At 44.5% G+C, this 58,662-nt stretch overlaps 4 protein-coding genes across 7 annotated transcripts; 1 reads left to right on the top strand and 3 right to left on the bottom strand.

The window, feature by feature from the left end:
- Positions 1 to 446: 446 nt before the first annotated feature.
- LOC113452339 (testis-specific serine/threonine-protein kinase 1-like) lies at positions 447 to 1,628 on the bottom strand. Its single transcript, XM_026723792.2, has one exon. It carries the CDS (start codon positions 1,605 to 1,607, stop codon positions 447 to 449), a length of 1,161 nt encoding a protein of 386 aa, XP_026579577.1. The 5' UTR covers positions 1,608 to 1,628.
- A 4,818-nt stretch (positions 1,629 to 6,446) lies between these two features.
- LOC113452351 (testis-specific serine/threonine-protein kinase 1-like) lies at positions 6,447 to 7,452 on the bottom strand. The gene is given in 2 exon segments (XM_026723806.2): positions 6,447 to 6,942; positions 6,944 to 7,452. Coding segments are annotated over 2 exon segments (1,005 nt in total).
- Positions 7,453 to 12,510: 5,058 nt separating this feature from the next.
- Positions 12,511 to 13,422, bottom strand: LOC113452341 (testis-specific serine/threonine-protein kinase 2-like). The gene has a single exon (XM_026723795.2). The coding sequence runs from the start codon at positions 13,367 to 13,369 to the stop codon at positions 12,530 to 12,532; it is 840 nt and encodes a 279-aa protein (XP_026579580.1). The 5' UTR covers positions 13,370 to 13,422; the 3' UTR covers positions 12,511 to 12,529.
- Positions 13,423 to 16,562: 3,140 nt separating this feature from the next.
- DGCR2 (DiGeorge syndrome critical region gene 2) lies at positions 16,563 to 53,195 on the top strand. 4 transcript variants are annotated; one of them, XM_087913345.1, is made up of 10 exons: positions 16,563 to 16,924; positions 38,200 to 38,322; positions 43,214 to 43,339; positions 43,907 to 44,117; positions 45,221 to 45,297; positions 46,396 to 46,572; positions 46,704 to 46,907; positions 48,136 to 48,288; positions 49,473 to 49,709; positions 50,898 to 53,195. In XM_087913345.1, exons 1-10 carry the CDS (start codon positions 16,846 to 16,848, stop codon positions 51,134 to 51,136), a joined length of 1,626 nt encoding a protein of 541 aa, XP_087769471.1. In that variant the 5' UTR covers positions 16,563 to 16,845; the 3' UTR covers positions 51,137 to 53,195. The 4 variants fall into 4 exon arrangements, with proteins under 4 accessions (XP_087769471.1, XP_087769470.1, XP_087769473.1 ...); XM_087913344.1 differs by having other exon boundaries at positions 16,565 to 16,924; positions 43,214 to 43,341; positions 43,900 to 44,117; XM_087913347.1 differs by lacking the exon at positions 38,200 to 38,322 and having other exon boundaries at positions 16,577 to 16,924.
- The last annotated feature ends 5,467 nt before the right edge of the window (positions 53,196 to 58,662 follow it).

Below are 58,662 nucleotides of genomic sequence, written 5' to 3'. Positions count from 1 at the left end.
GGATGCCAAAAGAGGGAGGAAACAAAATGTGAATGACGAAAATTAAAATACTTTTTAATTTTTTTTTAAAAAAAAACCACATTAAATTGAATTATTGAATTGTCCTCTGGCGAGTTGGCCGTGGAGAGTTGGCCGTGGAGTGTTGTCCCTTTCCAGTAGTTGAACCACGTCTTCCTGCCTTCTGAATGTATGGCTAAGATTCATGAGTAGTTGCCAGCTACAGCCCAGGGTTTTATCCATTTAAAAAATATTTAATAAAACGGCCTTTCAGCCTGCAATAAGGTGCTGATTCAGAAAGACTTGTTCAGTACGTGGTCTTTAGTTTCAGATCACGTCTTCTGCTTAGCTCTTATCTTTATTCCACACACCGCTCCCTCCAGCCGGTTACCTGGGCGACCTGTTAGTGAGGGTCTTGCAGCTTTGGGGACGAGGGCATCCGTTGAACGTCAAAGGTTGGTTTCGAACTCTTCTGCAATCTTCTCCACTTCTTCATCATGCTTCTCTACTTCAGCGACCTCCTCCACTTCTTCAACCGCTTCCAGCCGAGGAGCCGCGTTGGAGCCGATGGTCTGTTTGGATTCGCTTTTGTGGTTCTTCTCCCGTTCGGATCGGTGCTCTGGCTTTTGCTCGCCCGTGCTCCGCGAACTCTCTCCGTTCTTCCCGACGGACGTGGCCGAAATCGCTCTGATTTTGCCGGGCTGCACCCATATGTGACTTAAAACCTCCTCGATGCGCAACCGTCGGGACACGTCGGGTTGAAGCATGCGATAAATGAGATCCTTGCATTCGATGGTCAGGTTTTTGGACTTGGGGAAATGGACCCTGTGCTCCTTCTGCAACCGTAACATTTTCCGGATGTTCGAGTCGTCGTAAGGCATGGAGCCACAGACCATGATGTAGAGGATAACACCCAGACTCCACATGTCATAAATTTTGGGCTCGTAAGGGATTCCCTGTAAGACCTCCGGGGCGGCGTAAGCAGCAGAACCGCAGAAGGTTTTGCTGTAAATAACTTTGCCGTCTTCGTCCCGAACCAGGCGCTTGGCGAAGCCAAAGTCCGAAAGTTTAATGTGGTAATCTTTGTCCAGGAGAAGATTCTCGCACTTCAAATCCCGATGCACGATGTCGCTGTCGTGGCAGTATTTAATAGCGGCGCCCAGCTGACGGAACATCTTGCGAGCGATGTCTTCGGGCATCTCCCCTTTCAGCTTGATGAATTCTAACAAGTCTCCCTGGACACCGAGCTCCATCACAATGTAGACTTTGCCATTGGAGGTCTCGAAGATCTCGTAGGTTTTGATGATGGAGTGATGGTTGACTTTGGCCAAGATATCTATTTCTCTCGGGAGAAACCGCTCCAAGAAATCGGGAGGCGCCTTCTTCCGGTCAATGATTTTGATAGCTACATCGAACTTCAGCCGTTCCGAGAAGGCAGATTTCACTTTGGCATATGACCCTTCCCCTAAATTCCCGCCCATGATGTAGCCCCTTTTTTTAAGGATAGCAGCATCGTCCATGATGCTGTAGGCTGTGGTTATGAGAAGTTTGGTCACATGGTTGACGTATGCGTTCAGCCATTTATTGTCTGTTCCATGGCATGTGGTCATCAGGAGATTATCCGTTTCCTGCTCTGGAAGCCCTTGGTGGCTACTTGGAATGGAACCTTGGGCATTGTTTAAAGGATGCTGTTTCCATGTGACGTCATAAAGCCGAGAGAAATACTGGGCAAATTGATCTCCATTGCTTGGACCCAGGTAGCTTCGAAGCCAGTGGCAAGAGCGTTCTTGCTCAGCCTCATCGGGACGAGGGGATAGAAGGGGAACTCGTGAGATTTGCAGATGACACCAAGCTGGCAGGAATACTCCAGAATATAGTCTCAAAATCCAGCAGTATCTCAACAGACTTGAACACTGGGCCCTATCTTAACAAAATAAAATTCAGTGTAGACAAAAGTAAGGCTTTACACTGAGGCAAGAAAAACCAAATGCAAAGCTATAGTATAGGTGGTACCTGGATCAATAGTAGTAACGGAGAGGGATCTTGGAGCCCTAGTGAACGATTACTTAAATATGAGTGAGAATTGTCCTGCCAACACAATCCTAGGCTGCATTAACATAAGGAATAGAAGCAAGATCACATGAAAGTGTTAATACCATTTTATGAAACCTTGGTAATAAGGCCACACTTGGAATACTGCATCCAATTTTGGTCACCATGACGTAAAAAAGACGTTGAGACTCTAGAAAGAGTACAGAGAAGAGCAACCAGGATGATTAGGGGACTGGAGGCTAAAACCTGAAGCAACAGTTTCAGGAATTGGGTATGAGCAATGAAAAGGACCTGGGGCTGCACAAAGAAGAAAGGGTCAAGCTATTCTCCAACGCACTGAAGGACGGACAAGAAAGAATGGATGGAAACTAATCAAGGAGAGAAACAACTTAGTCCTAAGGACTAATTGTCCTGACAGAACAATTAACCCGTGGAACAACTTGCCTCCAGAAGTTGTGAATGCTCCAACGCTGGAAGTTTTAAAGAAGAGATTGAACAACCATTTGTCTGAAGTGGTATAGTGTTTCCTGCCTGAGCTCGGGGATGGATTAGATGATCTCCAAGGCCCCTTCAAACTGTTATTCTGTTTAAGCTGAGAGAAATAATGGGAGAATTGGTCTCCCTTGCTGGGAGCCAGATAATCTCCAAGCCAAAGGCAGGAGCACTTTTGTTTGGCCTCATTTGAAGTAAACCATCTTTAAATGTTCAGAGAAATTTTAAAGATCTCATCCCATGCTTTTTATTTTTTTATTTTTTTGCTTGCTTTTAAATTCTGGTGTACTCCAAAGAGAAGGATGCTTGCAATGTTCTGTGTGAAAAATATCTCGATTTCCTTCAAATTGGCTTTTCAAGATTTGCTGTTTAATCGATTGGTTTATAAGGATGGGGAGGGGAATTACCTCCCTGTATTTGCTCAAACTCTGGATTATCTTCTCAAGATTGAATTTGGCTGGCTTGTAAATTCTGAGAAGAACCGATGAACTATGTCCAAGAGAAGCGCTGATCTCCATTGTTTAAGTTATTCCGTAGCAATACACCAGATTTTAAAAATGTCCTCCAATTTGTGACAAACGTTAACAACAGGACAGAATGACAGGTGAGAAGGACCTTGGAGATCGAGTCCAATCCTGTGCTCAACCATTTCATCACTTGTTATATTTAAGCACCTAACCAAGGCTCTCCGCTTTCATTAAAATTGCAAATAAATCATGCCTGGTTTTTGGGGAGGGGTGCGTGGAGAGAGGCAGATTACATGAGTCATGAACCCAGACAAATAAAAGTGTAAAAGGAAATTTTTATGTGTACCGTTGGGACAGCCATTATGGTAAGCTAAAGGTAAAAGTTCCCCTCGCAAATGTGTGCTACTCGTTTCCAACTCTAGGGGGCAGTGCTCATCTCCGTTACAAAGCCGAAGAGCCAGTGCTGTCCAAAGAGGTCTCCATGGTCATGTGGCTGGCAGGACTAAACGTCTCTGTTTTTCTACTTGCATTTTTTTAAAATGTGCTTTCGAACTGCTAGGTTGGCAGAAGCTGGGACAAGTAACGGGAGCTCACTCCGCGATACGGCGCTAGGGATTCAAACAGCCAAACTGCCGACCTTTCTGATCGGCATGCTCAGCGTCTTAGCCACTCAGCCTCCACATTCCCTAACCATTATGGTACATGACCACAAATTCAAGATGATTTTGAAAGAGTAGATTACGGGTCAGCCTCCAATAGCCATCAGCCTTCATGGTTCTGGGCTGTCTCTTTTAAATACCAGATAACACTGGAAGAGAAAGATTAGCTCACGACATGTACAAACTTTCACGCTGCATCTGATCAGTGAGCCTGTTGTACAAGTAGTCCTTGACTTATAACAGTTCATTTAGCGGCCGAAGTTACAACGGCACTGAGAAAGGGGACTTACGACCGTTTCTTGCATGTGTGAGACGTTCTCCCTCAATGCGAATAAACAAACTCCACTTATATTGCATACGCTTAAATTTCTCAGGGCTTGCATCATCTTGTGCAGGCGTTGTGTCTTCACACATTGCCTTTCAGTCTTGCAAAAATCATGTGGTGACACCAACTTCTTCTTCTGAGCCATGATGGCGCAGTGGTTAGAGTGCAGTACTGCAGGCTACTTCTGCTGCCTGCCGGCTGCCTGCAGTTTGGCCGTTCAAATCTGACCAGTCTCAAGGTTGAGTCAGCCTTCCATCATTCTGAGGTTGGTAAAATGAGGACCCAGGTTGTTGGAGGCCATAAAACTGACTCTGTAAACCACTTAGTGAGGGCTGGAAAACACTGTGAAGTGATATATAAGTCGAAGTGCTATTGCCCTTCCATCCATCCATCCATCCATCCATCCATCCATTGTGCACTGGTTAGAAAGCAGCATTGCAGGCTGACTCTGCCCACTGCCAGCCATTCGATCCTGACCAGCTCAAGGTTGATTCAGCCTTCCATCCTTCTGAGGTGGGAAAAATGAGGACCCAGATTGTTGGGGGCAATTATGTTGACTCTGTAAACCGCTTAGAGTGGTCTGTAAAGCACTGTGAAGCGGTGTATAAGTCTAAGGGCTATTGCTATTCTCTTTGCTCAGCCCCAGGTGCAGTGCCTGAATTTCGGTGGCACTGTTCCCAGGCAATGGAGCCACTGTTCGTATTAGTAACATGCTGTTGGGAGGAAGGGGTAACCCAGTGCTTCTCAAAGTGACCCCTTTAAAAGTCTGTGAAGATTCTCAGTCGTCCAGGTCATGGTTGCCCCAAAGGTGATTTTTCAAAAGGCAACTGGCCTTTCTTGTTTTTTTTTTCAAATTGAAAATGTTTCACTTCTCATCCAAGAAGCTTTTTCAGTTCTGACTGTATGGTGGAGGATGGAAGGACTCTCAGAGGGAGTGCTAACAACCAGATGACTGCAAAGAATATAAATCCATCCATTCTCCCCTGTTCAGTCAGAACTGAAGAAGTGTCTGGGATGAGAAGTGAAATGTCTTCAAGGAAAAACAAAGTAAGTCCAGTTGCTTTTTGAATTAGCACTTTTGGGGATTGACCGCTTAAAAACATGTGGACTTCAATTCCCAGAATTCCCTAACTTGGATGCTTTTCCTTATTCTATTTATATTAGCTTGGGTATCTCTCTGGCTTCCCATTTCTATTGAATTCTGAGATAAGACCTCATAATAGTGGTCGGGAGTATTAGATATATTTGCTACCTGGACTTATGTATTAAAAAGGCAGGATAAAAATATAATAACGATCATGAGAGAAGTAGCACAGGTAGCCAGGCAGATGGTGACTGATGAGGGATGGGAGGAGGGACGAGGAAGAGGAGGAGGAGGAGGAAGAGGGAATGGAAGAGGAGGAGAAGGACTAAGAAGATGAGGAGGAGAAAGAGGAGGATGAAGAGAAGGAAGACGAGAGGAATTAAGAAGAGAAGGAGAAGGACTAAGGAGAAAGAGAAGGATTAAGAAAAGGAGAAAGAGGACGAGGAGATGGAGGAGGAAAAGGACTAAGAAGAGGAGGAGGAGGAAGAGGAAGAGAAGATGGAGAAGAAGGACTAAGAAGAGGAGGAAAAAGAGAATGAAGAAGAGGAGAAGGACTAAGATGAGGAGAAAGAGGAGGATGAAGAGAAGGAAGATGAGAACGACTAAGAAGAGGAGAAAGAGGAGAAGGAAGAAGAGAAGGAGGACTAAGAGGAGCAGGAATTGTATAATGGCCTGATAATGGGAGTAAAAAATGAGTAGGGTGCCAAGCATTTTCAGAAACCAGATTGAGAAATTAAAAGGAAAACCCAGATGATTGTGCTACTGTGTTGTTGCTAAGAAAACCAAAAATAAATCTCCAGTATTCAAGCTGAACTCAAGGGAGACTTTACCATTTTATATGTTCATTTTAAAACAATTACGCAGAGGCCATTTACATACCTTGGGGCTTTCTTTGTTTGGTTTTTGACAGAAGCTGCTAAATGAAAAGTGTAAAGAAATCCACCCCGTCTTCCCCCAAAAGCACAAGACGTTGGCTGATTCTATAAACAGACGGGTCTTCAGCCTCTTAGATGTGATAAGAGTAGATTTTATGGTAGCATAAACACCAGTTTATTTAGAGAGACCACGGTTCAAGATCGTTCGCATCCCCCCCCTTCCAATCTTTCATTTGGAGAAGATTTAACCATCGGGGGGGGGGGACTCATTCTGATTTTGTGCTAATAAGAAATATAGAAATATGGACCTGTTAGAGGCCCTGGATCTTCCAAAATAAGGTGAAAGGGCTTCACACTTCCTGTTTGCCTCATCCAACCCTTTGTCTCTTGGCAAAACCTAGAACCCAGCTTTTTCAAAAGAAATCATTGAATTTGGCAGTCTTGGAAACCAATTTTTGGGGGAGTGGGGAGATAACTTGAGAGGACGCCTTCCTTTCAGAGGGAAGTCCTTTGCATCTCCTCCGAGAGATTCTCTAGATCCTCGTGCCGTATTTCTTTTTCCACTTGCTCGTTATCCGAAGGCTGCGGGCCGCTCTCCTTCCCAAAGAGGGATCGGATCTGGCTGTGCTGCTGCGAACATTCCCCCGGTTTGACCAGTGCGGAGTCTGAAACGGCTTTGGGTTCCTGCATCCAGTTGTGCATCAAAACCTCCTCGATGCAGAGCCGTCGAGTCACGTCGGGCTGAAGCATATGGTAGATGAGGTCCTTGCATTCCACCGAGAGGATTTTGGACCGGGGGAAATGGACTCTGTGTTCCTTCTGAAGCTTGAGCATCTTTTTAATGTTGGACTCGTCATAAGGCATGGAGCCACAGACCATGATGAACAGCACAACGCCCATGCTCCAGATGTCGTAAACCTTGGGCTGGTAAGGGATGCCCTGGAGCACTTCGGGCGCGGCGTAGGCTGCGGAGCCGCAGAAGGTTTTGCTAGGATGACCGCCCGTCATCGTCCCGAGACAGGCGTTTGGAGAAGCCGAAGTCTGTCAGTTTGATGTTGTATTCTTTATCCAGGAGCAAGTTCTCGCATTTCAGGTCCCGGTGGACGATGTCCAGCTCGTGGCAATATTTAATGGCGCTGGCTAACTGGTTGAACATCTTGCGGGCGATCTCTTCGGGAATGGCTCCCTTCTTCTTGATAAACTCCAACAGGTCTCCTTGGACGCCCAGTTCAGTGACGATGTACACTTTCCCTTCGGAGGTCTCGAAGATTTCATAGGTCTTGACGATGGCGTGGTGCTTCACCCTGGCCAACATCTCAATCTCTCGGGGGAGGAACCTCTCCAGGAAGTCTCGGGGAGCTTTCTTCTTGTCGATGATCTTGACCGCCACGTTACACTTCAGCCGTTCGGAATAGGCAGACTTCACTTTTGCGTACGAACCCTCTCCGAGGTTGATCCCCATAATGTAGCCTCTCTTTTTAAGGACCTCGGCGTCATCCATCGTCTCTTGAGGCAACCCTGAGGAACTTCAAGTTGACCTACCTCAGCTGGCCCCCTTTCCGTCCAGATTTCAGAATGGTCTTTCTCTCCTTAAGTTGAAGGCAGCAGAATTCTTAACATCCTTCCATGATGTCACAAAGCCAAGCCGTGTTTGGTCCTTGACCGAAGATACACCACTCAACTTGGAAGCAAACAAGAGTCATGGTTGACATGTTGGAGAAGGGATGAACTTCCTAAGCGTAAGTATCTATAGATATGGTCTCCTTTTGCTGTTCTCTGTCTTCTGCATCCCTGGACTTTTTTTTTTAGAACTCTAGAGGTGGGGAGGACCAAACTACCCACGATCCACTATAATCTTAATTTTCTTTTGGTGTGTGTGTGTGTTTTTTAAAAAATATTTTAGTGCCCATTGATATCAAGCGAGGGCATGAAATTGGTTTGATCTGGAAAAGACTGAAGCCTCGGTTCCTTTTGTCGATGGCAGGGATACCTCCTGCTCACTTGAGTTTTATGCACTGGAACCCAAATTGAGTTGAGGGCTGTACTTGGTTCGAACAGCATCACATTCAAAGAACTGGAGGGACTGATGTAAGGATAACAAATAGCAACACAAAACAAGGGCCTAGCCCAAAAGAATTGAAATATTTTGACACTGCATGTCTACAGAAATTCTCAGGCATCCAGATCATGGTTGTCCCAAAGGTGCTTTTTCAAGAGGCAACTTCGTTTTTTTCCCCTTGAAGACCTTTCACGTCTCATCCAAGAAGCTTCTTCAGTTCTGAGTGAATGGTGCATAATGGAAGGATTGATATTCCCTTGCAGTCAAGTGTTCCTTAGCGCTCTTGGGTGAATCTCTCTGCTAACAACCAGAAGCCTGCAAGGAATAAAAATCCTTCTATTCTGCACCATTCAGCAAAACCTGAAGAAGCTTCTTGGATGAGAAGTGAAATGTCCTCAAGGAAAAACAAAAGTTCAGTTGCCTCTTGAAAAAAGCACCTTTGCGCCATTTTGATACTACCAATAGATTTTAAAGCTTTGTAAAAATAGGTAGATGAGATGTAACTGAGCTTGAAAGAGGTTAGTACTACACCGCAAATCTACCCTTTTTCACTTTTTAAATAAGTTTCAATAGCTGTTTATATATTTTATTTCTTTGGTGTTCCTCAGTAACCTAGTCTTTCAAAGCTGTAGGCTCATTTAATTGTAATGTCTGTGTTTTTTTTTTTTACCATTTGGCATTAAGGTTCTTTTTCATGGAGGTTGTGCAAATGTTCATTGCATTTACATTTGCATTCAGTTAGAAATTACACTGGGAATTTTGGCGAATCGAAGAGCAGAGTTTGAATCCAAAAGAATCTGTAAAATCACCCAGAATTTGCTCTGGAGAGAACAGTCCATGGTTCTGACTTCGTATTATCATCTAGCTTTTATAAACAGAGGTGGGATTCTACCAGTTCGCACCTATTCTCTAGAATAGAGAACATTCTAAGCAGTTCAGAGAACCGGTTGTTAGAAGAAATTACTGGGCTAATCCTGTAAGGAAGGCAGGAAGGAAACATTCTGGTGTTGCTTACGGAAACCGCCTCTCCGTTAACCCTTATTACGGTCTTGGCAGGCCTAGACTTCCTGTCTCTGGAACTTCTCTGGAGTTTTTTCCCCTCCTTTGAAGGTGCTTTGCTTGTGTGGAGTGACCATTCAAAGTTACAATGGCACTGAAAAAAGTGACTTATGACCATTTTTCACACTTACGACTGTTGCAGCATCCCTACAGTCATGAGAGGCCAGGCGAGGAGATGTGTGCCTTGTTGTGAGTGATATTGACTGGGCCATGCCCAGCCAATAACATGACCACCAAGCCACACCCACCAACTAAGCCATGCCCACAGAACTGGTTGTTAAAATATTTGAATCCCACCCCTGGTAGGGACTTAACGCTGGGCCTATATCTTATGAGGTCAATAGGTCTTCATTTTTTCACATCATGGCTGTGAATCAACACTTTGGTCACAAACACAGTTCAGCAGCTCCTTGACTTAGGTATTACAATTGGGACCAGAATTCCAAGGTGGTCTTGCTTAACGAAGTATCTTGCACCCAATGTTGACATTTTTGCCACCGTTGTTAAGCGAATCCCTCCAATTGAGTCACACTTTTGGGAAGGGGATCTGGTGTCCCCTATTGACCTCGTGTCAGATCTGCTCCCACAGGTATCCAGCCATAAAAAAAGGATGAAAGGGGGAAGAGGGAGGGCGAAAGGTAAAAGGGCAATAAAGCTTTGTGTGTGTACATGATAGGAGATCTGGAGTGGGGGAATAGCAGGTGATAAGGACCAGAACAGCAGGATCCTGTTTGTACCTGTATCCCATGAGAAATAAATAGGCAATTTACTCCCCAAACATCTTGGCGAGCTCCGGTTGGGTGGAAAAGGACTGGTCATGGGGGGTGGGCTGGGCTGGGGGCAAACCTTATTTTTCTATCTAGCAAGCAGAGGAGATTTCAGAGCTGGCTTGATTTTACTGCAACCAACATCTTTCGTAAAAAGAACTCTTTGCTGTAGCCAAATGGGAGTCGAGGGTCTTTCCTTCCGAAAGGATCGGATCAGGACAGGTCTGACACTGTCAAGCAGGGGGATCAGGTTACAAATGCCCATTGCATGACCTTCGATCATAAATCCTTGCCTGTGGCCAAGTTCCCAAATTTCAATCCCGTTGGCAGTGGGGACGCTGCAACGTTCGTCGATGTGAGAGCCGGTCATAAGACTTTGCAAGCGTTGTCACTTTCCAACGGTCATGAAACGAACAGCTGTCAAGGGAACTATTTCCTGCAGAAGGCAGGAACAAAAATCCGTATGGCAACAGTTCAGCCCTGATAGTTTCCTTTCCTTAAGTTTCCTTTCAAGGAGAAATGCGCGCAGTTGGAACCAAAGTTGCATACCAATGAGGCACAGCCCATCTCCTTGATGGTACATCAAAGCTTTGATAAACAGACCTGTGAGGGGGGAGGGATTCTTTTTAAGAAAGCCAACTATTCCAGCTTGGAGTGTCTCAGACAGCTCCTGGGAGGAGAGCTTTGAAATGTCCACCGTCCTAGATAATGAGGAACATTGGCTGTGTCTCTGCAGGGAGAAGCTAAATCTTTCCTGTTAAAGGTGACATTTCTTCTCCATTAAGTTTTGCAAAATTATTCGGAAGGGACCTTAGATTAAAGGGAGAGCCGTCGTAAACCCAGCTGCAAAGACACGCAGGCCACCAGAGTGATTTGTCATGGATTTTTGGGTTCTCCAGAAAGCAGCAGCAACATGGTTCAGGAAGGAGCCGTAACTCATGCAATATGCACTCATTAGAAGATTCCAGTTCTAAATTTGCCCTTCGAATCCTGGCTTGGTTGGCCTAGAAGAGAATGACCTGGGTCTTTTTCCACAGTGTGAATTTTTGAAGGTAGTCAGCGTTTCAATAACCAACTCCAAACCAATAAACTCCAAGACAATCATTTCCTCAAACAGTTCCATTTTATGAGAGTTGTCCTAATGGCAGATCTGAGAAAACCTGTATCTGAGAGTTCCGCGTTTTCCCTTCCCAAAAGAGAAATCCATCCCCCTGCATCCACCAGTCCATCACATCATGGTCCAATCAAATCTTTGTCCCACAATTTCCAAAGAAGGCAACTTCTGTTCCACGGGTTGATTGCTCTCACTAGTAGAAAATCTCTCCTTATTTCCAGGTTGAATCTCTCCTTGATCAGTTTACATTCATTGTTCCTTATCTGGCCTTCAGGTGCCTTGGAAAATAGCTTGACCCCTTCCTCCTCTCTGGGGCGGCCCCTCAAATATTGTAACAATGCTCTCCTGTCTCCCCTGGTCCTTCTCTTCACTTGACCAGCCATGCCCAGTTCCTGCAACTGTTTATCGTATGTTTTAGCCTCCTGTCCCCTAATCATCCTGGTTGCTCTTCTCTGCACTCTTTCTACAGTCTCAACATCTATTTGATAGTGCGGTGACCAAAACCGGAAGCAGTATGCTAGGTGTGGCTTTATAGAGTGGTATTAGTACCTTCCTTGATTGAATCCCTCTGTCGCTGCGTAAACTTAAAACTTAGGATTGCATTGACTTTTTCGGCTGCCACCACATTCTGTTAGCTCATATTTAACTGGTTGTCCACTAAGACTCCAAGATCCCTCTCACAATTAGTGAGAACAATCAACCGGTGAAACGGAAGTTGCCTTCGGAAGTTGTGGGAGCTTCATTATCACTGGAAGCTTTCAAGAAGAGATTGGACTGCCATCTGTCAGAAACGGTGTAAGATCTCCTGTTTGGATGGGGGGGGGTCGGATTAGATGACCTACAAGGTCCCTTCCAACTCTGTTAATCTAACCCTTTAAGTTACTGCTATGAAACCTGGTTTCACCCAGTCTGTATGTATACTTTCGGTTTTTCTTGCCTAAGCGTAAGATGTTGCTTTTCCTTACACTGAATTTTGTTTTGTTGGATAGGGCCCAGTGTTCAAGTCTGTCGTAACTTCAAACCAGTGGTTTGAACCAATTCTACTGGTTTGGACCAGTTCTGCCGAGCCGGTAGCGCCAATGAGCAGCAGAGAGCGAACCGATTCTCTCCGATACTCTGCTGTTGGGCCCAACAGCCCACCTGGACTCTGATATTCACCTTTATTCCCTGTATAGCTGCTTTGCGCGGCACACACAAGTGCCACGTGGCAGCTGCTAAGTGCAGGCTTGCAGGAGGTGAGTTGGAATGCCTCTGCGCCTGTGCAAAGTGCACTTTTGGCGCGCGTGTGCATGCAAAGTGTGTGCACATGCACAAAGTGTGCCCACCAAGCCACGCCCACCAAACCGGTAGTAAAAATTTTTTTGAATCCCACCCCTGCTTCCAACGGTCACTAAATGAAACTGTTGTACCTCCAGGACTCCCTGTGCACATGAAATAAAATAAAATAATCAGGAGAACGCTGCCAAGGGTTGCTGAAGGAAAAGATTTTTTATTTTTTTCTCGGGTTTACTGCATTCTGCAAAGCGATAAGTATTCCGGATAACATTTTTAGGTTTGCACTTTACCATCTTAGCTAATCTCACAACTTGAAGGGCTTTAGGTGCTTGCCTTGCACCCAAGGGTGGTTGAGGACCTCTTCGATTCGTAGACGGTGGGAGACATCCGGCTGCAACATGTGGAAAATCAAGTCTTTGCACTCCAGGCTGAGAAACTCGGGAAAAAGGATGCGGTGTTCCTTCTGCAGGCGCAGCATCCGTTTGACGTTCGAATCGTCGTAAGGCATGAACCCGGAGACCATCACGTACAGGATCACCCCTAGGCTCCACATGTCGTAAACTTTGGGGTGGTAAGGAATCCCTTGGATCACCTCCGGAGCAGCGTAAGCGGCCGAGCCACAAAACGTCTCGCTGGGCACGATTTTCCCGTTGCCGTTTCGGAAACAGCGCTTGGAAAAGCCGAAATCCGACAGCTTGACGTTCATGTCCTTGTCGAGGAGAATGTTGTCGCACTTCAGGTCGCGATGGACCACGTCTAAGTCGTGGCAATATTTGACGGCGCAACACAGCTGGCGGAACATCCGGCAGGCCACTTCTTCGGGCAGGCCCCGGTTGCTCTTAATGAACTCCAACAAGTCCCCCTGGATGCCGAGCTCCATCACAATGTAGACTTTCCCCGCCGTCTCGAAGATCTCGTAGATTTTGATGATGGAGCAGTGGTTCACGGTGGACAGGATCTCCAGCTCCCGAGGGAGGAACTTCTCCAAGAACTCGTTGGGAACTTTCCTCCGGTCGGTGATTTTCACCGCCACGTTGATCTTCAGGCGCTCCGAGTAAGCCGACTTCACTTTGGCGAAGGAGCTCTCGCCCAAGGTGTTGCCCAAAATGTAACCCTTTTTCTTAAGCACAGCAGCATCGTCCATGATGCCAAGGGTGGGGCGTGCCAACCTCCCATCTGAACTGTCATTTAGTGGTACATTCCTTGAGGTGGGGAGAGGGCCATCTGAAGGGGCTCCAGGCTAGGCTCCACTCCCAGCAGTGTTTTGAAGAGGTCATCAGGTGACGTCATAAGGGGCCACACTGGAAGGATGTTTATTAAGGGGCTTGGGTAGGGAAACACATAAGGATGGCATGTGGGGGGGGCGTGTCCTTCACGAAACAAGTGGAACTCACGGCCTTGTGAGAAGGACAGTTGCTGGAATTGGGGGGGTATCTAGTTTAATGAAAAGAAGGCTTTAGGGGGTATCCTGCCTCTGTCGGAATCTGACTTAGAGGGGGAAGCCAAACAGCTGACAGGGAGCGTGGGAGTGTGGCTCCTTTGGCTGTGGAAGAAACTGGGAAGGGCAAAGTTCGGCTGGGCAGAGCAGGGGAGAGGTAGAGCAAGGGAAAGGAAATTCAGAGGAAGACCCAGGCCCACGCCCTCTTCATCCTAGGGCACGCAGGGAGGAACGGAGAAGGGAGCAATATGAGTTGCGTGGCTTATGGGGGAGGAAAGGGCCCTGATTCTCTTCATTAGCTGCAGCTGGGAACACAGTGTATAAAAGAGGAAGCTGCGCACAGCAAGTTGTTGGGAGCAAAGGTGAATTTATCTTGTATCGTCATGGCTTATCTGCGTTCCTGTTATCTTCCCAAACTGTGTGAGTTTTGCTATGCTTTCAAGCCTGAAATTCCATCTCCTGCCGTGTCAAGTTAATTACTTCAGCTTGGTTTGTTTGGATTTTTAGTTACAGTTTGTATGTAATCTTGTTTTGGACTGAATTTTCTACAGTTAGAGGCTGTTCTTGGGAGAGTTTTTTTTCTCCAGCCGAAGGAAACCTGGACATTGGGGGCAAAGTTGGAGATAATAAAAGGGTCTCATTGCTTATTTGACTGTGTTGCCTTTGTGCCACGCCCCTTTGGGTCATCAGAGGGTGACAGGATAGCCTTCCAGTATTTGAGGGGCTGACCCAAAGAAGAGGGGGGGTCAAGTTCTTTTCCAAAGCCCCAGAAGAAGCAATGGATGGAAACTAATCAGGGAGAGAAGCAACCTGGAATTAAGGAGAAACTTTCTAACAGGACGATTAGCCAGTGGAACAGAAGTTGCCTTCAGAAGTTGTGGGTGCTCCCTCACCGGAGGCTTTTAAGAAGAGAACGGACAGCCCTTTGAATGGGATGGTATAAGATCTCCTGCTTTAGACTAGAAGACCTCCAAGGTCTCTTCCAGATCTATTCAGATTGATTGAACCTATGTTCCCATCATAGTCCTGCAAAGGAGTGCCAGAAAAAGGCTGGATTTGTGTTTTTGGCTGCTCACTCTACATTTAACCAGAGACAAGACAAGCGATGAGATTTCTTGCACATTATAATTATAGTGAACTGTTCCAAAGGAGAGTTGGGCAACCGATTCTCCAAAGATAATAATATAGTGTCCCCTGTTTGAGCGGGGTGGGGTGGGGGGGTGGACTAGAAGACCTCCAAAGTCCCTTCCAACTCGAGTCATGAAAAACCACCAAGCTCAGAGAGCACCAAGGACCTCATACTTCAACCCTGAGCTATACACATTCTCTTCTATCGGCACCAAGGTAATTTTATTGTCACGGGTGTTGTAACCTCAGCAGCGGAAGAGAAACACGGAACTAAAACTGTTAATGACTTGAAGCGAAATTTGTTTTAACAAGGATATAGCGAAAACAAAGTATTTTGTGAGAAAGGGGAATAAAATTTCAGCCATGGCATAATTTGTTTCACACTTATTAATCCAGACTTGAGAGTTCTGGAAACTTGGTGAATTGCTTTAAAACATTAGAGAGAGAAAAATACGTTGTAAAAACAGGTGGGAAAACAGTGGCTTTTCTGCTAGTTTTTTTTCCCCCCACAAAGAAGCTAATTTATGGTTTGTTTCTTTACTTGGGAAAAGAAGACTTTCCCCAAACCCATCAAATAAGAAATACGTTTATGAAAAGGAACTCAGTGCAAACATTTTTTTTTTTTCTGGTGGGAAGGCACCAATATATTTCAGCAGAGATGATGGCTCGGGAATTGGGCAGGGAAATATATATAAGAATAAACATTACTAATGAAACAACCCAAATACATGACTTGGATTCTGCCTGGTGAAAAGTTCTGGCATTTCCTTCATCACTTTGTTGACAAATCACTTTATAAGTACTCCTCGACTTGCAACCATCGGATTAGCGACTGTCCAACGTTACAATGGCACTGAAAAATGTGATTTATAACCATTTTACTACCAACATTGCAGCATTCCCACAGTCACAAAATTTGGATGCTTGGTAACTGTTCCTACCGCTCATATTTATGACGGTCACAGTGTCATGGGGGGAGAAGTAGTGCTGTGGAGCTCTAGCCTCACAATCAGGAGGGTGTGAGTTCGAACCTAGGTAGAGGCAGATATTTCTCTCTCTGGGCACAATGAGAATAGATCAGCCGAACAAAACCCCGCATTGGTGACAGGAAGGGCATCCAGCCAATAAAACACTCAGCTCCATTCCCTTGCCCAGACTCCACACTGCAAGGGATTCTGGGGGTGGTTAAACAAAGATGACAACAGTGATCCCCTAGGACGACGACCTGGCAAGGGAAGTCCACGGGAAAGCCGGATTCACTTAACGACCAGTTAGCAATTTAACTTTGTGGATCCACTCAAACTGCTTCAAAGCGATTGGCCCCTCTGACGCTTCAGCAATTTGCTCCACTGCTGCATCAGGAGAAGCGGTCGCAAAACGGGGCAAAAAATTCACTTCATCACGGCCTCGCTTAGCAAGAAGCATCTCAGACCCAACTATGGTCAAGTTGAGAAGCATTAGGGTCATTCTTGGGATCGAAACCTACACCTGGCCAGCTTTATTAGAGCTACTTTTCATTCCTGGCCAACCAGCGCAGGGAAGTCCTCGCTTGAACGACCCCTCGCGGTCCATATCGCCTCGCTACCCGCTGTACGACGAGGAGGGGAGGAGCCTGGGGAGCTCCGACTGTCACGCCCACCCGCCGCTGCTGCTGCTGCTGCTGCGCGCGCCGCCTCCGCCTTCGCCACGCGCCTATGCAAATTTACACCCTCCCTCCCACCTCCGCTTGGCTCCTCCCCCCCGGGGGCCGCCGATTGGCCCGCGCGGCGGCGGGGGGGCGGGGCGCGGCAGCGGCAGCGGCGGGGCGATGCGTCCGCCATCTTGCGAGCGGAGCTGCGGGCGGGCGGACCCCCCTCAGCGAGGCGGCGGCGGCGGCGGCTGAGGAGGCGGCGGCGGCGGCAGAGGAGGCCTCGCGGGCTCCCGGAGGCGGCGTGGCGGCGACGGCTTTGTTATCGGCGGTCCTTCCCCTTTGTCTTGTGGCCCCCCCCGCCCCCCCGCCCCGTCCCGCGGGGTTGATGTGGCTGCGCTGGGGGAGGAGGATGAACGGAGGATAAATGGTGCCCAAGGCGGACAGCGGCACCTTCCTCCTCCTCTTCCTCCTCGTGCTCAGCATCACCGAGCCGCTGCGGCCAGGTACGATGGGGGGAGGGGGAAGAAGAAGGGGGCGAGGAGGAGGATCCTTAGCGGGGAAGCCGGGGACTACGTTGCCCATCATCCTCAGCTCTCGCAGGGCTTAAAAGGGAGGCCTCTTCCCCCCCCCCCCTTTGGATCTGTCCCATAATCCCCAGCGCTCCTCTGGGGGGGGCTTTTGGGTGGCACAGCTGTTGCCTCTCTCTTTCTCCCCCCTTTCTATTACATTGCCCATAAGCCACTTCCCTGCCCTTGGAGGACTCCTTGCTCCTATCACCCTCTCTAGAAAGGTAGGACTACATTGCCCATGCACCCAGGGTCTTCCAGCTTCCTTGTTTCCAGTGTCTCCCAGTGCCCCCCTGGGGGGGGACGGGACCCCAGATGCTCTCTTCCCCCAGCTCACTTTGCATTACATTGCCCATAAGCCACTTCCCTACCCTTGGGAGGAATCCTTGCTCCTGTCACCCTCTCCAGAGAGGTAGGACTACATGGCCCATGCACCCAAGCTCCTTCAGTGTTGTTAGTCCTTGCTTCCCACAATCCCCACAGCTTGGAGGGGGGGGGGCTTCCAGATATTGGGGACCCCAGATGCTCTCTCCTCCCCCCCCCAGCCCATTTTGTATTACATTTCCCATAAGCCACCCGCTGCCCTTCAGAGGAACCCTGGCTCCTAACCCTCTAGAGAGGTAGGACTACATTGCCCATGCAACCAAGGTATTCCAGCTTCCTTGGTCCCTGTTTCCAGTGCCTCCCCATGCTCCCCCTGGGGGGGGGGGCTTTTGGATGTTGAGGGGGACTGTTGTCTCCCTTCTCTCCCCCACTACGTATTACATTGCTCATAAGGCACCCTCTTGCCCTTTAGCTGGATCCTCGCTCCTATCACCCTCTAGAGAGGTAGGACTACATTGCCCATGTGCCCAAGGTCTTCCAGCTTCCTTGGTCCTTGCTTCTGCTCCCAGCTTCCATCCCCATTGAGCCTCCCCCTAAACCACTTAGCTTCCCCCACTCTCCTTGGATAAGATAAGGGTCCCACTGGTAGGATCTAGAGAACTTGTTGGGGGAAGGGTCTTCTCCATAGAGACTTCCGAGTGATGGGGACACATTGGGATGAGAAGGTTGCCTTCAATCCAATGTAGGCACTTGAGTTTGGAGGACTTCCTTTGGGAGCATTTTTGAGGTGACCACTTTTGGGGCGCCAGAAGGACCTCTTCCTCCTCTTAGAAGTGGGATGATGGGATGGTAGAGAAGTTTATTTTAGTACACGGAGTCTGCACCAAGTAGCAATGGGATTGTCGTCTTCTACAAGGACCGGACAATTGTCCAGAACTTTTTGCTGATCTTCTGGGAATGCTGACTTGTCTTTCCGTCGCATGGTTATCCCAGCTTGTGAACAATTTTTGCAGCTCAGTCCGTACAACTTGCTAAGTTTTCGGTTGGTTTTGTTTTGTTTGGGTAGCAAAACAAGTTGTGTGAAGCTGGATAGTTGGTTTAATTTCTGATGTGGTGTATTGTGCAAGGCTAGAAAATGTATTAATTCACTAAGCAGATTAAGGGTATGCAGCCAGCCCTTGAGTATTTGGATTAAGGGGGCTGCCTTAACCCTTTTCATTGTTTCCCAGCAACTGTTCAAGTAAATTGCAAATATTTGGGTGATGGGCCTGTTCCAGTTGGCTTTAAACACTGAAGCAGATATTCTTATTTAAGAATAGGAGCTGTTGTGGCACCCCAAGATATTACTGAGCATTGTAAATACTGGGAAGACGCAGCTGGTTTTTGCATCAAAGCTCTAGTAAGTGGGTGTATTCCTGGGTTATTCAAAACCATTTGAAGCATTAGCGTGTTTGAATCAGCCCCACATCTATGGATCTTGCAAATAATTGGGCTTGCCTGTTCCCTTAACAATGGGATATGGTTGCTATCTACCATGTTTGCAATTCTAAGCTTTTGAAAAAAGCTGGGAAGGAGTCCTTGAAAAGAAAATGTCTCCTTTAAAAAAAAAAAAAAGAACAAGTAGGAAAAGGGGAAAGATTTTAAATATGTCAAGATTGGAGCGCGTACCGAAAAATGCCAGCTTTCAACTGCACGGATGAAAAGAGAAATTCAGTACTTTGGCCATAAAAATGGGCGAAGGATTTTTATGTAAGGTACAAAAAAAAAAAGTTCTTATGAAAAAGAGAACCGAAATAACATTCAGGAAAAAGAATAAGAGAAGTCGTGGGAATGATTGGAGGGCTTTGGGGAACTGCTTAAAAACAAAACTTTCCAGAAGTGTCCTTGAGTTAGGGAGAGCAAAACAGCAACAAGTCGCTTAAGTTTTTGTTGCGATGGTACGTGTTTAACTTTCTATTATCTTTTGGCTGCCACATGTTTCTTGAAGATTTTGTTCTGAGACCTCTCTTATTGACCCCTCAGGGCCTCCCAAAAAATAAAAGAATAAAATTGACTTCACAGGGAGAAATGAGCTATGTGTTTGGTGGGTGTGTGTGTGTAGAGGTCATATTAAGCCTTGTGTTAGAAAGTATTCCTATTTCTGATGATTTGAGAGTCGAGACAGCCCAGAAAGCTTGTAATGAGTCTCTCTCAGCCACCCATTTGTGCAAAGACTCTGGGTGGCTTATGAGGATTAAAACAACAATATGAAGAGTGTGGAAGGAACAGTAGGGGGAACATAATTCTTGACAACAGTGCAGACAGATCCAGTGGTGGCTTCTATTTAATGCCCAGTTCGTAGTGTTTTAGGAAAGGTTTCTCTTGAAGAACGGTACGATCAGACCTGTACGAATATGGGGAGGGGGGTTGGTATTGCTCTGGAGCTGGGGTCTCCAACCTTGGCCACTTTAAGACAAATTCCCCAGCCATTCTGGGAATTCTGGGAGTCCACAGGTCTTTAAAGTAGCCCAAATTGAACAACGATGCTCTAGGACGGGTGTCAAACTCATGGTGTCATGTCATCACGCGACGTATCGTGACTTTTCCCCCTTGGCTAAACTGGGTGTGGGCGTGGCCAGTGTATGACACACCTGGCCCGTGGGCCGCGAGTTTGCCGGCCCTGCTCTAGAAGGTGAGTACCGTGGCAGAGAACGAATCGATACTGTCCCTCAAAGGTTTGGGTCAGATCATACCATAAATAAAAAGACTAGAAGTGAAATTCTGCAAATATGCCTGTTGGGAGAACAAAATTCACTTAAGGAATAGAATCTCGGTTTTCCTGTCTGGCATCTTTACCATTACGGCCCGGGTTTTGGGCTGAGGCAGAGACTGGCTTAGTTACCTACAGAGCTTCTAAGAGGATTAGCCCAACATCATGACCATTGGTTCATTCTGGGTCTTGTGTTAAAAGGGACTAGTTCGTCTAGGGAGCTTACACGGTTGAGAGGGACTCTAGTTAAGTTAGACCTCTGCTAATATGCCTGCTCCATCTATCATCAGTCTATATTATCTATCCATCATCACCATCATCATCATTGTCTGCCTGTCTATCTACCTACCTACATATCTATTTATCAATCATCTATTAGCTATCTACCTATCTCATCTCTATATCAATCATCTATCGATAATCTATTTCCTACCTACCTACCTACCTACCTACCAATCATCTATCTACCTATCATCTCTATATCAATCATCTATCGATCATTATCTACTTATCTGCCTACCTACCCACCAATCATCTATCTATAATCTATCTACCTATCATCTCTATATCAATCATCTATCGATCATTATCTACTTACCTACCTACCTACCTACCTACCTACCTACCGTGTCTGTCTGTCTATCTATCTGTCTGCCTGCCTGCCTGCCTACCTACCTACCTACCTATCCACCCACCAATCTCATCCATCTACCTCTCACTCATTCTCTCTCTCAAACCTTTTTTGTAATTAATTTTGGAATATGTAATGGTTGTATCATAGATGCAGCTTTTGGTCTAATCACAAACTTAAGGAAGTGGGAGGGAAGAAGAAATTCCAGAAGTTAAGGATGACTTTTAAAAAAATAAATAAAAATCATCTGTTTTGTGAAACTACTTTTTGCCATATATAACCTGGCTGCCAGTCGGATTTAACAGGACTGCAACAGCTCTCTTGTAAACAAGAATCCCAGATAGGATTTGAATGATGAGCTTATACAGAGCAAGTTGGCTCTTGCTGGTTGATGTAATCCTGTGTTTTTGTGCAACATTGAAGAACCTAATCATAGCACTTAACTTCTTTGAAACATGCCTTGGTTTGCTTTGAAGATTATCTTAAAAGGCTGCTGTACTGTTACGTTGTTACCCTCTTCTTTTGTATCTTTTTGTTTTTGTTTGTTTTGAAAAGTGGATCTTTTAAAAAAATAAACCTTTTGCACAAGAAACCTTGCAGTTAGAAACTTTTAAGGGCAGCCACCAAAACAAACAAGAGGGAGAGCTCTTTGAGGACCGGTGATTGCAACTGGGAAACAGGGCCCAGCAATCTTGATTGAATTGGGGGGGACGTCCATCATCCTGCACGGTCCCCTGTTTTCATTTTGGCAGAGGCAAGCTGCATTGTCAACTGGGAATCCCGTGCCTCTTGCCAGCGATGAAAATGCCACCTCCTAGCCACCTGCTTCAGTTTCTAGGTGTGTTGTACATATATGCAAAGTAGAGAAGATCCTTATCTCAACGGGTGAAATTCAATGGAAAAGCCAGCACTTTGAATTTGTTTACCTGCTTGCTTCCTATGACATCGCGTTCCGCGTGGATTTATTTCTCAACCCAGCTTGGAAAATTTGCTAAAGGGAAACCCCAGTGAGGTCCCAAGAACCAAGTCTTTCCCACGCAGGTAGTGCTCAACTTACGACCAGCATTGAGCCCAGTGAAAGATTTGGTGAGTGGATTTTGCCCCGCTTTACGACCGTCTGTGCCACCGCTGCTAAGCGAATCGCCGCAGTTGTTAAGTTGACTAAGATGGCTGTGGAGTGAATCCAGCTTCCCCCGTTGACTTTGCTTGTAAGAAAAATGGTTTCCAAGCGGGCAGGAAAACCCGGAAATCTCAGATTCGGGTTTTCCTCGGGTGGGCCAATATTGACATCTCTAATAAAACTGACCTTTGAGAAGATGACAGTCTCGGGAGTCTTTTGATTTGGAGGTTGTTAGTTGGAACGCGAAAGCTCGCAAAACGGGGCAAAACTCAGCACCGCTGTCTCGCTTAGCCACAGCAACCTGGCTCTCCATTACAGTCGTAAGTCGAGGACTTGGCTTCTGCCCTGCTAATTGATCGCCCCATCCTTTTCTCTCTGCATCCAGATGCCCTCCCCTCTTTTAGGATGTGGTCTCTCAGGCACCAAGGGGCCCGGCTTGTTACAGGACTGGCGAGCGAACGTTTGATGCCCATCTGCCGGGCAGAAGGAAATATTTCAGGGTGACAGAATCGAAAGATAAGACACGCGAGTAAGGAGGGAGATTTATCCCTGAATGAGGAATCTTTGAGATCTCTTTCCCCAAGTCCCAAAACAATTAGCTTGCTTTTTTGTGAGTGCAGAGTTGCCTCCCGGGACGTATATTAAGTGAAATAACAAATCAAAGCCAAACTGAGAATGCACGAAAAGCAAGACGATATTAGAGCAATGGAAGCCTTATATTTTGTTAGGCTAATAAAAACCAGGCAAGAAGAAGAGAGATTTATACTCTAGGTGGTTCTATCTATCTATCTATCTATCTATCTATCTATCTATCTATCTATCTATCCATCCATCCATCCATCCATCCATCCATCCATCTATCCATCTATCCATCTATCCATCCTTCATCTATCTATATATTCTATCTTATCTCTCTCTCTCTCTCTCTCTCTCTCTCTCCATCCATCATCTATCTATCTTTCTATAATCTATCCTATCTATCTATCTATCCATCTATCCATCCATCATCTATCTATAATCTTTCTTATCTATCTATCCATCCATCTGTCATCTATCTATCTATAATCTATCCTATCTTTCTATCTATCTATCTATCTATCTATCTATCTATCCATCCATCCATCATCTATCTATCTATAATCTATCCTATCTATATCTATCCATCCATCCATCCATCCATCATCTATAATTTATCCTATCTATCTATCTATCCATCATCTATCTATCTATAATCTATCCTATCTATCTATCCATCCATCCATCCATCCATCCATCCATCCATCCATCATCTATCTATAATCTATCTATCTATCTATCCATCCATCATCTATAATCTATCCTATCTATCTATCTATCTATCCATCCATCTATCCACCCATCCATCATCTATCTATCTATAATCTATCCTATCTATCTATTACGACCCTTAATGTCTGTCCCTGGATAGTAGGAAATCTACCAAACGTCTCACCCCTTCTTTCACCCTGACGCGTTAGGAATCCACAATGGGCACCGTTGGGCACATCTGGGAGGTCCAATGGCACCTTTGGACTTTTGAGGCCGTGTTGTGAACACTCGCACAAAGTCCTGCGCGTCCCATCGGCCTGTTTGTTTGTTTTTTTGCGAGGAAGCAAAACGCTTCTCACCGTTTCTATTTCCCAGGTAATCCCCTCTTGTCGCATACCAGCTTATTTTGATGCTTCCCCTCCCTCCCTTTTCCAAATTTCCTGAGAATGACAGCACTCAAGTTGGTGCTTTTGATTTGATGCATATTTTATTCACTGTGTTCGTATTTCCTTTTTCTATCCACCTGGCATGGCCTTGCCATCTTGAATAAGTCTTGTCTGTTCTTCCGTATATGATTTCTCCTAAAACGATTACGGGTAGTCCTCGACTTACAACAGTTCATTTAGTGGTCATTTGAAGTTGGAACGGCACTGAAAAAAGTGACTTAGGAACATTTTTTTCACACTTGCGACCGTTGCAGTATCCCCATGGTCACATGACTTACCTTTGGAAGTTGGACAACTAGTTCGTAATTATGATGGTTGCAATGTCCCTGATTCATGTGATCCCCTCATGCGATACTATTAAGCTTCTCATCACTCCTTATCAGCTATCCCCTCCTACTTGGGACTGTATGACTGTCACTTTGTCGCTTGTATCCTTACGATTTATATTGACTGTTTTCTAGTATGATTTGATTGCTTAGTGTACCCTATGACTATCATTAAGTGTTACACCTGATGATTCTTGACTCTTGACTCTTTTCTTTTATGTACACTGAGAGTATTTGCACCAAGAAAAATTCCTTGTGCGTCCAATCACACTTGGCCAATAAAGAATTCTGTTCTGTTCTGTTTATTCCATTCCATTCCATTATTTCTGTCCTGTCCCATCTCATCCCACCCCACTCCATTCCATTCCATTCCATTCTCTTTCACCCTTCTGACCAGCAAAGTCAATGGGGAAGCCAGGTTTATTCAACAACCATGTTACTAACTTATCCACTGCAGGGATTCACTTAACAAACGTGGCAAGAAAAGTCGTAAAATGGGGCATAACTCACTTCACAAAGGTCTCACTTAGCAGCATAAATTCTGGGCTCCATTGTGGTCGGAACCCGTCCCTGGTGCCCAAAAGGTGTGTGTGTATGGGGGTGTGTGTCACTCCTTTAGAAGTATAGAAGCTAAGAGCAAGATCTGAAGGTGTCTCTGGAATCGCCCCAACCTGACCTCCCAAAAGTTGAGTCCTTTGCTTGGGAAAAGAGAACCCTGTGCCTGACTGCCAGGAGGAGCCGTCAGAAAAAAGCAACCCGTCTTTTAAAGATGGTCTCCAGAATTTTGGCCATTAAGAGTCTTAGCAAGGGTTGATAGCTACATGGACCCCTCTGGAAGGAAAACTGGTCCTAGATCTGAATGGCCACTGCATGGCCGTCAAGAGTTGGACCTTCCAGAAGGCTGAGCACCCAAGAATGGATACTTTTCAGTTGTAGTGCTGGAGAAGACTCTAGAGACTCCCTTGGGTTGCAAGGAGATCCAGTCCGGTCAATTCTGAAGGAAATCAACCCTGACTGTCCTTTGATAGGACAGATCCTGAAACTGGAGCTCAAATACGTTGGCCACCAAACGAGAAGAGAGGACTGGAGCTCTGGAGTTTTTGCAATGCATTCTTCGCTGTGGCATAGGGAAGCTTAATGTGTTTTCAACTTCCTTTCCTCATACCTGATCCCATGAGGACAGAAGATCTAATTGGCCTGGTCTGACAGGCCTCTTAACATTCTGAGTAACTGTACAAACCACAGCCTTCCTTGTAAATTTCAGAACAGCTCATTAAACTGCTGAGATGTCTGAAGGGTTTTACCATGGCTGGTCACCTGGTTTAGCTTCTGTAGATTGGGGCTTTATGGAGTAACATTCTTCTAGTGTATTTCCTGACCTATTAGCCTCGCTTTTGGGAAGGGGTTTTGCTCTTCTCCTCATCTTTTCCCAGCTGAAAATAAAAGTTTGATTAAACCTCTGCTCCACAAACTCTGAAATCCCAGGTTAAACCTTGGCTTCTGCAGATAATCGGAAACCTTGGGAAATGGCTGCTACCCAACCTAAATGAGCTGAAAATGTTGTATCAAGAGAGGCCTTGTGCTTAGCAATTTGTAAACGTTTGTTGAAAAAAAATCAAGGCTGTAGCAAACTTTAAAAGAGTCAGGATTGAATTGGTTATCCATTGTTATCAAACTCAAATGTTTGGTCCGGTCTGCTTCCATTTATTCATTTTTTTAATGCTTCCATTCATTCATTTTTTTTCTTAACTAATACGTTACCATACATGCTGGTTATTCCCTAGAACAGATTTTTTTTTTTAAGTTATGTTTTAAAAACGGAATTTATTACAAAATGTCGATGTGTTATTTTTAAAAAAAGACCAGCAATATCTTAGGAAAACACTACTAAAAGAGGACAATAGACACAGCAGTGTTTATTAGTAATGAGCTACGTTAATTCAAACCCAACAAAGATAAAATAATATTGCCATTCACCATTCAGAATAAAGTCTATTATTAATATCCATACAGATAATTATCATCTGATAAGGATGCCCAATTCTAGAACCTGGATGAAAAAAGGAATGTTTTCACAGTCTTTCAGAGGTGTGTGTGTGTATGTGTGTGTGTGTGTGTAAAACCAACATAATTTTAGATAAACCATCTCTGATTTGGGCATTTATGACAGCCTTTTCTGGCTAAATTATAGGTTGAACAAAGTTCCACCATCACTTGGTGGACGTTAACATAACCCTTAGAATACTGCATCCAGTTTTGGTCACCACGATCTTAAAAAAGATGTTGAGACTCTGGAAAGAGTGCAGAAAAGAGCAACGAAGATGATTGTTAGCTGTAGGCTAAAACATGGAGAACGGTTGCAGAAATTGGGTATGTCTAGTTGGAAAAAGGACTAGGGTGATGTGATAGCACTCTTGCAATATTTGACGGGCTGCCACGAAGAAGAGAGGGTCAACCTATTTTCCAAAGCACCAGAAGGCACGACAAGAAACGATGGAAACTTATCAAGGAGGGAAGCAACCTAGAACGAAGGAGAAACTTCTTAAAAGTGAGAACATCTAACCAGTGGAACAACTAGCCTCCAGAAGTTGTGGATGCTTCATCACGGGTGGCTTTTAAGAAGAGATTGGACAGCTACTTGTCTGGAATGGTATAGGGCAGTGATGGCTAACCTTTTTGGGCTCCTGTGCCAAAAATTGTGCGTGCGCTGGAGCTTGCGTGCTAGCACCCAGAAGGCAATGTGTATCCCCCCACACCGTCTGTGCATGCGCGCACAATCCCCCCTCCTGTCCCCCTTCCACTGCCGCCCCCTTACCTGCACTGCGCCCCACAGCTGATTTTTGGTCAGCGTGAAGCCCTTTTCACTTCCCAGAGGCTTGAAAAAAGTCTCTGCAGGCTTTGCAGGAGGAATAATAGGCCTGTTTCATCACTTCCGGTATTACAGGAAGTGACAAATTGGGCCGATTATTCGGCTTGCAGAGGATTTTTTCAAGCCTCTGGGAGGCCGGAAAAAGGTTTAAAACCAGATGAAAATCTGCTGTGAAGCGCGCGCATGTGCAGTGAGGTAAGTTTACTTGCCATAGGTGCCATAGGTTCGCCATCATGGGTATAGGGTCTCCTGTTTGAGCAGGGGGCTGGACTAGAAAACCTCCAAGGTCCCTTCCAACTTCGTTATTCTGTTAAGTTTGCTAGTTCTTTAGGATTACCACAAAATCTGTTACCATGTTTTGGGCATTAGTAATATTGGAAAGCAATCAGTGTCTCTCATGCTAATTAATAATGGCTTTCAATGAGAGAGAAATCTATTTTTCTTCTCCACGCTTCTTATAGTAAGATTAATAGGACTTGAACATTGTCTTATTTAATGACCAATGTGATCAAGGCAGTTCATCTTTCATCTATTGAGTGTGCAGATTTTTTTTTTTTGAAATTATTACTGCTAAGGGCATATGCATACTTTACACGTCCCTTTCAAGAGCTATTAACCAAAGAGAATTTAAAAAAAAAAAAAAGATTAGTTTTGTAAAATATTAATTTACAAGGCACCACCACTGGGCCTCTGTTGTCTCGGGTCATTGTCCATGTTTTAGCAAGTCATATACCCATTGCTATTTAATTGCTTTGCCCCACTGATGCATAAATAATCAAGGATACCTAAAGGAGGCAATTTAATGTTAAAAATCATGTGTCTCAGCTAATAATCATCTGCAGGGCTGGCTGTTGCAGGGAATAATTAAAACATTATTTCACCCTTGGTTTTTTTTTTCATGAATCTTAATATACTTGGCTTCTGGTTTTACTGCAGCCATGTAGCCTAGGATGCTCATGGTGGCTTGACTGACACCCAAGCTACTGGCTGGAATTACAGTTTCCCTGCATCTTTTGATCTGCAGCTGCTATAGATTATTTTCTGGAGGTGGTAGATGCAAGAAACCGTGGGCATTTCTTGCCTAGAAGAAAGATCTTGTTACTTGAGAAATCATTGCAAATACTTCTAGCATTGCCGGTCTTCAGTCGAGATCAGGTGATGTGCTAATACCACTCTATAAAGCCTTAGTAAGACCCCACCTAGAGTACTACATCCAGCTTTGGTCCCCACACTATGAAAAAGATTCTAGAAAGACTCTAGAAAGAGTGCAGAGAAGAGCAACCAAGATGATGAGTGGACTGGAGGCTAATGGTTACAGGAACTGGACATGGCTAGTCTAGTGAAGAGAAGGACCAGGGGAGACATGATAGCAGTCTTCCAACATTTGAGGGGCTGCCACAGAGAGGAGGACGGGGTCAAGCTATTTTCCAAGGCACCCCAAAACCAGACAAGGATGGAAACTGAACAAGGAGAGATTCAACTTAGAAATAAGGAAAAATTTTCTGACAGTGAGAGCAATCGGTTGATCAGAAGTTGCCTTCAAAAGTTGTGGGAGTTTCATCACTGGAGGCTTTCAGGAAGAGATTGGACTGCCATTTGTCAGAAATAGTGTAGGGTCTACTTGGGGGGTTGGACTAGATGACCTACAAGGTCTCTCCCAATTCTGTTAATCTGTTAAAAAGGTTATGGCGTGGATTGCTGGCCTCTGAGGGACAGGAGATCCGTTGATCCTGACGAGGAAACCAGTGAATCCATCGGTGCCGTTAACCCATCCTAGACTTAAAAATTAATTATAACTTTTCTTTTTCTTTCCTTGCTTTAAGCTGCTCATCTCCAATTTCTGCGCACAGGTAGATTTTGGGAAACCAGTAGAATCAGCGTGTTTAAAGGAAACCCTACCTTCTAACAAACCGTGTCTGTGGTGAAATTTATTTATTTTTTTCCCTAGCGGGCCCTTCACGTTTTCCCATATGATGCAAAGCAGAAACTGTCTTAGGCACTCTGTGCATCTTAAGAGTTTCTCCACCTCTGGAAGAAGATGCAAAAGCATCGCAGGTATGCCTCCTTTATCAAAGCAAACAACGGCAAGATTGGTCTTGGGAGGCAAGACCCAAACGCAGTTTCTGCTTAGCACAGCGGCTTCGGTTTTTAGTTTTGAGCCATGCACGAGGACAGAATCCATACACTGAAAAAAAAAATGCAAAAAAATAAAAAATAAAATAAAATTTGCATTTTGCAGTCGTCCAGTAGCCTTTTTCAAGGCGGTCTTGAATCCAGCTGGTGGATTTGTCTCTTGAGAAATATTCCCAGGACTAAGCGAAGCCTTGGTTTAAACAGATTTGGACCAGTGCCCAGGAAGCTTTGTTCTGGCCACCCACACAGTCCCTCCGAAGGCAGGTTGTCAGTTCAGTCTCTCTCTCTCTCTCTCTCTCCCTCTCCCTCTTTCCCCCCACCCTTTTTTTTTTCCTGAGCAGAAATCCAAAGTCACACCCTCTTCATTTTGGCAACCTGCCTTTCCAATTAACCAGTTTTCCTACTCTCATGTACGCTATGGAGTCAGCAAGCAAAAAGCGAAGCCAGTTGGGTGTCCTTAAATCAGGACACACAAACTTTATTGGAGCAGCCGTTGAAGGAGAGAACAAAATAGGCCAGGAGTAAACTAAACCCAGGCCAGCCTTGACTTACGACCTTTGATAAGTGAGTTTCTGCAAACTTTCTCGCCCCGGTTGTTCAGCAAATCACAGCAGCCTGTTACATTTCGGTTGTGAAGTGGCTCCCCTATTGACTTTGCCAGCCAGAAAGTCACGAAAGGATATCCCACGACCGAAGGAGACTGCAACTGTCACAAGTATGAGTCAGTTGCCAAGGGTCTGAATTTTGATCACACGACCTTGGGGACCGCTGCAGAGCAGTCATAAGCGTGAAAAACGGGGTCCCTTATTTTCGGTAATTTTGGTCACTTAACCAACTTGTTGTTAAGTCGAAAGGCTGCCTGTGCAGTTGTTTTAGTTTAAATCCAGAAAATTAAAACGTTCTCCGTAGATTCACCCTTTCTGTGCACTGGTTTCTTTTCTTCAGTCCTAAGGATATGCTGCTTTGCAAAGATGCAAAGGCATCCAGAGACGTTTTATTTTATTTTATTTATACAAATAAAAAACAAATGCTTCTTTTCGTTTTCATCTTCTTACGATAGCCTTTTTAATTCAAGAGCTTCCTTCCCCTCCTCTCCCTCGCTGTCTATCATGTGGCAGTGATTTTCTAACTTACCAGTTTTGTGAGTTGTGTGTCAGCTGTTGGGGGGGGGAAAGAAAGCTTGACGTGCCAAGACTTTACATGGGGGAAAAACTAATGTTGATTTTTTTGGGCATGTGTGTGTGTGTGTGTGTGTGTGTTCCTGCATTGCGTAACCAGCAGTTTTATTTTAACTGGGAGAATTTGTGAGTTTTGGGTGTTTGGGCGAAGACGGGATGGGGAAGGGATTTCTTTTCGTAACTGGCATTTTAAGGAAGCTTGGGGTTTGGGGAAGCAAACAAACCCTCCGTCAACTGGTGAAAAGATCTCTTGTTTAAATGTACTAAGCCTTCAGCGGCCAAAAGGGAAGCCAATGAAGAATTGTAGATTCATTCGCCAGGGTAAAAATATCCTGATGTTCCGCCAAAGGGACCCGTCTATTTAGCTTCTTTGTGTTGATAATGCTGGCGCTTGGCGTTTGAGACAAAAGAGTAAAATCGCAAATGCGGCTGGGTTCAAATTTGCCTCGATAGGCGTAACATTTCGGTAGCTCGGGTTGCCTTGCTGAAACAAATCCTGAATCGTACCTGTTGACCTATGTATCATTTAGGAGAGTCTATGATCTAATGCGGAGGTACAGGCCTGGTCCCCTTCCTAAATCTGTGTTTCTCAATCGTAGTAACTTTAAACTATGATCTAATGTGGCAATATGGGCCTGGTTCACTTCTCTAAATCCGTGTTTCTCAACCATGCTAACCTTAAGCTATGATCTAATGCGGAGGTACCGGCCTGGTTCCCTTCCTAAATCCGTGTTTCTCAATCGTAGCAACTTTAAACTATGATCTAATGTGGCAATACGGGCCTGGTTCACTTCTCTAAATCCGTGTTTCTCAACCATGCTAACCTTAAGCTATGATCTAATGCAGAGGTACAGGCCTGGTTCCCTTCCTAAATCCGTGTTTCTCAATCGTAGTAACTTTAAACTATGATCTAATGTGGCAATACGGGCCTGGTTCACTTCTCTAAATCCGTGTTTCTCAACCATGCTAACCTTAAGCTATGATCTAATGCGGAGGTACAGGCCCGGTCCCCTTCCTAAATCCGTGTTTCTCAATCGTAGCAACTTTAAGATGTGTGGCCTTCAGCTCCCAGAATTCCCCAGTCCACCAGGAAGGCAGCGAGATTATAGTCCTCAATTTACAGAAGTTCCCTTAATGACGAAGTTCATTCGAAGTTACAACAGCACTGAAAAAAAGTGACTTAGGGCCATTTTTCACACTTAATGACCCTGGCAGCCTCCCCACAGTTCTGTGATTTACATCCAGACGCTTGACCACCGACTCCCAAAATTTACGTTGCTAAGTGAGAAATTGGTTAAGTGAGGTTTTTCTTCCCCATTTCACGATTTTTCTTACCCCGCGTGTTACGTGAGACGCTGCAGTTGTTAAATTGCTTAACCTTGGTTGTTAAGTGAATCCGGTTTCCCCATTGGCTTGTCAGGAGGTTGCAAAAGGAGATCACGTGACCTTACCCCGGGGGACGCTGCAACCGTCATAAACGTGAGTCATCACACGTCCAAATGTAAATCATGTGAACCACGGGGCTGCCGCATCGGTCATAAGTGTGGGAAAAAATGGCATTTCTTTAGTGCCTTTGTAGCTTTGAACAGTCCTCAGAAAAACTCTCACAAAGCCTTTTAATAACAGTTGCTGGAATTCCATTCTTCATGTTCAGTTTCCTCTCTTACTTTCTGAGCATTTCTGCGTGGAAAAACAAGACCATCATTTGCACAAACAGATGTCATTATCCAAGTCATCGGTGTGAAGGACACACGTCAGCTGCCAAGAGCTTTTGAACGACTAACGTTGTGTTGAAGGACAAGCAACATCATAGTTTATTCAGAAGAACACTGGGTTATCCCACTTGTTCCTCTGTTTATATATATTTTTATTATTTACAACCATAAGTATGCAACACAGTGCAACCGTTCTGGCATTACATTTGCCATACATGCAAAAATATTACTAGACCATTAACATTCATATTATTGATACAATATTTACTTTTTACTGGTTATTTTTGTTCCAATCTTCCCTTCATTTTTTGCAACCTGTGATGACCCTGCGTGGGATACAAAATAAACAAAGTCATATAAACAGGTGAAGCCCCTTCTATTCCTTCAACGTGGCTTCAAAGCTCCAAATATCCTTGACTGGAGACAAAAAACTCCCCCCACAAACAGTTACGAAAAGAAGGAAGTGCCGTTCCAACTAAAAATGCCGATAAATTATAAATAGCAAAAACAACACAAACCACACTGAAGCAATCAAGGGAACCAGGCAAGATAAGGGCTTGAAGACATCCACAGATATTGGAATACACACTGGGAAGACGCCAAATTCAGATAGGAACGGACAGACTAGAGATATTTTCACACTTTGTTTCCAGCACTGGCCCATACGCATGACCGTCCTTTTAAACAGCTGCAGCCCACGAAGAGGATTAAGGCCCCTTTCCTCCCCTGTAAGACGCCATTCACATCTCTCCCTTATCCTCTCCTCCCTGTGTGCCCTAGGATGGAGAGGGGATGGGCCTGGGTCCTCCTCTGACTGCCCAGCCGGCCTCTGCCCTTCCCCAGCCTCCTCCACAACCTCTGGAGCCACACTTCCACTCCCTGTCGGCTCCTCTCGGGGCATGACACAACCACTGACAAAACTTACTCCACGTTTCATCATCTGATTCCCTCTTGTTTTTCAAATCTAAGCTTAGCCTTTCCGATTCTGCGCAAGCCATTCTTTTCCCGATTATCTCTCTCTCTGGTTTCATTCTTCAAATATTGTGCACGTATCATTCTCGCCGCTGTCAGTACATGTATTATTAAATATGGTATACCTTTCCTATGACCTCCTGTCATTATTCCCAAGAGAAATAATCCTGGTTTAAATGGAATATGCTCTCCCACTTGTTGAATCAGTGTGAGTGTTTTCCCGTGGCCCCTGAAATGTCACGAAATGAGGCAACCAAAGACCCATGGGTGGAGATCGGGGTGTTTCCTTCAGCATAAATTATTTGTGGCTCAGTAGAAGCGTCCTGTGATTTCATTCCTAGAATTGAATTGAATTGAATTCTTTATTGGGCAAGTGTGGTTGGACACAAAAAGAATTTGTCTTGGTGCATATGCTCTTAGTGTACATAAAAGAAAGGATAAATTCATCAGGAGTCAAGAATCATAAGGTACAACACTTAATGATAGTCATAGGCATAAGCAATCAAATTGTACTAGAAACAGTCAATATAGATCGTAAGGATTCAAGCGATAAAGTTAGTCATACAGTCACAAGTGGGAGGGGATGGGTGATAAGGAGTGATGAGAAGGTTGATAGTAATAGTAGTACAGACTTTGTAAATAGTTGGACAGCGTTGAGGGAATTATTTGCTTAGCAGAGTGATGGCGTTTGGGAGAAAACTGTCCTTGTGTCTAGTTGTTCTGATGTGCAGTGCTCTATAGTGTCATTTTGAGGGAAGGAGTTGAAACAGTTTATGTCCAGGATGTGAGGGGTATGTAAATATTTTCACAGCCCTCTCTTTGACTTGTGCAACATGCAAGTCCTCCATGAAAGGCAGGTTGGTACTAATTGTTTTTTCTGCAGTCCTAATGATCATTTGAAGTCTGTGTCTTTCCTGTTGGGTTGCAGAGCCAAACCAGACAGTTATAGAGGTGCAGATGACGGACTCAATAATTCCTCTGCAGAACCGGACCAGCAGCTCCCTGGGCAATTATTGGATGGTTGTCAGTATTCAATTCCTGCCTTTCCTTTTCGTTACCTTCTGTTGCACGAAGGACGCAAGCATGGCTGTTTGGGGAATGGCAATGGAAGCAGGCCAATTGACCAAGATGGTATCTGTGCAAGGTTGAAATAAATCACAGTCAAACAGGAAGGGCTTTGGGGTAAAAAAAAAAAAAAAGACGAAATTCATCCTGTATTATTCCAGGTACTCAAATGGAGTAAAATGTAGGCAGGTTTGTTTAGTGACTGTTCAAAGTTACAACGGCGCTGAAGAAGGGGGACTTATGATCCTTTTCCATACTTACAACTTTTGCAACATCCCCATGGTCACGTGATAGCTTGGCCACTGACTCATGTTTATGACGGTTGCAGAGTTCTGGGTTATATGATCCCTTTTTGGGACCTTCTAAAAAGCAAAGTCAACGAGGAAGCCAGAGTCGCTTAACAAACGGTGTTTACTAACTCAACAATTCACTTAACAATTGTGGCGAGAACAGTCCTAAAACGGGGCAAAACTCACTTAACAGATGTTTTACTTAGCCACAGAAATGTTGGGCTCCATTGTGGTCGTAAGTCGAGGACTACCTGTATGTATGTCCAACTATTTGCAGAGGTCATAATTCAGTTGCAAAATATTTTTGCATTGTGCAATACGTGCAAGAGACAAGGCAGAATGTAAAATAAATCTCTTTGCTTCCTAACGCGGGCTCTTTTGAGTGAGTTCAGGCCTGTCTTATAGGCAAAGCTGCAATTGTCTTATTGACAAGAATCTCTATTTAATTCTTACTTATTTCAATTGTTTGAACAATTGTTTTTCAATTGTTCTATTATCAGGTTGCGAGCCGCCCAGAATTGCTTTAACTGTCAGATGAGCAGCATTTAAATTTAATAAAAGCATACGTAGATTGAACAAATGCATTCATAAATTAATGTAACACATAAATATAATGAATTAACCAGGGTTTGCAAATCAGACTAGCTTTTGTTTTTGTATTTTGGCTGAACCTGTAATGTGAATCAAACTTTTTTTATTACATGCTCAAGTTTAAGGGTGATGCTTTCTTGTATTTACCTTTAAGAGATAATATCTAACCAGGTCGTGGGGTAGTTTGTCTTCAAATCTCAGGCTTTTATCACTGTGTTACTTAAGCATTTTGGAAAATGTCTATTTTGAGTGTTCACCTCTTGGGGATTTGAATTGGTTTATGTCAATCATGGGGGGGGTCTCAAAGAATAGAAGAATAAACAGTGAGAAAGAAATACAACAATGTTGGCTTAATCCGGTAATATTAACTTCGATATTATCTGTATCTGGACCAGGTAAACATCTGGCAGCTATTCTTCTTATTAGAGATAGTCTTATATGCTGATAGATTTGATAACGGGATCGAGAGAAAGCCAAATGTAATAGGCAATTTTAATTTAGGATGTTTATAGCTGCAATCTGGAACTTTCTTTCTTTTTTTTTTTTTTTGAGGTGGAAATGAACTGGGTAACAGTGAGACACTGTTACCTATTGGAGTAGGATATAACTATATTATTTCAAAGCGAATTGTTAACATCTCATGCTACATTGTACATGTTTTAGTGTATAAATGGAGAAAGCAGTCCTGCGCAATCTTCGGAGGCATGGTAGCATAAAAATAAACCAAAAATCTCCACCCGAATTTGGTTTTCTGTGGCAAGGCTGAGGATTGACTCCTTGTTTGTAATTCTTGAGAACAGTTTTATTTCCAAGATGCTTCTGTTGTTCAATATTAAGTAGTAGGCCGCTTGCAGCTGGCTTAATTTTTTTTTTTTTATAACAAAAATGTGTTTTCTATTTTCTGTCTCCAGAGCAGTGTGTGCAAATCTTGGCTCCAAGTTCTTAGCAATTGCTAAGGAGAGCGGTCTTAATTTATAATAGCCCAGAACCAGAAGGAATCTAATCTGGTAGCAGTTTTTTTCTCGCCATTATGTTTTATTAAAAGGCATAACTTTTCATGAGCTACAACTCACATCGTCAGGTGGATAGAATAGCTAAGCTGATGTAAGATTTAAATGGGGATGAAATAGGGAAGAGAATAACAGAGTTGGAAGGGACCTTGTAGGTCATCTAGTCCAACCACCACCACCCCGGCCAAGCAGGAGACCCTACACCATTTCTGACAGTTGGCAGCCTGGTCTCTTCTTGAAAACCTCCAGTGATGAAGCTCTCACAACTTCTGAAGGCAACTTCTATTCCCTTGGTTGATTGTTCTCCCTGTCAGAACCTTTCTCCTTATTTCTAGATTGAATCTCTCCTTGATCAGTTTCCATCCATTATTCCTCGTCTGGCCTCCGGGTGCTTTGGAAAATAGGTAGATCTCTCCTCTCTGTGGCAGCCCCCCCTCCCCCCAAAGAACTTCTGGGGGTGCTGCTTTGTTGACCCATCTATTCATAAAAGGACTGGACATAATCTCAGAAAGCATTCATTCATCAGTGATGACATTTCCTTCCAGGAAGTTGTCTACACTCTGATAAGATCTCTATGAGGCCCAAAGGCCTTGTTGGAAATAAATAATGATGCTAGCATTTTACTTAGCAGAATGCCAACTTCCTCTTGATTTTATTTTTTTTAAATAAGGCATTAAAATAATACTTTTTTTCCCCTGAAGTCACAAAGGACAGGAAATCTAGTGAGCACTAAAAGAGGAATGTGGAACACATCATAGTGTTGACAAAGTGTTACCCAAAACAAAGCAATCCATGTAATGGCTTAGCTGAGTATATGGACCCATTAGCAGGCTAGGATGATGATGCAATTAAGTGTCACAAGTCCCTCCTCAGTTACAAAGCTCTTGAGAAGGGAAGGTGTCAATTTCAGACTAGCTACTCTCTTGACCAACTGACACCACAGTGTTGTGTTTTTTTTTAAATAGGAAGTTAATAAAAATTAAAAATTGCTTGTAATTACCCCCAAAGAAGATGCTGTGGCTTGAATGACCACACCCTGGAAGGAGTCATGCTGCCTTTGTCATAGGACTTAACCCTTCCTGCCATTTGTCCCCTGTGACATTATTTAAAAGAGTAGCCTGATCTGCCTTCCACTCTGGACGATGTGATTCTTTTGACCTTGTGCTGTGTGTGCTAAGATTTGTGCGGTACAATACAATGATTTTTGGAAAGTGAGGAGTGTACAAACCCACCTGTCTGTGCTGTTTTGATGGTCGTGTAACACAAGAAATCATCTCTTCCCACAGTCTTGAGTTCTTAGCTGTCACTATAGCCTACAACCTGACTTTTCCTTTTGAGTAATAGTGTTAAACAGAGGAGGCCTATATTTTTTTTTAATTTCTCCCAGTTGACTTAAGCTAGCTTGTGTTCAATTTATATTTTCCCAACAAAGAAATAAAGGGAGACTAGCTCGCATCGAATTCAAACCAGATTCGAACCAGAAGGGTACAGCTAGCTGACAAGAGCTAAATAGCTTGAAATAGATCCATACTAGTCTCTCTTTATTTCTTTGTCGAGAAAATATAAATTGAACACAAAAATAGTTTGTCGCGAAAGCGACTGCCCTGCGAAGAAGGCTCCTGGGTTGGGGCTGAAAGGCGAAAGCAGAAGCAGAATGCTCCATCCCATAGTTGGGTAGACCAGGTTGCCCCTGATAAAAATCACTTTAGCTTTCTGCTTCTTAAAACGCTTCATATATGATGCTAAGACCCTCTTCTTGCAGAATATCATCAATGCTTTGAGCCAGGTTCTCCACTGTGCATTTTATCTGTAATTAGGAAGTAAAGTTCATTCTGCCTTTGCACTGTGTATACAGTAAGGGTCATGTGTATCCAAATAAGTTTATTTGGTTTTCTGAACTGAAATGGTACGCATTAAAAAAAAAAGCATGAATTTTTGTCTCAAGCTTAAACAGCTATTTTGATTGGCTCGGCTTCACATTTTTGTGAACCTCTTGCTTTCGCAAGGGGAAAGCCAATGCCCTGAGCTTCTGATGGATTCTCGAGGCAAATGTTCCCTGGATGTACGATGTATAATGAAACGGAGAAGAGAGATCTTGTGAAGGCGTTAATCCTGGCGAGGGTTAATAGTAGCTATTGAGCGTCTTTCCTGCAGATTTGGTGTACGGTTTTCGTCTGCACTAAATTACACACTCCACGTGTTTGTTTGCTTGAAGTGCCGATCAATTTTTGGGAGCCAAAGTCAATTGCAACTTTCCTTGATCCTTGCTTAACAGGATTCAGAAGAGCCGTCTCTCATGTGGGGAGTGGGAGAGGAAGAAACCCAGTCAAAACTTTCTCCAGTAATGCAAAGTTTTGACATTTCTCTCTCGCCGCTCATCCCAACCACGAGGAAGGACTTTAAATTTGGGCGCACTAGCTCGGAGCCAAGAGGGATTTTTTTTGGGGGTTGTGGATGGTATTTTTGGATTTGGAAGCTTGAGCAACCTTCTCCTCATCTTTTGCAGAGCTGCGTTGCATCCCCGGGCAATTCACTTGCCGTAGCGGTTCAGTCCAGTGCATCCCCTCCAAGTGGCAGTGCGATGGGTGGCCCACCTGTGAGGATGAAAGCGATGAAGTTGGCTGCCCAAGTAAGTGCCCCCAAAAAGAACACAGAACAGAAAGCGTAGAGTCCTAGGGCTGGGAGGGGCCTCGCAGGTCTTCTAGCCCAACTCTTGTTCAAGGCAGGAGACTTTCTACTGGGGGTGTCAAACTCAAGGCCCGGGGCCCGGATCCGGCTGGCGGGGTGCTTAGATCTGGCCCATGGAGCCTCCCTGAAAACAGTGAAGGACTGGCCCGACGTGCCTCTGCCAGCAAAAACTGAGGTTAGGAGGACGACATGAGTTGTTCCCATTGTCGGAAAATTCCTCCTGAACTTACTCCTAACTTTTAACTAAAGTATTGGGAAAGAACAGGGAAGCCTGTGTAGTGGAATCACAGGCTGCAATAGAGAGTGGAGTAGAGAGGTGGGCTGGCTTGGAGGCCAGACTCCGGAAGCCTTCACCTACCTGCTCCCAGGAGAACGCAGTCAGTCCGGGGAGGTTCTTGTAAATAAGAGGTCAACAATAAAGTGCTTTGACTTTATTGCATGGAGTTGTTTTGGTTCCTTGCCCCTGACAGTCTTTTTCTAGGCTCCAGGACATCCATCGAAATTTTTGTCAGCAAAAACTAGGGAGGAAATAGAATTATATCGTCTGTCTCTCTTTCTTCCATCTTATCCAGAAGCTTTGTGTCAAATTAGTTTGCAGCCGGGGAGCGTAGCATTCAGATATCATGAATGTGATCTCCCCCCCTGTAAGCTGCGGTCTACTCCTGAAAAGCGTTGCACTTTGAAATGCGATAGTTGTGCAGCTGAAAAGTATTTCTGTGTTGCTTGCTTACTTTAGGTTAGCTTGTGTTAGCTCTTATTTTCTTGTTTAAAAGTTTCCTTCTCAGTTTTTACATACATGTACATGTATGTGCTTGAATAAGGAAGTGAGGGCAGGATAAGTCCACCACATGTCCACTCCTAACCTCTTGTGGGTTTCAATACCACACACTCCTCTAATCCATAGCCATTTTCTTGATGTACTGGAGAAACACTTTGGGCAAGTTTATTAGCCATTCCAGTCAGCTCTTCCTCCCCTTTCCCCACCCCAATTTTAGTCAAGTTTAACTCTTATAGTTGTATTCTTGGTTTTGTTTGGTTTTTGTTTTAACAAGGAAAGTCCCCTGCCTTCCCAAGGCCAAATAATATCCACAGAATCTCTTCTGCTCCAAATGGCTGACCGCCGGGTGTGTTTTCTGCCCTTCGGAGGCAGGAAATGGGAAAAGTTTGCATAAGCTCCAAATCAAGATTAATGGTGCTTTGCAAGCCAAGAACTCCACAAAACTCAGAAAAAAAATAAAGTCCTGTTTCCAGTAAGTTCTTGAACTCCACCCGCTAAGATAGGTGGGATCCCCATAAATTTTAAGTATGGTCTTCAGCAGCAAACCATTGTCCACCCCTTCTCTCAAATCCAGTGTAAAATCCATGGAGATGAATCGAAGTTCCGCTTCATAGAAGCGCAGCTGAGTTATTATGTTTTTAAAAATAAATTGCCTTTGACTGAAGCCGAAAAACCAGAAAGTTGAGTAAGATTAGCAGAGAGGAAGACTGCAGAACAAAGTTTCATATAGGCAGAGCGGCCAATAAGATTACGTAAGACGCATCTCTTTTTTAAAAAATAATAATAATAATAATCTTTTCAATTGTTTTTTTTCTCCAAATCTATACAAACTAGACAATTGCTGTTGTTGTGGAGAAGTTGTGATATTCCAGAATGATGATTTTGTAGCCCACTGTCGCTTCTCTTGCAGATAGATTTAGTCGTTCTTCATTGCACCCCTTCAGCGTCTCATCGGAGATCCAATTTGCTGCATTTTCTCAGCCGAGCGAAGACCTTCAGTCGTTTTTTTATACAGCCTCTTTTCTGCTCCTCTGCAGCCCAAGAATTTAATCTACTCTTAACACAGCTGTCAAGAGCTCCTTGTGACGGTTTCAATCTCCAGCCTTCGTTTTACTTGCTGCTCCCAGCCTCTCTCTCAGTTACATAACTTTTCTTACAGTTGAGCCTCAAATTCCCTTACAGCATCTCGAGGACCAAATTAAATCAAAGCTTTGTAGCTACAAAGCCTTTTGGGGGCCCCCGAAGACAATTCTTTGCCTTTGCCTCCAACTCTCCTTTCCGTTTCTCTCCCCAACGCCCCTAAACCCAGCGATTTCCAGATTCTTTGATCTCCTGCTCTGAAAGCTCACTAATGCTCTCTCTCTTGATCGCATACTTGGGCATTGCTGGAAGGATTTATGCCACAGGCAGCCTCAGTCACACGCACGAAGTAAGGATTCGGCTGCTTTGGAGGAACGAATCCTTTGGCCGGTTCCAGCAAGAACACCCAAGCTTTCAAAGCCTCAAGGCTGGGTACTTCTAGGGTGGGTGTGTTTCAGGAGTTTCTCAGGCTTTTCCAGCCCGGTGGGAGCGATGGGTTCTCTTTTGTGCGTACTTGGCAACGACACTGTGGAGCTGCTGTGCGCCCACCTGCAGTCCAGGAGCTCAGAACCTCCTGCAGAGAATGACATTTTTCTCTCTTGCAGCTTGTTGTTTAGAAGAAAGAGAAGTGGCTTTCAGGAAGAGATACTTTATGCATTGCCCTGGGTTATTTAAAAGCAAATTAAATCTCCTCCTCTTCCTCTTCTTACTCCATCCTAGGCCTAGATCTTGGTCTGCAGCTACAGTCTCCACATCCTTCCATTTAACATGGATATTTTTCAGATCTTCCCGAAAAATTGGCTCATTATTATTACAATTCCTTCCTTCCTTCCTTCCTTCCTTCCTTCCTTCCTTCCTTCCTTCCTTCCTTCCTTCCTTCCTTCCTTCCTTCCCAACATGGGCGTTTTGACTAAACCCGAGTTGGCTGAGCTTACACAAAACGTTAGGTCAACAAAGGACTGCAAGCCACATCACAACAGCTCAACATGAAATGTGATTTAGGGCTGTGCCAAAAAAAAAGAATGTTTGGAATCTGAAATATTTTGATGTTTAAAACAGTTTGCTTTTGGGGGTGTTTCGACTCTTTGAAGGCTTTCCAGTTTAACGGAGAGAACCTGCTTCAACTTGAACCCATTGAAGCCTCCAAGGAAAAAGTCCCAGCCTCAAAACATTCCCACTTTGTGAATTTCTCTGTCTGTTCCTAGCGTGAATCCAGCGATAGGTCTCGAATTTGTTCTCCTCTGGAGCCCATGCTAGTTTGAAATACATGCACCTATTAATCAAGGAGAATATTTGTAGCTCAGGTTTGACGTGAAGGATCCTTGGTGCTCTCTCAACTTGCTTATTATCTTGCAGTTGTTTCGTGACCCAAATAGGTAACATCATCAGTGCAAGAAAGGAATGGGGTCGGGGGAGGAAGAGGAAGAGTGGGAGGAGGACTGTAGGGTCCTTTGTGCTCTCTTTTTCTTGTTTCATCACAGTTTATATTTGCATAACAGATTATGCAACAAGAAATGGGGGAAAATAACAGACTTCTATGAATGTTTACTTCAAAATAAATCCCATTACGCTTATGTATTTGTTACCGTGCACAAGATTATACTCTAAATGTAAGCATTGTTACAGAACAAAGCCTGCAAGCCTTTTTTTAAAAAAGGAAACTTGCTTAAATGAGGATTTTAAAGCAAATAGAAGTAAATTCCCAGGTTTCTACTCAATCAGACCGCGTCCTCATTTACTTATGATAAGACTGGAAGAAACAAAAAGAGTTGAGACCTTGAAAAACACATATTTTCCTTGAAGTTAGATATTCACTCTGAGGTCCTCAATGTCAGCGAACAGATTTTGAAGGACAGAAAAGAAGAAATATTTAGAAAGTCCAATTGTTAGGGTCCTTTGTGCTCTCTGAGCTTGCTTGTTTTCTTGCAGTCGTTTCATGACCCGAAGTAGGTTACATCAACCGTGCTAGAAAGGAATGGGGGAGGGGGAGGAGGAAGAGGAGGACTGTGGGGGTCCTTGGAGCTCTCTGAGCTTGGTGGTTTTCTTACAGTCACCTGCAGTCATTAAGCGGATCGCAACAGTTGCTCAGTTAGTAACCCAGCTGTTAAGCGAACCCAGCTTCCCCATTGACTTGGCTCATCAGGAGGCTGCAAAAGGGACCCTGCAGCCCTCGTAAGTACGAGTCGGTGGCCGTTATCTGAATTCTGAGCACGTAAACCACGGGGGTGCTGCAAAGGTCGCGTGAAAGCGGTCATAACTCCCCTTTTTTCCAGTGCCATTGTTAATTCGGAACGGTCCCTGAACGAGCTGTCGTAAGCCAAGGACCCACCTGTACAGTTTTTCGAGTGGAGGAAGGGCCCGATAATTAACATGACATCTAACGTTGGAAGAGTCTGTCTCAAAACCTCTTAGGAATACCTCGATAATACGTAGGTTTCTATCAGCTGATTCTGTCTCTCTTATTTGGATCAATCTACCTCTGCGGTCTTTGAAGTATGCGTCCCCCCCTGGTTTTGAGCCAAAAATTTTGCTGACCCCAGCAGAGTGATAAAAATCATGTTAACATCCAGCTAACAGTTTGCACGTGTTCCCTTTTTATCTCCATTATTACATGCTACCACTAACAAAAGCCAAGCTATAATAAGAATCCCAGTGCGGAAGAAAACAACACGGGCAAAATAATTTCACTTTTTTTTTTTTTTAATCAAAGAAAGAGGAACATTCAGCGAATCTCTAACCTTTGTATTCAGGGCCTTCTGTGTGTTTTCATGACTCAGAAACACAAACCATAGGCCTGTTTGAACGTTTGAATAATAGATGATTCTAAATTATTTTCTGGGGGAAAAAAACGCATGGTTAAATTAAAGTGTGGTTAAATATGGGGTTAAATAAACGCATGGTTAAATTGAAGTGTGGTTAAATATGTTCATCCTCCTTGCTTACCTGAAGCCTCTCGTGTTTACCTTTCTCCTAGACTATACAGGGGACCAACGAATTTATCACGGGAAGGAAAATGTGGATTCCAGGCACAATCGCGGAAGAGGAGGGGACACGACAAGGTTCCACACCATCAACATGGCGCAGCCGGTTCGATTTAGTAGTAAGTTGCAGACTTGGAAACAAGAACCAGATCTTGAGGACGTGGAGGAAGAGCCTTGAAGGACAGGGAGAAAGAGCTTGTTATCAAGGCAGCGGTCGGAAAAGAGGGGCTTTAGCCTAGACCAAGAAAGTAAATGAGAATTCAGTCTCAGACAAGCCCCTCCCCAGTTTCCTAGGTAAAGGAAAGGGGAAAACCTAATTAGACTTTGATTATAGTTGCTATAATAGAAGCTATCCTGACCTAGATGGTGTTGGTTTCTTAGTTTGGACCACTTGTTAGGCAGTCCAAGCCTTCTCAAAAAGAGCCGCGATGGCGCAGTGGTTAGAAAGCAGTGTTGCAGGCTAATTCTGCTGACTGCTGGCCGCCAGCGGTTCGATCCTGGCTGGCTCAAGCTTGACTCAGCCTTCCATCCTTCTGAAGTTGGTAAAATGAGGACCCAGATTGTTGGGGGCAAGAGGCTGACTCTGTAAACTGCTTAAAGAAGACTGTGACGTGTGTGTGTGTGTGTGTGTTGAGGTCCTAACTGGGTGGGGAATTCTTTTCCCTTCTCTCTTTCATGTTTCCTAGGGAAATGCCCATCAGGTTGGCACCACTATGAGGGCACTGCCAGTTGCTACAGGGTGTACCTAAGTGGAGAGAACTACTGGGATGCTGTACAGACATGCCAGAAGGTGAATGCTTCCTTGGCCACCTTTACCACTGACCAGGAGCTGAAGTTCATTCTGCAGCAAGAGTGGGACGCCGAGGAGAAGACTTTTGGCCGGAAAGATCAACGCCGGTGAGTGCGCACGGAACATCAGCATTTCATTTCATTTCATGAGCCTCTGCGGCGCAGTGGTTAGAGTGCAGTCCTGCAAGCTACTTCTGCAGCCGGCTGCCTACAGTTTGGCAGTTCAAATCCCACCAGGCTCAAGGTTGACTCAGCCTTCCATCCTTCCGAGGGTAGGTAAAATGGGGTAAAAGGAAGACCCAAAATTGTTGGGGGCAAGAGGCTGACTCTGTAAACCGCTTAGAGAGGGCTGTAAAAGCACTATATAAGTCTTAAGTGCAATTGCTATTTTGGGGAAAAAACAGCCACCACTTCGTCTTTTGGGATGGATCTGTTTCATTCCTTGGAGAGGAACTCCAAGGGTTCTATTGGAGACATTGAGTTTTGCTTCCGGAGCTGCTGTTGTCATCGCCGGCATTTTATTTGTCAACGTCCAGTGGTCATCTTAACCACCTTACGTTTGCTTGTGCTTCCCTGCTATGTGGTGACAGACAGCCATGAACTGTGTGGAGCAGGAATGAAGGGGAAAATGCTTGGGGAAACCGAAAGTAAATGCTGTATCTGCTCAGCCAACCGGAAGAAAGAGGGGGCCCGCCTGCCAAACTGCGCTGGGACTGACTGTTATGAAAACGCCTTACCTGGACCTGACTGGTTACATTGGGGTGGGCAACGAAGGAAGGATAGTTTAGGGAAGGAGAAGTAGAACTTGGGAATTTGGGCAGGCGATTCTCAGTTCTGGCTTTGCAGTGCCACATACATTTGATCTCTAACCACACCTTCCTCAAGAAATGGAGCCATTTCTTGTTTCTATTTAGAGGCTTTTAAGTTGTGGCAGGTTTGACGCAAACCTTGAACAGGTTTAATTTTGCCCACCTCACCCATAGATTTTTAGGATTGAGCAGTGGGTCAAAGATATTTATGTCCTCCGTTATACCAGAGCGGAGATTGGATATAACGGTGAACCCTTGGTGCAAAATTTGAACCTGTTTTGTGTGGATTTATTTTTTTTAAAATTGCATTAACTTTCTCCAATGCAATTTTATCCTCACTGAAGTGTTACAACTTGTCTTTTTTTTTTTTCCCCCCCACTCCTCCTAAATTTCCAACGGAAGGTTTTGGGTTGGATATCAGTTCGTCATCACCAACCGGAACAATTCTCTCGAAGGCCACTGGGAAGTTGCTTATAAAGGCAAGTCTCGAAATCGGAATCTTTGGGCTTAGACTAAAATCAGAACTGTGTTCACGCAGGTGGAATGCACTTTATGTCTCCTCATATATTGAATAATTTCCTGATACATAAAGAATGAAAGACCTTCATACGAACGTCCAGAGGGAATGGAAGGCACACCCAGAATTTGCAGGAAAAAAAACAAGCTGTAAACCTTAAGGGAAGTGAATTACAAGAATGCATACACTAGAGAAGTATGAATAAAATTATTTTGCCTACTAGGAGAAATGCCAGGCTCCCTAATACAAAAACCAAGTGCAAACTAGATAATGTATCAATGAGTGGACTCCTTGTTGCAGACATTTCACTACCCAGCTAGATAACATCATCAGTGCTGGGAGTCCGGTGGAGGAGAAAGAGGAAGACTTGAGAAGTCTTGATCTTTGGTGCTTTTTGACATTCATTGTTTTCTTGAAGACCTTTCATGACCCAGCTAGGTAACATCATCAGTGCTGGAAGGAAGGAGGGTTTGCTGTCTGCTTGTAACTCCCATCTAACATTGATGATGCTCCCTAGTTGGGTCATGAAATGTCTGCAAGAAAGCAACCAAGCTCGGAGAGCACCAAGGATCCCACAGTCCTTGTCGTTGACGTCGTCCTCCACCACCACCAAATTTTTCTAGCACTGATGATGTTACCTAGTTGGATCATGAAACGTCTGCAAGAAAACCACCAAGCTCAGAGAGCACCAAGGACCGTTCATTTCAACCCTGAGCTACAAATATTCCCTTCTGTTGGTATCAATAAGTGCCAGGCTCAAGGAGCCAAGAAGAGTAATTTCTTCAGAGTGGTTTCTTCATTGTTTCTTGTCTGCAGACAGGAATCTTACCAGATTAAAGCCCACATCTGCATAACTATTAGTGCAAAGTTGGGGAGAGTGCCCGCCTGGCTCTCTTCCTGTGTATCAGGCTGAGTTGCTTCTTTGCTCCTTAAAAAAGACACCTCCCTTGTGTGATTCAAGTCGAATCAAAGCGGCGTGGATCGACCTGTTTAGCTTTCGTTAAGGGTTTTTTCCAGCACAGCGTGATCCATCCTCTCTTCCTCCATTTTGTCACTTCAGGCTCCTCCGAAGTATTTCTGCCCCCCAATCCTACATTTAGTACCTCTCTCTCCAAAAACGAAAACATCCTCTGCGCCCAATTTCAATGCTCCCACTTCCCAATTCTCCGGCACCACGGTTTTCACAGCTGGTACGCGGAGAACTGCTATGAAAAATCGTCCTTCCTTTGCAAGAGAAGTAAGTCAGTTCCCCCCACCCCACCCCCCACCTCTATTGATCAGTCTGCTGGATCAAACACATCAGAGGAGAATCAGCCAAAATAAAGACTGCATTTTTGTTCTCCTCCCCACCGCTCCTCTCTGTTCCAGGCCAGACCTGCGTGGATATCAAAGATAACATTGTCGACGAAGGCTACAACTTCACACCTAAAGGGGACGACCCCTGCTTAAGTTGCACATGTCACAACGGCGAGCCGGAGATGTGCGTGGCGGCGTTGTGCGAGCGGCCGCAGGGCTGTCAGCATTACCTAAAGGATCCCAAGGAATGCTGCAAATTTACCTGTTCGGATCCTGGTAGGTTCTGGCTTCCCTCATACCCAGTCTTTATTGCAGTCGTAGAAACAGCGTCAGACGGGTAAAATGCAAACTCTTAGCAGTTTTTAAAACTGAAAATAAATAAAACATACGGAGTTCAAAAAAACTAACATAAAACTACAGATAAAATAGATTAGCAGAGTTGGAAGGGACTTTGGAGGTCTTCTAGTCCAACCCCCTGCTTAGGCAGGAAACCCTACACCACTTCAGACAAATGGTTATCCAACATCTTTTTAAAAACTTCCAGTGTTGAAGCATCCACAACTTCCGAAGGCAAGTTGTTCCACTGATTAATTGTTGTAACTGTCAGGAAATTTCTCCTTAGTTCTAGGTCGCTTCACTCCTTGATTAATTTCCACCCATTGCTTTTTGTCCTGCTGTTTGGTGCTTTGGAGAATAGCTTGACTGCCTCTTCTTTGGGGCATCCCCCGAGATATTGGAAGACTGCTATCATGTCTCCCGTAGTCCTTCTTTTCATCAAACTAAACATACTGAGTTCCAGCAACCGTTCTTCCTATGTTTTATCCTCCAGTCCCCTCATCATGTTTGTTACTCTTCTCTGTACTCTTTCTAGTTTAGTTTCATTAAAACTATTGCTGAGAGAGCCAGTAGTATCTGAAGATGCTTCTGTGGTCATGGCCGGTGGGATAAATAAATATAAAAAGCAGGTCAGTTTGATCTAGTGGTGAAGGCACCAGGCTAGGAACTGGGCGTTAGTGAGTTCTAGTCCTGCCTTAGCCATGAAAGCTGGTTGGGTGACTTTGGACATCAAGAGATCAAGACTTTGGACATCAAGACTTGTGACTTTGGACATCAAGAGATGTTGAGTTATAGTCCTACTTTTAGGCATGAAAGCCGGCTGGGTCAATTTGGGCCAATCCCCAAGAGATTGGGAATTATAGTCCTGCGGTAGGCTTGAAAAAAAAAACAGGTCATTTTGGGTGAATCTCCGGGAGATGGTGAGTTCTAGTCTCGCCTCAGCCACAAAAGCCAGCTGGGTGACTTTGGGCCAGTCCCTCTCTCTCTCAGCCCAACCCACCTCACAGGATTGTTGTTGTGGAGAAAACAGGAGGAGGAGGGTGTGTCTCGCACATATTCACCCCCTTGAGTTATTTATAAAAAGAATAAAAGTGGGATGCAACGGCTGACTCAAAACGACCGTAATACAAAGCTAATTCTCTTGATATTCCAACAAATCCTCTTGCAGATGGCAACAGCCTGTTCGATTCCATGGCCAGCGGCATGCGCCTCATCGTCAGCTGTGTCTCTTCTTTCCTCATTTTGTCCCTCCTGCTCTTCATGGTCCACCGGCTGCGACAGAGACGCCGGGAGCGCATCGAGTCTCTAATTGGAGCCAACCGTAAGTGTGCGGGTTCGCCTTTTTCCGAAGGATGCCTACGGGGAAGTTTGGGTGGCTCAAAAGTTTTTGGACTTTCCATGACTTGCCCCGGTGGGTCTTTTTAGTTTAGTTTAGTTTACTTAATTGTCATTGCACCTCACACAATGAAATTAAATGCCATCTTCAATGTACATCGTGTCTATGAAAATAATCACAAACACACATCCTTCACATTCTATACATTGAATTGAACCCAGCCCCCCCGATATTGTATTAATATTGCACTTTACAGGATAATTCAAAAAAGTTACTGCCCTGGGATAGAAGCTGTTTTCCAGCCTGTTTGTCTTTATTTTTATTCTTCTGTACCGTCTGACAGATGGTAATAGTTCAAATAAAAAGGGTGCCCAGGTTGAAATGGATCTTTGAGAATGTTTTGAACTTTCTTAAGGCAGTGGGAGCTATAAAGCTCTTCCAAAGAGGGGAGAGGGCAACCCAGGATCCTCTAGGCAATGACGTTCACCCTCCGGAGTGCTTTCCTATCTGCCCCTGTGCAATTGGCAAACCATACAGAGGTGCAGTAGGTTAAAATGCTCTCTATGGTGCAGCAGTAGAAGGTCACCAGCAGTTCTTCATTCAGTTGTTTCCTGAGAAGCCTCAGGTAGTATAATCTCTGTTGGCCCTTTTGACCAGGGCTGCAATGTGGGCACAACTCTTTTAGAGTAACACCCAGAAACTTAAAACTGGCCACTTGCTCCACTCGGTCTCCATCGACAAGCAAGGGCTGGATGTCTGATCTGTTCCTTCTATAATCCACTATAAGCTCCTTGGTCTTATTGGGGTTGAGGACCAAGTTGGAAAGTTGATTAATGTAATATGGATGTAAATTTCAATTCAAGAGGAAAAGACTATACATATTGGGCTCAAGAATTATGTACCAACTGACACACTGTACAATTGTAAGATGGTTTTGTTTTGTTGTTTTATGTTTGCATTTGTCTGTTTGTTGTTAAAAGTAAAAAAAAACTTCTTATTAAAAAAGAAAGAAAGGAAAGTTTTAAATTTTGAAAGTGAAGAATTGTAACCTAAGTTTTAAAGCTAAAGAGCGAAAGCTCCACGGTTCCACTCTGAACTTGGATGCTTTGCAGAATGAAATTGTAACGATGTAAGGTCTTTTCATGTCCCTGCGCCTCTTTTTTTTACAGTGCACCATTTTAACCTGGGCCGAAGGATGCCCGGTTTCGATTATGGTCCAGACGGCTTTGGAACGGGACTCACGCCGCTGCACCTTTCCGACGACGGAGAAGGCGGAGCCTTTCATTTCCACGACCCGCCTCCGCCTTACACAGCGTACAAATACCCGGACATCCAACATCCCGATGACCCTCCGCCACCGTACGAAGCTTCCATCAACCCGGAGAACGTTCTTTGTTCTCCGCCAGGTATCGTTCTTTGCTTTGAAGTCTTGCCCAACACCCTCTGAACTGACTTCTGGTTTCAGCGTTTCCCATTCAGTGAAGCCTTTGATGCTCTCTGAGCTTGGTTGCTTCCTTGCTAACTTCCCTCTGCGCTTGAAGGGAGTGGGGTTTGCGGGGTGAAGGAGGAGGAAAGGGGAGGAGGAGGAGGAAAGGGGAAGAGAGTAGAACTGGATTCTGGGGTCCTTGGTGCTCTCTGCTCTTAGCTGTTTTCTGGCAGACATTTCATTACCCAGACATCAGTGCTAGTAAGGAGTGGGGGTTGGTCTCCGAATATATTCTAGTGGCTTGCCCTGTCAATGTTGATGACATATAATACAAACAGAGGCCAAGCCCAACTCCCTTCTATTATTTCTTCTTCTTCTTCTTCTTCTTCTTCTTCTTCTTCTTCTTCTTCTTCTTCTTCTTCTTCTTCTTCTTCTTCTTCTTCTTCTTCTTCTTCTTCTTCTTCTTCTTCTTCTTCTTCTTCTTCTTCTTCTTCTTCTTCTTCTTCCTCCTCTTCTTCCTCTTCCTCTTCTCCTCCTCCTCCTCCTCCTCCTCCTCCTCCTCCCCCTTCCCCTCCTCCAAACCCTTCTCCCATCTAGCACTGATGTTACCTACTTTGATCATGAAACATCTGCAAGAAGTCAATCAAGCTCAGAGGGCACCAAGGACCCACCTTCCCACTCCCCCCACCACCACAAGCCCCACTCCCTTCCAGCACTGATGATATTACCTAGTTGGGTAATGAAACTTCTGCAAGAAAACAACCAAACTCAGAGAGCACCAAGGACAATCCAGTGAGCACCCCACAAGCTTCCTCCTCCTCCTCCTCCTCCTCCTCCCCTTACTCCCATCTAGCACAGATGAAGTTACCTACTTGGGTCACGAAACACTGCAAGAAAGAGGACTTCTGCAAGAAGTCAGCCAAGCTCAGGGTGCGCCAAGGACCCCTCATTTCAACCCCGAGCTGCAAATATTCTCCTTTAGACCCCTCTCTCTCCTCCTGATCAACCGCCAGAATTTCAGCAATGGGCTGGGGAGTTGGAATCCATGCATTATGGATCCCAGGATTCCAATCTGCCAAAGTCAGCAGTAACGCTCCGGAAGTAGCTTAGGGCCTAACAGGAATGCATTGATTTGGGCTTGATGTTGTCCTTGTTTTCCCTTCCTTAGATGGGCTCCATCCTCAGATGGGCCCTAACGCTCAGCTGTCCTTAGGAACCGCCGACACATCTCCGCCACTCCCCGACGCGACTCTTCCTCCTTCCGGCCCGTCCCCAATGGACCTTGAAAACTCTGCTGACAGCAGCACCCTCCTTGTCCTACCAGACACTCCTTTAAGTGAAAGCACGCTCTCGGAGAGCCTGGCTGGCAACCACCACAGCCACTGCTCTCTGAATACCATTGTATAAAACAACAAAAAAAGCAAAAATTGGAACACAATCAGAACAAGAGACACCCCTCCCCCCCATTAACTGCCAGTCAGCAATAAACGCCAAGTCAGCTGCTCGCGCAGCCCGACGTACGAGGGGAATGCTGAATTCACGGACTAAAGTTCAGAAATAAAAACTCCCATGTCTGGCCTTTTTCAGATTCTCCTTTTGGGTTTAGACTTGGCCTGGGCAGTCATGTTCCATTCTTAACCTTACTCTCTTCAGAAGAAGAAGAAGAACAAGAAGAAGAACCAAGTTATAAAGATGGCTGTTCGTTTGTTTCCTTTTTTTTTTTTTCTACTGGCAATGGGGGAAAAAAAGAACAGAAGATGTCCAGTTTTTAATTTCTTTTTTCTTTTTTTTAAAGTGGAGGAAAATTATGGATAGATTTTTGGAGGGCGAGGGGGGGAAAGGGAACATCCATCTCACCCCCCCCTCCTATAAAATCATGGAGAAGAAAGAGCAAGCGGTGTAGAAAACGCCCGGAATGCCAGGGCGTTAGCATCTTCCAGGAACAGCGCAGCTGGTCAGTGTTGATTCTCCTGCTTGACCAGTCATTGGTTATAATCTGCAAATACAGAAGACTAGATGTTGGGGGTTGTTGGGTATTTCTGATCAGCGCACAGGACCATCATCCTTTGAAATATGGATCCAAGGAGAAAGAGACAGGCAAATGGGCCCACAAAGTCTTCATCATCCAGTCCTGGTTTCGAAGAAGAACTACATGAGTTGGCCAAACGCTTGTTTGTTGTCCTAGAAGTAAGCAGTAAGGTTCAAATCGATCCGGTTCCTTCACCGTAACGCATTGTAATATTCAACTGGGTCATTTCAGCTCAGTGACTTGTATATGGCATTCTTCTCTTGACTTTTTTCTCTATTATAAATTTGGGGTGTTGAGTTTTTCGGGACTGAGTTTGGTGTTGGGATAATAGAATTTCCAAGCGGGGAAAAAAAAAATGTGATCGGACCAATCAGTTCACCTTTAATTTTTCTCTTATCGCTGTTCATTTTGCTTTTCATTCTCAATCGTTAAGATTTCTGAGCTTTCTTTATCCTGCAGGATTCATTCGACGCCTTATAACAGGAGACAAGCAAGGAAAAGAATTTTGGGGTAGGAAAAAAAGAGTTGTACAGAGACTCGGCCTCACAAACCTTAGCGAAAGTTGTCCCGTGGATCCTCTTGACGTATATGGAGGTTGGAATTGGGACCTGTTTGGAGATGGGCCAAGGTGGATACCCCCGGTCGTAGTCCAGCTTGAATCTCTGAGAAGGACATCTAGAACGTAGAAGGATCTGTCCCCTAATGCTTCCATTCAATTTTCCTACCGAGAGATCTTGGTGAGAACTTGTAGACGTTGAGTTGATTGCAACGTGTAGCCAAGCTGATCTCGATCCACCGCTGGCCTCTTGCCTCCTGAGTAAGCATGCCCAGGTTTAGTTAGCAGAAACTTAGCAGTCCTTCGTTGGTGTGTTCCTGTTGCCTTATGAAAGGTAGGAGGCCTAGAAGGACAGGAGAAACCCAACCCATGGTTCAGGACTTAAATGTATCAGGGTGCCTTCTCATTTCAACCCTTTTCTCATTCTTCTTCTGCATTTCTTATCTACCCCAGTGTAATATTGATGGCAGGGTTAGCTTTTGGGCCATTTTAGGAGAGAGAGTTCTAACCTGGCCAATAAAACTCCAGGTTTCCTTGCGGAAGACCGCAGATTTAATCTTCCACATGTCCAGGGATCACTTGGGAAGACTCCAGCCTGAAAGGATGGTCTCCCGTGGGTGTAGACTTCAGAGACCCTGAAGTGGCTCAGTAGAAAGGAAACCGAGTTGTACTTAACATTGGTTGGCGAAAATGTGCTTGCAAACAATCACAAATCAACTAGAATCTCATTTTACGGTACCGCAATCACGCTGCTAGGCCGTTGCATCCAGACAATGCTTTCCCTTGGAAGCTGTGATAGATGACAGCTGAGGTAGAACTCCACAATTCTGCTTTGCTGACCTCTTAGATCTTGCCCCACAAGATTGGAAGTCTGGTTCCCACCCCCCCACCCCCCAAAAAAGGGAGGGGGGGTTCTCACTGACCTCGGAGGCACTAAGCGACGTCTGAGTGACAGACAACAATTTTGCCCAGAGCGAGAAACTTGTATCTCTCTTTGGACGAGCGTGGAAACGGCTACAGGGCCCTGGAGGGAAACCAACCTTGAGGATTTCCCCATTCTTCCTTTCTTGCCTCCTAGCTGTGCCAGCCTGGTACAAAGCAACGTTTTCTCTCTCTCCTTCCCAAAGCCTGGGGTCAGAATTGTGGATCCAGGGCAGGTACTGAGCGTTTCTGAAGTCTGGGGCGGGGAGGGGAGGGGGAAAGAAAAGGAATAAAAAGCGGGTTATGTGCGTTTTTAGCACACTCATCAGTTTTATACATTGTAGGTACTGACTTTCTTTCTTTGGTTTTTTAGTGTGAATGGGCTTGGGTGATTGAGCGTTTATGACAAATGTTTTTCAACCTCGGCAGCCGGTGAGGACTTCAACTCCCAGAATTCCCCAAGCTGGAGTTGAAGGTCCTCCCTTCTTAAAAGTCGCCAAGAGGGAGAAACACTGGTTTATGATTGTGAGCGAAGCACAAGAGCGACACGGGATCGGAAGCTGTTGGCCAAACTACATGTCCATGTAAAAAGAGAAGAATTTGGAAGGGGAAAAATATAGGCAAATACGGAACTAGGGGTACTGTTGTGTTTTGAAATGGCAAAGCTTTCCTTTTTAACATAGATCTATAAAAAAAAATCTTTTCCCTAAAATCAGTTATGCACCAGGTTATTCTTGGGTTCACTGTCACTTCCTCACCACTTCAATGCGAGTTTCAGCAGCTCCCTTAAAGTTCCCATGTGGAAATAAAACTTTAAAATGCTTACTGCACCCTCCCACAAGGATGGTTGGGGTGTGGTTCACAACCACCCTCGCTCTATTGGCCGAAGCTCATTTGTGGCCATAGCTTGCCATTTCTTAACCCTAAAACAAAATTTAAAAGCTTTTCCATCTCAACAAATTTGACAAAACATCCTTTGGTATTTGATGTCAGCTTCATTAGAGAAGACAATTCTAAGTGGGTGTAATTTTGGGTTTCTTATTTCGCCCCCTGCTTTTAACTGAGAGCATATAGCAGTTTAGAGGTCAAGATTCTCCATTCTGGTTTGGCCTGAATGTATCTTTTTTTTTTTTTTTGAAAAGCATTGCTGCATTGAATCTAAGTCTTATTTGTTTGCACCCTCAAATGGGTCAGATGTCCTAATAAACAAGAGATAAGATTACAGTACGGAAGTTGGAGACCTGTGATTAAAAGTCCACCATTCATTTCAACTAGACTGGTACAGATGGAGAAGAAGTAGGATGCATTGTCCAACTTCTGAGGAACGGGAGAACTGGACTAAATTTCATTTCAACCAGGCTGATACTGGTGGAGAAAAGGTGGATGGATTGTCCAACTTCCAAGCATCAAGAAAAGTGAACTAAATCGGTACTATTCGATGAGAAACCACTGTTTGCCCGTTCAATCTCTCCACCATTCATTATTTTGATTCCCCCTGCCTCAAAAAAAAAATCAAAGAGCTTGTTGAAACCAAAAATCCCTTCTTGCTTTAAGGCTGTAACGGGAAAGGTAGACTTGGGAAAAACCTGGAGTCAACCCATGTGGGGGTTCAAACGATAAGGGAGCTCTACAGATTTGGACTCCAGGCCCATTCGGATGCGGCCAGCTCTTTTCTAGCGCCATCATGCAACGGGGATGCTCGGCTTTCGTACGCTTGGGAAGGGCAGTGGGTGTGCGCGCGTGAGCAAGTGTGCCAATCAGTGAATCACTGCTTTTTATTTTCTTTTTGGGAAGATTTTTTTTTTTCCGGCTGAATTTGCCAGTCTTGTGCTGTCGGTTTGTGGCTGAATTGAATTGTGGCATGTGTGTACCAAAAAAAAAAAAAAAGAGGGGGAGAAAAATAAATTAAGATTTTGATATTTCATGGAACGGGATGCAGAAATGAAATTTGATACTGTAATAAGTTGGTCCCTGTGACATTTTTATGTTCTAATATTTTGATTCCCACCCTCCCAGGTTTTTATTTTGGGGAAGGGGTGGAGAAGGGTAGGGGTTTTGCGGGGACACTAATCTTTTTTCTTTCCCCAAGATGCTGTGAGAGACATTCCATCTAGATGCCAAATAAATTATGTTTTGTTGAGATGAATCTACCTTCAACTTTTCTGTGTGTTTATTCTTAAGGGAAGAAGGTGAACGCTCACCAGTTCTAATGGCTCTCAAAAGGAGGTGCTTCAAAAGGCTTTTATGAAAAGATTATTCTGCCTGTCAGAAATTGCAGAGGTCTCTGCCAGCAGCCTTGATTTCTGTTCCAGAGTGGGCAAGAAATCTGACCCGCAATCAAGCAATTACCTAGCTTCCTCTTAATTGGAGGCGGACACAATTTTAATTGAAGTAGAATTTTTCTACCTTGGAGAGCTCCTGCAATAGCCTTGTTGTAACCGCAGAGGGCAGTGCTTTCAAATATATTCTTAAGCCACGAAGTTCTGTAAGATTTCAAAAATGTTCCCCAGAAAAGAAACATGGAAACTGAATTAAGAAAGATTGGGATTACGGAGCCGAGAGTCAGAGGTGGGAAGAAAATTAAAGGATGTAAAGGAATTTGGAATTCGACTTGAAGAATGAAATGGAGAAAGGCACAAACAGGAGGGGTTTGAAGAGAAGAGATGACATGGTTTGATGATAGAAGGAAGGGTGAGAAAGACCCTCACACAACCCCTCTCTCGATTTTGTTTCGTATGAATTGGGATGGAAAGAAATTTGGGGCAGTTTCAAGATTCTTTTAATACACTGACCACAATAAATTAAGATTCCTTCCCCTACCCCATCATAAAGCTTAGCTGAAGATATGGTCTGAACCAGTGCTGTTTATTAATTTGTATTCCATCTTTATTACTTTTACAAATAAGGCGGTGAATATATCCAACACCTTAATCCTACTTTCCCCATAACAACAACCTGTTGAGGTGGGATGGAATAGGGGAGTGACTGGCTTTTAAGTCACCTGTCTGGCTTTCGTGCCTAAGGCTGGATTAGAACTCATAGTCTCCTGGTCACTGGCCCAAAGTAACTCAGCTGGCTTACATGGTTAAGGCAGGACTAGAAAGTCACAGTCGCCTGGTTTCTTAACTGCTAGATCAAACGGACTTGTCACTAGATGGTTTTCCCATCTAATTGAATGGAAAACATTGAGGAAAAATACAGGAGGACTGGTTAATCCAGGACAGGTTAACAATGGGGATACGTGGCCCTGGGAGTAAATTTCAATCTTGGCCCAAAACAATGGCTTCAAACAAACTGAGCTTGGCTGATACCATCCTGCCTGTTTGGAAGGATCCAACGATGCTCTCACACTCAACTGTCACAGCCCTGAATTAATTGGATTTGAAGCTAGCAAGTTGGCTGTTTTTGGGCTGACAACCAACACAGCTGGTATTTTGTCTGCCGGCTCAAAATATACATTGTAAATCACTACAATACAGGCCAGTGTTTTTTTCAAACTTGGCCACTTTTAAGATGTGTGGAATTCAACTCTTGGCCCTCCCCAGCCAGCATGTTGGGAGTTTGAAGTCCATGCATTATCGGAAGCACAAGCAAACATCAAGACAACATTCCTCTACATGACCAAATTGATAGATTAAGGGATTTGGGGTGTCTCTGGAATTCTGGGAATTGAAGTCCACAAATATAAAGAGGGCACAGTTTCTCACCTCTGGTTAGTTTTGGAATTAAAAAGTATTAAAGAGGAAGAAGAATTACGATGGTCATAATTGTGGTAGATTATAGCTAAGATAGTACACGATAGTCCTAATTTTTTGTTATTTTTTCAGTAGCTTTTTATACTTTTATGGTATTAAAAATTAGTTCTATAAAGTCAAATATTCATGTAACTGGTGTTTGTGGGTTCCCTGTAGAAGATACACATGTGTGTAGGAGGAACACCAATGTTTTAAACCTCCATATGTATAGTAATTTCTACCCAGAATAACATTTATCATTTAATAGAGTCACTTCAACAGGGAGATGGACAGCCTATCTATTTAATAAATAAAAAATTAGAATTTTACCGTTGATTGAAATTTATCTGGAACCAGGAGAAATGTAAAAGATTTGCCCTTGTAAAAAAAAAAAAAAACCCCGTAGGGGAAAAGGGTGAAGGAAATAAAATATATTTTTTTGGCCTGATGTTCAATATTACATCATTTGCAATGCCCTTTGCTTCAGAAGCATTCTTGCTGAAGGCATCATGACAAACATAAATTTAAGTATTCCCTGAAAACTGTCCCTTTTATGTTCTAAATCAACATTTTTCTGTCTCTTTCCAATTAAAATCTGGAATTTGTGGTTCTTGGCTGGCTTGTTGAGAGCTCATGTTGAAGGCAGTTGGCTGGTCCACAGCTTCCTTCTCCATGATTTTGTTGGCACAAAGCTCTGATGTTCTCATTTGAAAATAAGTTTAAGGGAATGGCCCATCAGTGGTTGAATCTTTTATCGATTGGACCCTTCATCCATTCTCTCTCTTCTCTTCTGTTGAATTTTCATCTCTTAAAACCTTAAGGCACTATTCCTGGCTTTACAAATAGGCCTTGAATTATGTCCACTTATGGGACGCGGTGGCTCAGTGGCTAAGGCGCTAAGCTTGTCGATCAGAAAGGTCGGCAGTTTGGCGGTTCGAATCCCTAGCACCGCATAACAGTGAGCTCCCGTTCCTGGTCCCAGCTTCTGCCAACCGAGCAGTTCGAAAGCATGTAAAAATGCAAGTAGAAAAATAGGGACCCCTTTGGTGGGAAGGTAACAGCATTCTGTGCACCTTCGGTGTTCAGTCCTGCCGGCCGCATGACCATGGAGATGTCTTCAAATAGCGCTGGCTCTTCGGCTTTGTAACGGAGATGAGCACCGCCCCCTAGAGCCAGAAACAGGTAGCATGTAGGTGCCAGGGGAACCTTTACCATTACCTTAACAAAAGAATTCTGAAGATTGTTGGGTTTCAACCACAAATCCTAATCCAGATTCAAACTCTTTTGCTTCTCCGGTTTGTCCTACGGAAGAAGCTGCTCACCCTGTTCTTTTGAGAAGGAGATTCTCCTTCCATCTATTCCTTTTTTTCTTTTTTCTTTTTTTGCAGTTGTATCATTTTTGTTATCTGTGTGACAGCCACCTCCTACCATCAGGTATGTGTGTTCTTGCTTCACCCAAGGAGCAATTCTCCCCGCCAGCAGTGCTGCAGCTGACAAAGACAGATTTCTTTCCTCGCTACCTTCGACGGCTTTCTTTCAACCCACATCTGTTGCGTTTGGCAGCAAAATTGTGGAATCTGTTGCCTGCTGTTAAGCCAACTGCTCAATTTAGCTCATTCTGAGATTCAGAAGAAGCACTTTCTGAATCGAGTTACCATTTTTAACCAAGGTCAGCTGGGAGAACTGTCAAGAT

The sequence above is a fragment of the Pseudonaja textilis genome, chromosome 15, assembly GCF_049901715.1.
Source record: "Pseudonaja textilis isolate UNSWEBS1 chromosome 15, rPseTex1.2, whole genome shotgun sequence".
NCBI lineage: Eukaryota > Metazoa > Chordata > Lepidosauria > Squamata > Elapidae > Pseudonaja > Pseudonaja textilis.
Note: the sequence above shows the minus strand (reverse complement) of the source record. Positions and strands in the feature narration are given on the sequence as shown.

Coding starts and splice junctions, on each gene's coding strand:
- LOC113452339 (XM_026723792.2), bottom strand. CDS start 1,607: ATGACCACATGCCATGGAACAGACAATAAATGGCTGAACGCATACGTC.
- LOC113452341 (XM_026723795.2), bottom strand. CDS start 13,369: ATGGACGATGCTGCTGTGCTTAAGAAAAAGGGTTACATTTTGGGCAAC.
- DGCR2 (XM_087913344.1), top strand. CDS start 16,846: ATGGTGCCCAAGGCGGACAGCGGCACCTTCCTCCTCCTCTTCCTCCTC. Junction 46,573..46,703: donor GTCCTTCCTTTGCAAGAGAA/GTAAGTCAGTTC, acceptor TCTCTGTTCCAG/GCCAGACCTGCGTGGATATC. Junction 49,710..50,897: donor CGTTCTTTGTTCTCCGCCAG/GTATCGTTCTTT, acceptor TCCCTTCCTTAG/ATGGGCTCCATCCTCAGATG.